Genomic DNA, 71912 nt, shown 5'->3' with positions numbered 1-71912 from the left:
GAAGAAATTGCTTTTTTAGGGAGAGAGACGTAACGTTTTAAAGTAGGAGTTTGCTGATCCAAGTATACGACTCCTGCTTTTTCCCACTAACTTGCTCGTGTGACCTCAAAAAAGCACCTTTTCCCTGTTCTAAACAAACACACCTCAAAAGCTTTTCTTCTTTTCTCAGCACGGCTCTTTACATCTCATTTTACTTAGTAATTTATTCTTGCTTTTTTCTGTCTGCCTTTAATCTAATCTCGCAGCAAGATTCTTGCTTAATTAGTCTAGTACTAGTATTATGTCTCAATTGTTTAGGTCAATATACTACTACTGATGTTAGGTACTAAAATTTAAGGACTAAATAAATCTAGCAGCAAAACTGAGGAGGCAGGCAACTAGGCAACTAGGTTCTGGCCGGTTAGTAATGGGGAGCAGAAAATGACGCTGTTGATTCCATCAGATGTCAGCATTTACTGAAAACAATGAAAGCACAATAAAGTGATAAACCATTATTCATCTTTAAGTGGTCTGGTACAAAAGATTATTCTTTTTTCCGCAGCCGGCCAAATATACCTCTCAACTTTCGAAAATGGTCTAAGAATACCCTTTGTTATATTATTGGGTTATCTATACCTCTTCAGTCATACTTTGGGTTCAAATATACCCTTCATTTAAACGGAGTGACACATGTCATCGTGATATTGGTCAATTTTAAATATCTCCTAATTAATTAAAAAGACTCATTACCCATACCCGAAAAATAATTTTTTAAAGCAATTTGTTTTTTTGTTTTTCCTTGAAAAAAATGAAATTATTTTTACTAAAAACTGAAAAAAAACGAAAATATTTTTTTTTCCAGTTTTTACAAAAAAACTGCTTTAGAAAAAACTGAAAAATATTTTCTAAAACAATATTTTTGTAAAAACTGAAAAAAAAGAGCTGAAAATTAATTTTCTAAAGCAACTTTTTTTGTAAAACCTGAAAAAACTGAATTGTTTTTACTAAAAACTGAAAAAAAACAAAAATATTTTTTTTCTCCAGTTTTTTACAAAAAACCTACTTTAAAAAAAGCTGGAAAATATTTTCTAAAACGATATTTTTGTAAAAAATAAAAAAAAAAACTAAAAAATAATTTTCTAAAGCAATATTTTTGTAAAAACTGAAAAAATAAATATTTACTTTTTTCCAGTTTTTAATTAAAAATATTTCAGTTTTTTCCAGTTTTTAATTGCTTTAGAAAATTGCTTCTTTTTTTTTTTCCAGTTTTTACAAAAAAATTGTTTGATAAAATATTTTTCAGTTTTTTTAAAGCAGTTTTTTTGTAAAAACTGAAAAAAAAATATTTTCGTTTTTTTTTCAGTTTTTAGTATATTTTTTTTAGTTTTTTCCAGTTTTTATAATAATAAAAAAAAATCAGGTATGAGTATTGTGTCTTTTTAATTAATTAGGAGATATTTAAAATTGATCAATAAAACTATGACATGTGTCCCTCCTTTTAAATGAGGGGTATATTTGAACCCAAAATATGACTATAGAGGTATAGATAACCGAGTAGTATAACGAAGATATATCGTTTTTTAAAGTAGATGTTCTTTTTTATCAAAGCGATTTTGTCAACTACCCACATCGTCTGTCTATTCGTTTCAGCATTCATTTAGCCGTTTCTTCAAACAGCTGGTCGGCAACCCTTTTCTTTTCAGTGTACGGCTAATTATTGAGGCAAGATTCCAACATCAACTCATTTTCAGTTACTAGCCGGTGGTTGGGTTAGGAATTGCCTAAAAGATATTCAAATTTTAAACAAGTTAATAATTTTTTTGTCAATGAATGATGTGTTAAAATTTTAAAATCAAACTATGCAATATTTAGTTAAACAATTAAAAAAAAAGTTAATACCTTCAAATCCGCCTAAACTATACAATATTTGTCAGTTTCCTACCTAAACTTAGGGGTGTACATAAGTCGGGTTAGTTCGAATTTTCTAATTACAAAATCAAACCAATTGTATCGGGTTATTAAATCTAAATATCAAACCAAACCAATAATAAAAGTCGAATTTTTTAATCTCAGTTTTTCTCGGGTTTTTAGGTTTTTTCGGGTTTTTTTCCCCATAAAGTCTTCATAGCACAAAACGTAAAATTTGTACTCCAAATATTTCTTTAATCCTAGTAAGACATAACTATATAAGGTGTTTTTCAATAAAATAACATAAATATGAGATGAGTCATGGTATTGTACTAAAATATTCAACAATAAAGATAATAAAATCGCATAAAATAAATATTATTAATAAGTCATAATGAAAATAAATATAATTTAAAATTATGACTACTAAGTACTATTATTTACATGACTAACCACTAAAAAAATAATAAGTTATACATTTTATCTAAACCATTGAAAAACTAAAAAATAGATATCTAACACTATTTTCATTCATAGTACAATTGAATTGAATGTCGTTTATTAGCATTAGTATTGATTTGATTTTGGTTTGAGATTTATTTGAGTTAGTAACATTTATGAACTATAAAACTTATTGGAGCATCCAAAAATTATAAGCCCAAGCTTGAAATAATACGTTAAAAGATAAAAATATGAAAAAGCTTAAAAAACATTTATAAACTACACAACCATAAATATTTTTATGTATTAAATATATTTAAAATTTTTATACATATAATGTCGGGTTGGTTTGGTTTCGGTTTGACTTTTAAAGTTAAAACCAAATCAAACCAAACCAAATATGGTCAGTTTTTTTTCCAACACCAAATCAAATCAAACCAAACCATAGTCGAAGTTTTTTTCTCGGTTTGACTCGGATTATCGGGTTGGGGCAATTTGCCTATTTCATTTGTACACCCCTACCTAAACTATCATCTGTCCCTGAAAATCACCTGAACTATATCCCCTTCATAATAAAACCTCCCCGTCTCATTCTTACTAATGCGTGGGATACACACTTTAAATAATTTTTAAAACCTGCTATGTGGCAATCAACGTGGATATTTAATTACGTTAATCTTAAAAATATATTTAATTAATATATGTTAATCTAATTACGTAAAAAAAAAGAGTATTTTGTTACACTAGTCTGTCATTTACTCCTCTCAAAGTATAGTCTCTTTGCTTTCATCGGAAATGAGAGACACCTTCTCTAAGTAGCGATTCTCTTCATTAATTAGGGTTTCTACCATCGATTTCTCTATCTATTGTTGATGCTATTCGAATTTGGGATTAAATTTAGGATTTTGTCATTGTTTGTTGAGATTTGTAATTTTTATCAATAAACAAAGATAGAGAAGAAGAAGAAGAAGAACATAAACAGAGAAGACGAGTAAGTATTCAAATATTGAATTCTCTGTCCTAACTCTCTTCTTGTCTTGTTATTAGTAATTTGTTTTCTCGATGCTACTTTGGATTTGTCTTTTGTGTTCCTTCTTTCAAATAAATTTGGGTAAGAATGAATGATGGATAAAACGAGAAAGATAAGAAATAAACTCAATAATACAGAGAGAGAGAGAGAGAGAGAGAGAGAGAGAGAGAGAGAGAGAGAGAGAGAGAGAGAGAATTTCAAATGGATTAAGATGAAGAAATGGAGAATAAAAGTGAAAAAATGGAGAAGAAAGATGAAAGAATGGAGAAGAAATGTATAATATGAAGAAAAAGAGGAGAACATATATTCTTTAAAAAAAGGGGCTAATTAGCCGTTAGTTGCTGTCAGGAGGGCCCATTTTAATGGGTATTATCACCCTTCACGTGCTCTTAGGCGTTTTATTTCACACAATATGCCACATAAGCCGGGGGGAGGGGAGGGGGTTATTATAAAAGGGGATATAGTTCAGGGGTTTTTTGGGATATGCGATAGTTTAGGTAGGAAACTGGCAAAGATTGTATAGTTTAAGTGGGTTTGAGGGTATTAACTCTAAAAAAAAATTAATATAACTATAATTTTATAAATCAAAACTAAAATAATAAGAAGATTATTAAAAATTTTACTAATAAAAGTAAGCATAAAACCAAAAGAAAGAGAGAGTCGACTATCGAGAGGATTTAAAATTTGTAGAGAGTTTTTGTTGAAGAATTTTTTGTAGAGTTTGACTTTTAAATTATAAAATCGATTTAAGAAATAACTTTTAGTTAAAAAAATTACTTTTAAGATTAGTTGTTTATTTCTATACAAATAAAATGGGCAGAACTTTGAACCCGTGAACAACACATCACTTTGAACACCCTGAACTGTTGAACTGCCGCGCTCAACTATATTAAGGGTGTTCAAAATATAATATATAACCATATAAAGTACCCTTCCGTTTCAATTTAGATGACACATTTTCCTTATTAATCCATTCCAAAAAGAATGACATATTTATATAATTGGAAATAATTCAACTTTAAACTTTTTCACTCTATCAATTTACCCTTAATGAGAAACTTTTACAATCACACAAATGTTATGACCCCGCAAAACTTTTACCTCAAAAGCTTTAAGACCATAAGTTTTAAAAGGGCTACGCCACTAGTTGGGTTGAATGGCACATTCAATTTTTCTTCTTTTTATTTTTTTCCTAATGTCGCGATTAGAGCGCCACCTTTCATAAGAATCTCTTGTATTCACGCTCTTTTCTTTTATTTTATTGACCAAAATATCCATGTGTTATGTTTGATTTGATGTAAAATGTTTGTATTGCTTAAATTAATTTTAGTGCTTGATTGTCTTGAATTTATTAATAATACCAAAAGTTAGGACCTTCCGTATACAACAACAATATATTCAGTTTAATTTCATATTGTGGGATCTGAGAAAATAGTATATACACAAACTTTATTCTTATTTTGTGCAGATAGAGAGACGGTTTCCAATATACTCTTGTCATAAGTTAGAGGTAGGACCTCTGTATAAAAAAAGTCTTTTCTTTTGATTAGTCTTTCAATTAATATTGAATGCTTCCTCCGAGTTTCCAACGCTTGTCAAAGTCCATATTAACCTTATGTCCGTGATGGGCGTTCGTTTTTTTTTCCGCCGTGATGGCATGTTATTACAATATGAAAAAAACAAAAAACGCAAAGGACTAACATGTCTACAACGTAGGCATTTTACACAAAACCCAAATGCCGCGGAGATGCTACTAAAGAAGAGAAAAGAAAGAAAGAAAAAATAGCAAATAGCCTGATTCAGATCCCTTAATATAATGTTAGTTTTTATTCCTTCCGTCTGAAAATTTCACCAAAGGATATAGTGCAGCGGATGATGTTGCTTTTTTCTTAATCAGAGGTTTCGGGTTCGAGCCACGAATAAACAAAAATTCTTGGTACACAGCGCAAATTCGGATATAGTCGGACTCCAATATGAGTACGGGACACCGGGCGAGTAAACAAACAAAAAAAAAAAAGTCGAAGAGGTGGAAAGCTAAAGCTAGTGGTAACCACTTCCATACATAAAGGCTAACCCTAGCCTTTTTCCCCTTTAGCTCACTTCCCAGCTACCCAGTTCATAACTTTATGTCCAATAAAATATTACGGTAATAAATTCATATCCTTTCTTATCCTCTTATACACCTCTTCTGATTGCTTCTGAGTTCTGCCTCTCATTTGGGAATTTTAGATTAATCCTTGCTTTTCTGGCTTTCTTAATTAAATATTTTATGCTCATGATCCTGAAGTTATTAATAGGGATCAAAGTAATGAGAGTTAGGAAAACAAGCAAACTTAAAATAAATAAAAAATTAGTTAACTAATCAATTGAAAAAAAGAGAGACGAGATCATATGAGCCATGAGGCATCATTGTAATATAGCTAAATTTCCCACCTAGGATTAACAAGTAATTTGCAATGGCCTGTGATGAAATAATTAAAAAAAAGAAGACATTTTAAAAAAATCTCTATCTCTGACATGGTGAGTTAGCCCAGTGGCGTGGCCGCCCTTCGCCAAATGTGGTCCAGGCGCACATTCTTTGCCCAAAAATTATATTGCGTATATAAGTTAAATATTACTTTTTATATATTATATTATATTTTTAACATTCTTAACACATTTGAGTAAAGTAGTCCATCGGTTCAGGGTGTTCAAAGTAACGTATTGTTTACGGGTTCAAAGTTTCGCCCATTTAATTTGCCAAAACTAAACAGAGACCACTGTGTGGTCTATTTGTTTCTTCTTCAATATAAAAAAATTTCTAATAAAATAACTCTTAAAATTTAAAATTTGTGTAGAAATAAGCAACTAATCTTAAAAGTAATTTTGTACCTAAAAGTTATTTTTTAAATAAATTTTATAATTTAAAAGTCAAACTCTACAAATTTTTTTTAACAAAGCTCTCTACAAACTACAAATCCTCTTGACTCTCTCTTTCCTTTGGTTTTATGCTTGCTTTTATTAGTAAAATTTCTATTGTTGTCTTTTTGTTAATTTAATTTTAATTTATAAAATTATAGTTTTATTAAAAGTTTTTTTTAATTATTTAGTTAAATGTTGCGTAATTTGATCTAAAAACTTTGGTACATCATTTACTGAAAAAATAAATTATTAACTTATTTAAAGTTTGAACGCACTTGAGGAAATTCCTGACTAATGCCCCGGTTAAATTAGCCTATTGCCCTAATATAGAAAACACTTTGCACGAATGTCTTCTCTTTTCCATATGGCTAAAAGTACTTATTTAAAGTACTTTCAAAAGGCATAGCCTATTTAGTAGGTTTGTTAAAGATGGCGTTTAGTAGATAGGTAGAGATGTGACATAAAGAATATATTATTAATTTATTATACAATGGAACTTAGGCAAGTGAAATATTTAAATTGCTGTGATTAATAGTCAGAATATAATAATTGGAGCACTTCCCAGAGCGCATATTACCATATTCCAGCGAGTATTCGCTCCATAGTATTGTACTACTTAGCAGTATATAAATCTGAAAACTAATTTAATAAATGATCATTCAACTTTTAATAATTTATTTCCAGGAAATTATCACTCAAAACAAAATGAAAAACCAATGATGTATTACATTGGTAAAAGACATCGGGTATTAGGCTTAGTAGAAAATAATTTTTATTTTTGATTAAGTGGTTCTATGTTATCAACAATGGAGGAAGTAAAGTAGTATTCTTTTTTCCAATTAGTCTAAATAGTTTAATAACTCAACTAGTGCTCTTCACTGTAAGAACTTAGTTGCTTAAGTGATTTTATTTACATGACAATGTTATATATATTGTCAGATAGTGGCGCAAGTAGAATTTTTCTCAAGCGGTGTCAATGTTTGAAAAAATGAACAAAAGAATAAATCATAATAATAAGCGGTGTCATTTTCTATATTTATACCCAATAATTTTATCTTTCCATGTGAATATTTAGTAAAATTCTGGACCAAGCGGTGTCACGTGACACCGCTTGGGAAAGGGTGTGTTCGCCCCTGTCGTCGGATGTCAATAGACTGTTCATGTTTGTCTAGATTGAATTTATCATTTCTGATGGGTATATTCATACAGTTAAATTATTTTTTCGTTACAAATATATTTTACAAATTATGTAAAATTATCCCCAAACACTAATTACATAAGTAATCATCTAACTGCAGTCTGCAAGGGTTCATGAATTAAGCAAAGATATCGTGCCCTTTCCTAAGGCTGCCTCCGATAAAATTATGAATGATTTAGCTGACATTTGAACTTAATTATGCAATTACTTCCATTCTATTTGAACTATTAATCATAGTACTTACTTTACTTTGAATCTATGAACTCTAAATCATAGATATAGTTATAATGTGAATTGGGTTCACGTGCGTCCCAATAAGTTGATAGATCCTTCTTTGTGGTCCATATATACCAAAGTCCACACTATTGGATCTATAAGGTATTATCATGATTTCTCACACCTCTGACTAAAGTACAATTCCCATACATTAGCATCAAAACTTCATTTGCCAACTCTTCAAAATAAATTAGGTCCAGCCATCTCATTATTTAAATTGTTTCTTGCTTTGCTTTTGTATTTATTTTCAATAAAGAAGAAAAAAAGATAAGCTTTTGTATGTAGCTAAACATACAGGTCGTTGCAGAAATGACACCATGTAGTCGTTCTAAAAGGATGATATTTAAGAATTAGTTGATACGTTCTGAATTTTACTTTTTTGGTTCAATTTTTCGGAATACAAATGTCCTGAAATTTAGATTTTTATTTTAAAATCTTAGAACAAATAAGTACCGGCTAATTCCTAAATAACACCCCTAGATGAGCCATTTGATGGATTCACACGAGCCCATAATCATGTGACCGTTCTCTAGAGACCTAACATTTATTGTGCAATACATCATTGTGTTATTATCATCTTTCTAATTTGAGGTTATTTTTCATTGTACGAATTAGAGCAAAACTTACCAATCACAAAATAATAAGAAAATTACATAAAAAGTATTAACCTATTCATCGTACAACAAATTTTATGGCAAGATCAACTCATCTAGAGTTACTAGCTGATGGCTCAATGGCCCATTGTACTCTTCTTCTTTTTTTAAGTCTCTATATTGCCATCTTAATGTAAATTCTCCTTTCTATTTTTTACCAAAATATTCATATGCTAAGAGAAAATAAGATGTTACAAATGCGTATCTCTTTTGGTCAGGGGCGGCCCAAGGGTCAAGCCACTAAAGCAAAGGCTTTAGGCCCCAAATTTTGAGGGCCCCAATTTTTTTTTGTATTCGTATTTGTATTGAGACCCCGACTAATCTAGATTCATACCGCATAAGTCGTAGTAAAAGAGAGAACACGTTTTAACATAATATTTTTAACTACAAGACTCGAACCCAATATATTTAATTAAGGTAAGTTGGATCAAATACATCTCACAACAATCTTTAGAGGCATGATCTAAATATATTGGGTATGTTAAAATAAAAAATAAAATATTTTATAAAAATTCAAGATAACTTTTAATTTAGTAGTGATGTAACTGTTTGAGCAAAAAATGCAGAAAGAGAATCACTTCCCCTAAACCCTTGTCGCGAATATAAAACTTTTCATTATTTAAATTTTACGAGTGACATCATTAGTGAGGTTTCTATATGAATTTGGTTCTATTATCTAAGATCAACAATATCTTAGGAGAGACTAAATTATTTATAAAAAAAACTATTAACAACTGATGTTAGACCAAAATTTTATACTTTTAACATATTATTCGCCCTATATTTTGTTGGTTTAAGTGAGTTATTGTGCGACAATTACGCTAAATTGTGTTGTTCTATGTGTATGAACATCGGAATGAATCATCGATGTTATGATAATTTTTTTTCCCTTCTGAAAGGCCCCAAATTAAAAATTGACTTTAGGCCACCACTCTTCTTGGGCCGCCCCTGCTTTTGGTATGAGCGTGCAAGGAAGATGTATAGAAGAAAAAGAGTGATGAAAAGAAATTAGAAAATGTTTTATGCAAAAAAAATGTGAAACTAGGATTGGAGGTGTATAAACAAAGGCGAAAGGAGATGAGTGTGGTGGTAGCTATGTTGTTCTTCGTTGCGAAAGGCAGAGAAACGAGAAGAGGTGAGAGATGGAGTCATCAAGCTTGTATCGTTATTTAAATAGTTGAGAATTAATTTTGGTTTATACATGAATCTTGTTTGAATATTGAAAATAGTTTTATTTTTAATTTCATCCAAAATTTGAATAAAAGTCATTCCTGATGTTCATCTTTAGTTTTTGGGATCCTACAATAAAATTTACAAAGCGATTTGCTGAGTTTTCTGTTTAGCAATCAAAGAGGAAAAACGAAGAAGTAATTTTCAGCCAATATAAGTAGTATTTTTAAAGATCAAGAAGTAATTTGCTGACTATTGTGGTAGGTATTTTTGTTTAAAGTGAAACAAAAAACTAACGGTAAGGACTTTTTTTGACACCAAAAATTAACGGAGGACAAAAGTATTTCTATTTCCTATAATTGAAAGGTATTTTTGGCCCTTTTCCGTTCTAACAACAAACCAGACAGCTTTTCTTCTATTCTCAGCACGGCTCTTTACATCTCGTTTTACTTAATTTATTCTTGCTTTTTTTCTGTTTCGTTCTTAATCTATTCTTGCTTAATTAGTCTAGTACTATGTCATCAAACGTTTAATTCAATAAAATTCTACTTATGTTTATTTAGAAAATGATTGTAGATCACTAAACAAAAAAAAGGCCACGTTATTTAAGGTACAGCTCAGTGAATTTAAATAAGAAAAGATGCATATATTGTCATTTCATTTTAGAAAAAGGGTTTGAAACAAGAGTAATTTTTCTTTCTGCTACCTCGTCTTACTATATGAATCCAACCTTATTGCATTTTCTTCCTGAACAAACTAAGGTATAAGTACTTGTTATGGTCTCTCTTCACTCTTCCTTCCCTGGGAAATTGATAAAACCTAAAAGCAAATAAAAAGGTTACAATATTTTTACAGGAGTAACTAGATTACGTTTCCCTGTCACATATTGATCGCTCTATTTGTCTGGTTAATTATATGCATTTTAACAATAAACTAACTCACTTGCCTCACCACCATAGAACGTTCAACTTAAGGACTAAACAAATCTTGCAGCAAAAGTATAAGATTGCATGAAATGATGGTTAATTGTATGCATTTTTCAATATCCTGCTGCACATTGAATCGAACCATACCCAGCGCCAGCAGTTGTCGCATCACTGCATGCACGAACCATGTAATTGGCTGCTTCACGTTCACTCATCTCGGGATTTCGTATGGGGTTACCCCTGCTAAAGCAAGGCAATCTGCTATCTAGCACCATCAAAATTGTATTGATTATCCCATCCATGTAGCAACGTGCAGCAAGGTAACCCTTGACACACAAGCTGGAAACAACCAGCCCAGGATTAGCATGAGAAAAAAGAAATTCATACATAAGAAGACAGTGCAAAGATATCTGACCTTACAAACTGGTGCCATGTCTCACTTTTCATTGCTCCGGATGGGTCAATTAATTGGGTCATCTCATGACTCAGCTTTCAGATCGCATATTTACACCAGGACAATTTTCCAGGATAAAACCAAAATCAATATGGACAAGCCTACCAGCACTGCAGAATAATATAATAAGGAAATTTGCCAGATGATGAGTCAATGTTATGCAACCAATATTGATAATCTTTAAAAGATGATATTTATTCCAGAATAAAGTATTCACTTTTTTGTGTCCTTGTATATGTCCATTTTCATGAACTCATCCCCAAGAAAATCTGCACTGCCCATGTGGTAAAGGAACGTACAGCTAGTAAGTGAAGTTAATTCTCATTTTTTTGGTTCTTGGTTCGCTAAACGACTCATTTAAGATAGGTTATTCAACACCTTGGTAAAATAACCAATTGAGTCCACCACGACCTTACCCGAACAGGTTAGTGGAGAAAAAACACAGAGTCCACCATGAGCTCAAATAATGAGGTCACTAGCAATTCAAGGTATATAGAACACAAGGCTGGTTGAGCTTGCCTCATGAGCACATATTGTTTCCTAGAGTCTCCAAGTTGACATTGCTAAACGCAAAAATCACACAGCAACGGCAAGTACAAGGCTAAATCTTTAGGTTGGTTCATGGGATAAGGGATTATATACTCCCGGGATAAAATGTAGGATAATTTTATCCCGCGTTTGGTAGGAGATTGATTGCGGATTAGCAATCACGAGATTGTTCATACTACAAATGTGATATTATTTTTTTCCCACACTGCATGTGGGATAAGACAAGAGTGGGTTGCTCTAGCGGTAAGCACCCTCTACTTCCAACCAAGAAGTTGTGAGTTCGAGTCACCCCAAGAATAAGGTGGGGCGTTCTTGGAGGGAGGGAGCCGAGGGTATATCGGAAACAACCTCTCTACTCCAGGGTAGGGGTAAGGTATGCGTACACATTATCCTCCCCAGACCCCACTAGTGGGATTATACTGGATTGTTGTTGTACTGCATGTGGGATAACATCCCAGGATTACTAGTCCCTGGATTAAACACTAAAATGAAATGTTTGCCCTTCCAAAACTCAAGGTTAAAATTGAAAATAAAAGTTTATCCAAGTTTACCTAGTTTAGCCAAAAAATATTTTATATTATATCCCGCATATCCCATCTTTAGTCTAGTGAACAAAACATCTACCAATAAAAGTGTATCCACTAAATAATCCTGTCCTTGTTAAATATCTATGTTGAAGTGTGTAACTATCTCATCTAAAAGTTTAAGCTGTTAGAGAAAGCATACTTTTATTTGTTTAATTTTTATGTCTTCAACATACCCCCTCACGTGCGGACTGGATTCTTTTTGATGAGCCAAGCACGTAAAAAAATTTTCCGATATTAGGTGGCGGTAAGACTCGAGCCCAGGACCTCTGTCTGCTCTGATACCATGTTGAAGTGTGTAACTATCTCATCTAAAAGTTTAAGCTGTTAGAGAGAACACACTTTTATTTATTTAATTATGCCTTCAACAGTCTATAATACTGGTATAACTTGTTCACAAACCAAATGACCCCTTAGTATATAACTTATATGTAGAATAGTTGCTTGTTAGTGTGCATATTGCACATTTTCATCGTCAATGATGTGCGTCGGCGGTCGTACTGTATCAAACTTTTTGACTTCTTATATTTTCTTAATCTAACCCTTCATGACATTACGATAGTTTATAAGGTTTCTGCACTCAAGTAATACCAAATGTGACTTGGATAAAGTGTAATCTCACAAGCATTGAAGCTAGGATACCAAACAATAGAAGACAAAGGCGCTTACATGTCAATCAGAATGTTCTCATTATGTCTATCCTTAGGTTGAAGCAACAAGCTGGCAACTGCATAACCTGCACTGCTTTTGATGAAGTTCTCACGAGCAGCTTCAAAATCAGGAGAGCCAACAGGCCCATATTTCTGTTGGAAAATTTCATAAAGACCACTTCTCCTCAGTGAGTTGGGTACAACCTGCAAAATAGACAGATGGGAAAAGAGTTTGGAGATAAAAAAGCTATAACCACCACAAAATTCTAAGTGATCACATTTAGGATACACTTAATATCATCTTTCTAATGTATTGTACTGTAGAATATACACGTGCTAGGTTCTCACCAAAAATACTCATATATGTACATCGAAAAACAACGCTTTAATTTATATCCAATATAAAACAAAAATCACCACATCCACAATTGCTTCATGCAAAACGAATTATTTGCTGAAAATATTCTATGTACTGTAAACAGAAATCAAAGATAGAGGAATTATAGGATAGAGGAACAGCAACACAGTTCCATAACCAACATTAGCGACCTATCCCCTATAGGTGAGCACTACATCCCTATAAAGAATCTTTTCTTTTCAAATGAATCGAGTCATGATTTTGTTGCCAATTGAAAGAGAACTACATTTGAAGAAGGAGGGCATGGACCTGGCGTTCTTGTTTGATATGATGACTTGGTACAACAAATTATAGGATGAATGAACAAATACATGTTCCAAAAACCAAAAAGTGGCAATAAAGTTGTTACTATCAAGGTGGCTTGTTAGATAGTTACTCTCATTGTATTATAATTGATAGAATATCGATAATAGATTTTTTCATCATGCATTCTCACATGGCTCATAAATAAACCTACCAGGTTTTCTTCTTTTGACTCGAAAGATGGTAATTGCCATCTAAGTGTTCAAAAAACCTCTAATTTGTCTAGGAAGAGCAATATATTGTGTGAATATACATATTTCATCAGCACCGTCGCTTAAAGAGGCAAACTTATCAGCAACCTGACTTTCCTCTCTGAAGCAGTGGTTGGTCAGACAACCATGAGTATCAACCAGGTTCTTAATTTCTTCATCTGTTTCAGATATGCTGCCTCATGGAGTGGACCAGTTGCCTGCAATACAGTTTTGGAGCAGCAGGGAATCAGTTTCAGCCATGACTAGGTTATAGCCTTTTTCAATGCACTATTTTAGCCCAAAAAGGAATGCACATGTTTCAGCCCAATTGCTAGTTCCCTGTCCTAGAGGCAGGATGCCATGAAAAGTTTTCCTAGATCATTCCTAACTACTACTCCACCTCCACAATTGCCTTCAATACAGGAGCCATCAGTGTTAAGCTTCACAAATGATATAGGGGATCAGATCCACTTGAGCATCCACCAGAGAGATCTCATAAAAGGTTGCAGATGCCTTCCCAAGTATCAATACCAGATGGCAAATATTCAATGTAATCACGGATATAGATCTAGCAGTTCATGGGTTTTCCAATTCATATTTAGCGGTGCAGCTTGATCTCCAAAATCCCACAGAGAATAGGTGGCGTAATCTTAAAAAAATAGGAAATCATGGAGTTCTTAGCCTTTTGATTCCAGCAGTTTAAATTTAGGTTCCTTAAAGATATCTGATGCCTAATGTGCCTGCAAAATGACTCCATATCTTCTGGGCATACTGGGCGTTACACAAACAGGTGTTCAATGGATTCTACTCCTGGGATCATATTGTGAGAAAGCACGGGAAAAAATATATTATTGATATTAGATGATAAATACAATACAAGAGGTCCTTATTTATAGCTATACACTACATGGAGATATTACTCCTCTTCCAATGTGGCATAAGACTACACTATACATATCTGTAAACTAACATTCCCCCTCAAGCCGGTGCATACACATCATATGTACCGAGCTTGTTACACATGTAACTAATACGAGAACCAGTAAGAGACTTAGTGAAAATATCTTCTATTTGATCGTTCGACTTTACAAACTTTGTAACAATATCTCCTGAAAGTATTTTTTCTCTTACAAAGTGACAGTCGATCTCAATGTGTTTAGTCCTCTCATGGAACACCGGATTTGACACAATATGAAGAGCAGCTTGGTTATCACACACCAGTTCCATCTTGCTGATTTCTCCGAACTTTAACTCCTTGAGTAACTGCTTGACCCAAATTAACTAACACGTCGCCATAGCCATGGCCTGATATTCGGCTTCGGCGCTAGATCGAGCAATTACATTATGTTTCTTGCCAATCAGTGTAGAACACAATATCCAGACGTAAAATGTCTATCAAAAGGTGATCCTGGCCAATCAGCATCTGTGTACCCAACAATCTGCTCGTGGCCTCGATCCTGGAATAGTAATCCTTTGTCTGGAGCTGACTTTATATACCGAAGAATGCGAACAACTGCATCCCAGTGACTATCACAGGGAGAATCCATAAACTGACTTACAACACTCACCGAAAAAGAAATGTCAGGTCTAGTCACTGTGAGATAATTCAATTTGCCAACCAACCTCTTATATCTCGTAGGGTCTCTAAGAGGCTCCCCCTGTCCAGGTAGAAGCTTAGCATTCAGATCCATAGGAGAGTCAATAGGTCTGCAACCCATCATTCCAGTCTCCTCAAGAATATCTAAGGCATACTTCCGCTGTGAAATAACAATACCTGAGCTAGACTGAGCGACCTCAATACCTAGAAAATACTTCAATCTGCCCAGATCCTTAGTCTGGAAGTGTTGAAAGAGATGTTGCTTCAGATTAGTAATACTATCCTGATCATTACCAGTAATAACAATATCATCAACATAAACCACTAGATAAATACACAGATTAGGAGCAGAATGCCGATAAAACACAGAGTGATCAGCCTCACTACGAGTCATGCCGAACTCCTGAATAATTGTGCTGAACTTACCAAACCAAGCTTGAGGGGACTGTTTCAAACCATATAGTGACCTGCGCAATCTGCACACACAACCATTAAACTCCCCTGAGCAACAAAACCAGGTGGTTGCTCCATATAAACTTCTTCCTCAAGATCACCGTGGAGAAAAGCATTCTTAATGTCTAACAGATAAAGAGGCCAATGACGTACAACAACCATGGACAAAAAAAAACGAACATATGCTACTTTAGCCACGGGAGAGAAAGTATCACTATAATCAAGCCCAAAAATTTGAGTATATCCTTTTGTAACAAGACGAGCCTTAAGCCGATTAACCTGGCCATCCGGGCCAACTTTGACTACATAAATCCAATGACAACTAACAGTAGACTTAGCTGCAGGAAGAGGAACAAGCTCCCAAGTGTCACTCGCATGTAAAGCAGACATCTCGTCAATCATAGCATGTTGTCATCCTGGATGAGATAGTGTCTCACCTGTAGACTTAGGGATATGAACAATGGACAAAGAAGATATAAAAACATAATGAGGTGATGACAGATGATGATAACTTAAACCGACATTCTGGGGATTAGGATTAAGTGTGGATCGTACACCTTTGCGGAGTGCAATTGGTTGACTAAGAGGAGACAAGTTCACAGTAGGTGAATCTAATGTGGGGCGTGAATCACCTGGTCCTAATGTTGGATGTGGACGATGATGATAAGTCAAGAGTGGCGGAGCTGCAGAAGATTGAACTGGATTATGCGAAGGAACTGGAGCTATATGTGGTGGAGCTACAACTGGAGCTGTAGGTGGTGGAGCTATAACTGAAGCTGTAGGTGGTATTACTGGAGCTATAGGTGGTAGAGCTACAACTGGAGTTGTAGGTGGTGGAGCTGGAGTGACTGAATCTCCAAAAGATGAAACTGGTAGTACCTCAAAAATATCTAAGTGATGACCTGAACCTGTGAAGTATGATTGGGTTTCAAAGAAGGTAACATCAGCGGACATAAGGTACCGCTGGAGGTCAGGAGAGTAGCATCGATACCCCTTTTGTGTTCTCGAGAAACCCAAAAATACGCACTTAAGAGCACGATGAGCTAACTTATTTGTTCCTGTAGTAAGGTTATGGACAAAACAAGTGCTTCCAAAGATACGAGGTGGAAGAGAGAACAAAGGTAAGTGGGAAAACATGACAGAGAATGGAACTTGGTTCTGAATAGCTGAAGATGGCATACGATTAATAAGATAACAAGATGTAAGAACTGCATCCCCCCAAAAACGCAACGGAGCATGGGATTGTATAAGTAGGGCACGAGAAGTTTCAATCAGATATCTATTCTTTCTTTCAGCTACCCCATTTTGTTGAGATGTGTACGGACAAGATGTTTGATGAATAATCCCATGAGATTTCATAAACTGCTGAAATGGGGAAGACAAATACTCTCGGTCATTATCACTACGAAATGTGCGAATAGAAATCCCAAATTGATTTTGAATTTTAGCGTGGAAGGTTTGGAAAATAGAAAACAGCTCAGAATGATTTTTTATCAAAAATATCCAAGTGCACCTGGAATAATCATCAATGAAACTGACAAAGTAGCGGAATCCCAAGGTGAAACTGACCCGACTAGGACCCCAAACATCTGAATGGACTAAAGTAAAAGGTGACTCTGCTCGATTATCAAGACGCCGAGGGAAATGGGAGCGAGTATGCTTACCAAGTTGACATGACTCACACTCTAGAGCTGACAAGTGAGATAAACTAGATACCATTTTCTGAAGTATTGAGAAACTGGGATGTCCCAACTGTTTATGTAATAAATCTAGTGAATCAGTAACATGACAAGTTGTAGAAGGAAGACAAGATGTGAGTCCATGTGATTTAGCAAGGATAAGGTAATAAAGTCCATTTGATTCACGCCCGGTACCAATGATCCGCCCTGTACTGCATTCCTGTATAAAAACATGACCATCAAGAAATAAAATAATGCATTTAAGTGATTTGGCTAAGCGACTAACAACTATGAGATTAAAAGGACTATTGGGAACATAAAGGACTGAATCTAAAGGCAAGGAAGGAAGTGGGCTTGCTTGACCTATTGCAGTTGCCATGGTTTGAGACCCATTGGCCATTGTGACTTTTGGAAGAGATTGAGAATACAAAATAGTAGTGAAAGGAGATTTGTTACCAGAAATATGATCTGATGCACCTGAATCAATGACCCAATACTCAGAGGATGAAGATTGGGAGAAACAAGTCACGCTATTACCTGTTTGAACAACAGAAGCTATCTCAGAAGATGTCTGCTTACATGCTTTGTACTGAAGGAACTCAGTATAATCTGCTAAAGAAACCATCGGACTATTCAAAGCATCGGTTCCCATATCGCTACAATTTATAGTAGTAGGATTAACTTGAAATAGTGGAAATAAGTAACTTCTGTGAGAAAACTGAAGAAATAGCTTGAAAAACACTGTTTACAGCAGGAAAATAGAATACTGTTCTGCGCCGGAAACACTGTAGCTTACCGAAAAATTCCAAAAGTTGTCGGAATTTGTCATAACTAGGATGGATAGACTCGGAATTCCCTTGCGAGCAAGCTGTCCTGAAGAAATATTTTCAAAAATGGCCGGAAAGGTCGCTGTTCACGCCGAAAAAATACCAAAGTGGTCGGAATTTGATTTGAATTAGATGGGTAGGCTCGAAATTTTGAGGAGACCACACTGTCTTGAAGAAGCTTCGCCAAAAAATGGTCGGAACCCTCGCCGGAAAAGTTGTTATTGCCAGCGCGTGGAGGAGCATGGCGGCTTTTCTGCCGGATAAAATTTCAGGGGTTGGTCGTCGGAGGTTGATCTACCTCATGGTAGTGTTGGTTTTAGCACAACACCGACAAAAAGTGACTTTCACTTAGACAAGCCTTAGGTCACCGGAAATATTACACGATGACAAAGTTCTTTCTTCCCGGTTAACGCCGGAATGACGCACAACGACCTTTTCTCACTAATGCTCTGATACCATGTGAGAAAGTATGGGAGAAAATATATTATTGATATTAGATGATAAATACAATACAAGAGGTCCCTATTTATAGCTATACACTACAAGGAGATATTACTCTTCTTCCAATGTGGGACAAGACTACACTATACATATCTGTAAACTAACACATATCAATACCATATCAGCAATAACATTTGGACACTAAGTTGATGCCCAATCTTATAACTCTCTCATCTGTTGGGATCCTTCCATGCATTGCCTCCCAAGTTAAGAAGGTCATCTTGAATGGAACATTCTTTTGCCAAATTTTTGAGTCAAACTAAGATATTTGTTTCCTTTGTCTCAAAGTTTTCGGGTAGAGGAAGTGGAGAAATCTCCTGAGGGAGTGCATGTCCAAATTGGTGTGTCCACAGCTTCCTGTACCAGACTAAGAGGTATCCTAAATATTATTTCTTCGATAGATTCAGGAGGTTATGGATTTAGCCTAGACCAGTCCCACTGTCATAAAAAGACTTCTTTGATCTTCATGAATGTTGAGGGGTAGGAGCACATGTCTTATGATGACAGCCCTTCCTCTAGAGAAAAAGAATTTAAGATGCCAACCTTTCACTCTATTGATGGCTTTACATACCATCTCAGAGAAAAAGGATAGCTTCTTTCTTCCTGAATAGATAGGACAACCAAGATATTTCATAGCAAGATTCTCAAATCTCATACCAAGAATTCTTCCTATCCATATGATAGATCTTTGTGTCGAATTTGGAGCCATAGTATAACAACTCTTGTTCCTATTTATCAGTTTCCCAGAAATATGAGGCCAGAGTGTTCAGAATAAGTTATAAGGAGTCCTTATTTTCCCTGCTAAATATGATGGTGTCATCAGCAAATGACAAGTGATTTATTGGGGGCCATGACCGCTCATGGTAAAACCTCCGAGATCCGTGTTGGAGTGAAGATCATTCAGCATTTGAGATAGTAATTCAGCACTAAGGATGAAAAGTGAAGGAGATAAGGAGGTTTCCTTGTCTTAGGCCCCTCCAACAACAACAATAACATACCCAGTATTATCCCACACCGTGGGGTCTGGGAAGGGTAGTGCGTAGGCAGACCTTACCTCCTAGCAGAGGCGTATCCAGGATTTAAATCTTATGGGTTCAAATTTAAAATTTTTAACATTGAACCCATTATATTTTTAAAGTTATAGGTTCATATCTACTATTTTGTAATTTTAATGAATTTTTACATATAAATTTTTACTCCGCGTTGAAAGTTATGGGTTCAGTGGAACCCGTAGCCACCAAGCTATATCCACCTATGCCCCCTAGGTAGGGTAGCTCCATGAAAGAATGCCACCACAGCTCTATGAATATCTTCTGCTATGACACTCCAGGCAGACAGATAAAATTTTTCACTAAGCCCATCTTAGCCAGGAGCACTGTCTGGATTAATAGAAAAAACACAATCTTTCACCTTCTGAAGAGTAGGATCACCAGTGATGATAACATTATCCTCATTAGTTACATCTCTCCCCACCATATTTAAAGTGGAACTATCTTTAATAGTGTTCTCAAAGCTGAATAAGTGTTCAAAGTAATTTACAGCAGCAATTGCTAGTTTCCATTCCCATCCCTGATTTTCTGGATGGATAATCATTTCTTCCAGTCGTTAAGGACAACATGAAAAAAAGTAGTGTTGGCACCCCTTCCTTAAGCTACTTTACCCTAGCGTTTTTGCTTGGGACACTATCTTAAGCTTTAGATATCTAGTGAACTCTGCTCTAACTCTAGAAAGATATATCTTGTTTTCTTGGTAGTTAGTGATAGATGTTTCTTCTAGGTTTTTGATTAGGATTTCAACTTTCTAAGTTCCTCATAGAAGTCCCCTAAAGCAATCCAAGACCAGGAACTTAGAGCTTTTCAATCCCTCTCAAGTTTCTGTTGAATAGTGTAGAGAGGATTGCCTGTGGTAGCTTCTGACCAAGCATCTTGGATAGTGTAGAGAGGATTGCCTGTGGTAGCTTCTGACCAAGCATCTTGGATATCTTCAAATAGTCTTCATGCTCAGTTCACAAGTTCAGGAATTTGATGATGTGATCAGGTTATAAGCAAGGAGCCATGGCCCAAGCATGCTCTAGAAAGATGTGTAACAGTAGTACCACCAAATTGGTCAAACTATTCTGCAATATAAACAAAATTGTCTAATCTTTTTCCAATGGTATTGAGGGGTTTCCTTTGTCACTCCAAGTGAATAAAAATCCTAAGAAACTCCCATCCTAATGATCATAGTCAGACATGCGAGATATGAATTCAAAAATTTCTTCAACTCTAAAGGGTCTTCCTCCCATTTTTTTCTCCCGCAATAGTGATCACATTGAAGTCCCCTATAACACCCCAAAGACCAACAATCCTATTAGAAGTAGCTCTAAGCTCATCCCAGATTTCCATTCTCAGATATTCTTCATATTTAGCATAAACTATAGATGAGTGGAAGGAAATAACTCCAGATTTTATCTAATGTGCACCAATACATGTTGCGCTCTATCTCTAATATGTATAAGTCACACTCAGAAGACCAAAAAATCTAAATTTTATTGGAACTATTGTGGAAATAATATTGGTAGTCCAACTTTTTTTTAAAATTTTCAATTTTCCTGGCTCTCACCATAGGTTCTTGGAGGAAACATATATGGAAGATTGTATTGTTGTTTCATTGATTTGAGTATATTAGCACCTTGGGACTTAATGCCCCTAAAGTTCCAAGATATTGTATTAATCATGGATAACATTAGAATTTGGGCCATTTTGTTCCGTTTTGTTGTTGTTTGTACCTCTCAATGTAGAAGACTCAACTCCCATATCAAGAGACATGTAGTGTCCCTTGGAGATAAGGTGTTGAAGGAAGTCATATTTTGTTGAAATTGAGTAGGGGTACAACTTCACAGGAAAGAGATAACCCAGATTCCCTGGTGAATTCATCGTCAAACTTGGATGATTCTGTTACACCTTGCAGTATTACGTCGATGTTATACCCCGTAGTAAAATGAGGATCGGTTATGATGTTAAAATAACATATGCTAGCATGTAAATATGAATAATACACATTATTAACATATTTTAAGTCCTATAATTAGTAGAGAAATGTTGAGGTGCTTATGGGTATATATGTATTTCTTGTAAATGATCTATTGCTAAGTAAAGACAAATGTTGCCTCTTCCACCGTCCAAGGCCCCTTAGTCCTTACAAAATGATATATATCAAATCTTCAAAGTGAAGGAGGTCATTTAGGAGCTGCTACACGTTATCCAATTCATATAAACACCATCTCAATCAATTAGAATCTCTTTACAATTGCACCATACAGACAACTCTCTCTAAGGCAATTATATTGCAACTTTCCTCTTGGTTTGGAGGTTTTATGTGTAAAGGTATTGGGAAGGCTTATCTCCAGTTCATCTTATCCCTTTTCTTTAAATAATTAAGGTAAGAATTCAACAATCCTTCTAGATAAGTTTATCTTCAACTTGGAGAAATCCACTTTAAATTCTTATTGATGTAGAAATAAAGTGCTCTAGTGGTGAGCACCCTCCACTTTCAACTAAGAGTTTGTGAGTTCGAGTCACCCCAAGATCAAGGTAGGGAGTTCTTGGAGGAGGGAGCCGAGGGTCTATCGGAAACGGCCTCTTTACCCCAGGGTAGGGGTAAGGTTTGCGTACACACTACTCTCCCAAACCCCACTAGTAGAATTATACCAGGTTGTTGTTGTTATAATTTATTTGAGGAGGATTTAGTTGTGTTGAAGGGCTGAAAATATAGTTATATATATGTATATGTGTTGTTATCCTTGCTGTTCAAGGTAATAGCATACTCTTCTCCATGTATTTGAGGTCATTTGGGTCATAGTTTGGTTATTGATGAAGTGTTGTAGTTGTTGAACGGGTTTGAGTGGTTTATTAAGGTATCCTATGGCTGAAAATTGTGAAGTATAGTTGTTTGTGATGGTGGTTGTGTTGTGAGCAGAGGAGAAGAGTTAGTAGTGTTGAATTGCCATATTAGGATGATATGAAGCTTATGCACCCCAAGTGTTCAATAAAATGTCGTAGTGAATCCAATTCTTGGTTTATTGATTCGATTGTGATCCAAACCATTTATACAATGTAGATTATCATTCGTAGAGCGTACGGGAACTCGTGAGCTATCGCTAGCCAAGCAACATAGGTATGTTAAGGCTATCCCTTCTTTCCCTTTAGCATGGCCCATACGATACAAACGAAACGAGCAAACACACAACTTTCATAAATGCCTCTATTCATAGAAGCACTAGGGGTGCCCATATGTCTTATTATTATATCGTCTGTTCATGGGTCTCAGAAAATTACGTAGTTGATAAAGTTTATCCGAAGACATATTGATCTTATGACATTCCGAGAGATCTTATTGACTTACTTCATTATGCATTGCATTCATTTGTGCATGTACATTGACCCATGACCAGATAGCATTATATACGCGTATATTATATGTATATGGGGTATGGGGAAAAGTTATGGCGTTATATACGCACCACCACCTGATCAGCTGGTATACGTTGATGATTTCTCCCACAGAGGCCGAGATGATATGATGGGATATCCTCAGAGGCTTGATGATATTATGTACGCATATACCTATGCAAGATATGACATTTATACGCATATGCATGACATTATAAATGTTCCATGATTCATAGAGATATTTAGACTTACAGGCGGAGTCCTTTACTCCATGTTTCTTTTATGTACTGATTTTTATACCTTACATACTCGTTACATTATTTGTACCGACGATCCTATTTATTGGGGCCTGCGTTTCATGCCCGCAGGTGCAGGTAGACAGGCTGACGGTCCCCCTTCTTAGGATCCTTGCTCAGCAAGAGTTGGTGTGCTCCATTTGATCCGGAGCTGCTTTTGGATTTTGGTACGATATTTTTGTATACATATATGGGTATGACGGGCCCCAGTCTCGTCATTTGTACAACTGTACATTCTATTAGAGGTCTGTAGACAGTCATGTATAGTTGGATAGTATGTGGCCTTGTCGGCTAACCCTACCGTATTCCGTATATATATGTACATATGTCTTTTGGGCATGTTTTCTCGCGTATGTTATTCACATGATTCAGTAGTTTATTGCCAGATGTTATGCATGACCTATACTTATTTCATATTTTTATCTTAGACATATGCTTAGGGGTGTTCGACAGGTAGGCTCGGGCACTCGTCATGACCCATCGGTTTGGGTCGTGACAGATTCCATGTCATCTGATGAGTTATCCATCAAGATATCTTCTTCACAATCTTTATAAGCTGCGCCTTCAAAATCAACATCATCCATGTGTTTGGAAACCTGTTCATTCCCTTCACATAGAATTGCCCTCCTTGAAATTTTCCATCTCTTTTTCACATCTTTCAGAAAGCTTAGGATTTAGACCAAAGAGGAGAGTACCATCCTTAGTGGCTTGTTCTCCAAGCTGCTCATCCAATTCAAGAGATATGTCTGGTGGGATCGCCAATTTTACAATGATCTATTCCATTTTCAGTTAACACCTTTGAGTTCTACCTAATTTATTTGAACAAGAGATTTGTCTAAAATTTGGCATTGATCTTCATCGTCTTGGTAAATAGTTTCTTTTTGCTGCCTGATTTTGTTCATATTCCCCTTGATCTTCTGGAGTTTAGGTTCCTTTTTCTTCTTTATTTTGTTGACCCTGTCCAACCTGGTAGGCTTCTGCGTCATTATTGCTGGGCTTTGGCACTATTCGTGAAGTAGTGGCAGTTACAGGTACAAAAATTTCCATTTCCTCCTTATTGTGATTGACAACAGCTACTCCTCTTCCATCTTTGGCCTTTTACTCTTGGGTAGTACCTTTTTCAAGATTGCTGTTGTTTAATTTGCCTCCCCTTTTAGCAGCGTCAAACCTTTCATTTGACGAGGTCTTCTTAGTACCTTTTCCCTTTCTCCTCACAGTATGTCATCCTTCATCTTCATTTTTCTGCTCCAAGCACACTTCAGGAACCTCAAGGTGATCCTTGATACTGGCTCTATCCCTGATAGAGTTGCTGGCAATAAGAGCTTGAGGATTTCCTTGAGCTTTCCTTTGGTCTTTGTGATTTCCAATGCTTGAAGTACCAGCTGAAGGCGATTTGATTTTCTTTCCTGCACCATGTCTTAATTCAGGATGTGGGACCCTACATTTGTTTTTTATCATAGTGACCCTGAATCTTACAATGGAAACACAAGACCGAAATGCCAAAATTGTTTCATATTCTATCTTCTAGGTGAGCCTTTCCATATTGCCCTCCAGATTCTTTATTTCTGCCAGAACTTCACTAAGCAAAGGTTTTGTCAGGTCAAATTCAACACGAAGTTTGGCAGTAGTGGGTCTAGTTTTGGATAGAGTGGACATGTCCACTAGAAGGGGAGTCCATTAGCAGGGGAGCACCTATAGGTCCTGCAATGCAACATGGTGCATTTCATTTATAATAAAGCCAAGGAAGACCTGGTAAATTGATCCATACCGGAGCTAAAATTATTTCATGGCTCTGGTTTGAATTTTGTAGTCTATTTCTTAATTTTCACAATTTTGTCATTCCAAGAGTAATGAAGTTCCTTGAGATAACATTCAGATGGTCTTCTAAATTATCAAAATCAATAAAGATATATCTCATATCATAAGCCCCAATTTTGATACAACATTTTCCAGGAAATATCTTTGCAAACTCACTTCAAATAATATCGATTGAATGTCGAATATGAGTATATCCACTAATAATCGTCCATTTACACGTTTGAGCAAGCAAGTCATTCTCCTCCTTGGTAAACACTACTACTAGTTTTCCATTAAATATCTCATAAGCTCTGGGGGGAAGACGAACTCTGTTTCTCTGGAAAGTTTGATTTCCCACTGCATTAGCATAAGAAGTTTGAGCAACTTCTCCTAGCAATTTCTATTCCAGTTCGAATCGGGCTGGATGCCCCGGGTTTGTCTGCTCCAATCGATTTGCGAGATTGGTCAGATTTGGATTTGCACCATCCTCTGTCTGAATGGGCTTAGATGCGTTTCGAGCATTTGTAGAGTGAGAGCCCAAGTAAGTGGATCTATTTGAAGGATTAGTTAGGCTAGTTGTTGACAATAAATGTTGTTGAGTTATGTTTTGTGGAACACATGTTAATGGTGGGAAGAAATCAATAGCTAGAGGATTTAATGTAGTTGGAGGCTGATCTGGAGGATGAGGTGGCTGTGGTGGGTCAGGGGGCTGAAAGGTCCACCGTGGGAAACATCATAAAACTTGTCAGAACAATGGTGGATTATGTCTTAATGGTAATGAATTGGGCCAGGTGTCTGATTTGTTTATAGAGAGAAGGTGGATCCTCTCTCTAGATTTTTACGTCAGACGTAGCTCATGAACCTTTAATCATATCCCTATAAACTAGGGGTGTTCAATACCGAACCGAAATCGAAAACAGAATCGCAAAAATGGCTTAATGGCTTATTGGTATCGGGTTAACAGTTTAACGGATGAGGAACAAATTGAATTTTTTTTATTAACGGCTTATTGATTTGGGGACGGATTATTCAATTTTCTTAACGGATAATCTGTTAACTCGTTAAGAATATATATGTAATATGTATATTAAATAAGTAATAAAAATCCCTTTCTTATCGTGGGTTGTGGCATTATACAAGTAAAAGTGTTAAAACTTAAAAGTGTTTCTTTATAGTTGTCCACTTGTCCAGTACCCTTCTTTACCAATACTCTATTAGGAATTCAGATTTGAGACACAAACCCTAACGTCTAAAAGTGTTAATTTCAGTATTACACCCAGCAGCCAGAGCAGCAGACTCACTGTCTCCCTCTTGCTAACTTGCCTCTCTATCTCGCCTCTCCCTCTCGCCAACTCGCCAACTCGTCGTCTCTCCTCTCCCTGTCGTCATAGCCAGAGCCCAGAGCATCAGATGATAAGTTTCTTTTCTTGTTGAAATTACAACTGTTGCCTTCTCTGCCTTGTGCTATTTTGAGATCGATTTTGACAGTTTTTGTTTAAATATCTGTTAAGGAAATGGTTATTTTCATTCCTTTTCTTTTCTTGATGTAGTGACTCATAGCATGGCTGAAAATATACAAAGTGATAAGATGATGGGTGAAAGTGGGGCTTCTAATTCAAATGCAATAAGCCAATTTGAAACAACAGAGTCAAATATAACCAAAAAAGGAAAAAAAGGTCTATTGTGTGGGATCATTTTACAGAAATTATTACTTCCGAAGGGAGTACAAAAGCAAAATGTGACTATTGCTTTATTGAGTATTGTTTTAAGACCAAAGACGGTACGTCGACACTTCTTTCTCATATGTTTAAATGTCCTAAATGCCCTGCTATTGTTGATAAAAAAACAATCAAATTTAGGTTTTCAATCTGTTTCGGGGGTAGTCAGGGTGACGTAGCTGTTGTTACTTGGAAATTTGATCAAGAAAAGTGTAGGAAGGCGTTATGTCGTATGGTAATAGTTGATGAGCTTCCTTTCAACTTTGTTGAGAAATAAGGTTTTAGAGACTTTATGACAGTGGCGCAACCTTATTTTCGAATCCCTTCCCGTAGTACTGTAACTAGGGATTGTTTTGATCTTTTTAATGAAGAAAAGCAAAAGTTGAAGAGGTCTTTTATAGAAACGAAACAAAGAGTATGTATTACCACTGATACCTGGACTTCTATACAAAGAATCAATTATATGTGTATCACTGCCCATTGGATTAATAGTGAATGGAATATGCATAAAAGAATAATTAATTTTTGTCCTATTGTTAGTCATAAAGGCGAAGATATGGCAAATGGTATTGGTAGGTGCTTACGTGAGTGGGGGATAAATAAGATCTTCACTGTCACAGTTGATAATGCAAGCTCCAATGATGTGACAGTAAAAGAATTGTCTAAGCAATTAACAAAAATGGGAACTAATTTGATGAACGGTAATCACCTTCACGTGAGATGTATGGCTCACATCATGAATCTTGTGGTCCAGGATGGTTTAAAAGAATCTTCAGTGTCTATTGAACGTGTTAGGCATGCAGTGAGATATGTTAGGCAGTCTCCTGCGAGGTTGAAGAGGTTTCAAGAATATTTTGATGATGAACAACTCAATTGTAAAAAAACTTTGTGCTTGGATGTTCCAACTAGGTGGAATTCCACCGACTTGATATTGCGTAGGGCTGTTGAATTTGAAAGTGCATTTTCACATTATGCATCTAGTGAAATTGGCCTAAGACATTATCTTGAGCATTCTTATATTGAAGTTGGAATTCCTACAAGTAAACTTTTGAGTAGTGATTGGGAGAATGTAAAAAGAATTACAAAGTTTCTTGAAATCTTTTATCTTCTTACTTTGAAAATATCTGGATCACGTTATGTTACATCGAATATTCATTTTCTTGAAATTTGTGCGGTTGCTGTTTATTTGAAGCAATTGATAGCAAATGAAGATACAGTTTTAAGTGAAATGGCAAAGAAGATGAAGGAAAACTTTAATAAGTATTGGGGTGATCCAGGGAAAATGAACAAGATAATTTTCATCTTATGTATTTTGGATCCACGTTACAAGCTCGAATCAGTTGGTTATGCACTTGTAAAGATGTTTGGTGAAGATCTGGGGGAAACTATACAAGCAGAAGTGAAGAAGTACATGACTTCATTATTTTGTGAGTATGTAAAGTCCAGCTCAAAAGGTGTCGTGCTTGCTTCATCTTCAGATTGTTCTTCATTGGACACTTCTACTTCCGGGCTTTCTAACAGTCAAGTAAGCACCCAAAATACAGGACTTTTGGAATCACTTGCAAGATATAAAAAAATATAAAAGTGGGAGTGGAGGTGTAGATACTAAAACAGAGTTAGATAAATATTTTGGTGAAGAAACTGAGGATGACACTAAAGAATTTGATGTTCTTCTCTGGTGAAAATTGAACTCAGCTAGATTTTCTGTTCTTGCGGAGATGGCTCGTGATGTATTAGCGACTCCGGTTTCAAGCGTGACATCCGAATGTGCGTTTAGTACGGGAGGGCATCTTCTTGATTCATTTAGGAGTTCATTAACTCCTAAATTGGTGCAAGCTCTAGTGTGTCTTCAAGATTGGCTTCGAAATGAAAAATTAAAACAACCTGTTAGTGTTGAGGAAGATATTGATAAAATCGAGCAGCTTGAACAAGGTAATAATATTGTTACTATATTTGTTGTATATAAGTGTTGTGGATATGCTTATATTTATTACACGACTCATTATTTTAATTTGTTTTCTTCAGATTTAACCAGCGATGGAAAAGACCCTTCCGTAATTGACGTGTAGTGTTAATATATCTGGTAAGAATTCGAATTGTAATACAATGTTAATTAATATGTTAATATAATAACAACAAACATGAATTTTTAGATCAACAGTTTATATAATTATACTAATTAGCTCAAATTTTAAGGTGTATCTGCAAACTCATTGATCTCATTTTGTAAAGTCTTGTGCCCTCAAGCTGTCATATTTCAAGCCTGCTACCATCTGAGTTATATAGTGCTAGGTTGTTGGATGTTAGCAGTTTGTTATTTTTTGAATGCTATTAATAATGCAAATGGTTCTACCATTGTAGAGTGATTCCAAAGACTCTTAGGTTATTGTTTGAACTTTGAAGCTGCAGAAATTGAAGCAATGTAAGGCGTTAGTTGCAGCAGTTGTATTTTGTGGATGTCTCCAATTGTTATAGATTTTATGTCTAAATTTCCATTTTATCTCTAGTTGTATTCTGGACTCATTTTGACAGGTGTAATTGGCTAATTACCATGTTAGGAAGTGTTAAGTGTTAATAAAATCTTCATTCATCATTATTATAAAACAGTTAAGATTTCAAGTGGTTACTATATATGGATAGTAAATTAGTGATTAATAAGCATGTATAAATATGTGTATAACGTTTTGTACTCTTTGTTATTTCTGTGTATGGATTAATCACGTACTAGCAAATAGTGATTTAAGCATGTGTAAATTAAATATCTTTACAGCTTTGCCTTTAGATATTTTTTATCTAGATCTTTACATATTAAATTAGTATTGATGTGATCTTTATGAAAATGGTATGTGCGTCATGTGCAATTGCATCCATTGCTCCAATATTTGTAGTGAACTGAAAGCAGCGTCAGTGGGCACTAGCAGATTTCTCTAGTGTTTAGAGGTGTCAATTTTGGTGTAATAACTAATAGGCTGTAACATGAAGGACCAAAATAGTCCTCTGTAATACAGATAGAACTAGGCCGATAAACCGCCCGATAATAGCTAAACCGATACCAATCCGCCCGATATCTTATCAGGTGGCTAGCGGATTAATACATTTAAAAGCCGATAACCGATAAGCCAAACTGTTAGTATATAACTGCCCGATCCGCTCGATAAGCAGCCCTACTATAAACAATTATTTGCATACAAACCTTCGATTACCTATAAGATTCCGGAGACAATTTAACTCAAAACTGCTCTAAAAGGTGTCATCTGAGTTGATAAATTTATCTGTCATACCTAACTAAGACCCTCTTTAACTTCTTATACAAGATTATGTAATTTGGCAGATTTACCATTCATTGCTTTCTGCTCAAAAAATTGAGGATTGCACTCATCCAAAAAAAGAGGATTACTTGGAGGAATCTGGAATTGGGCATAAAGGAATTTTAGATGGAACTCTAGGCTTAGTATTGTTCAAGTCCAGGCTCAGTATTTTCAGCTAATGACATGAGAAATGATGATGTAACACACAAAAGTAAAACAAGATGGTTGAACCAGAGGAGTCTTATGCAATATGAAGATACCTAACAAAGTGAAAGGCAATTTTTATAGAACGGATGCGAGATTAGTAATATTACATAGGAGTAAATGCTGGGCCTAAAGATAATGCTACAAAAGTGTAGATATTAAGATGGATGCGTGGTCATACAAGATTGGGATAGTTAGGAATGATCAAATCCTAAAGAGAGTGCAAATAGCATAAATAGAGGATAAACGGTAATATGCTATATTTACGAGTAATTTGATGTGTTTTACCCCTACTTTGGTGTGTTTAAAGTGGTTTAAAGGTTGAAAAATGTTCAATAGAGCTTGATGATTGAAGTTTGTTATGTTGGAAGCCAAAGTTTGCAATAGGAAACTTAGGCATCAAATGTATGACAATAGAAGAGATCGATTAATTGTATTATTCTCCTTTTTCAATCTATTCCTAAGGATCCTAGAGTCTCCGAGTTTGCCTGGTATTTTCTATAAATTCTTTAACCAAGACATTCCATGTTGAGATCCCTCAAGGGACTACTATTCACAATCTCAGGCCAGTAAAATGGTCAATTACACAGAAATATGAGCATATACCTAACCTAATTGACTTGGGTAAAACTTAGTTGATAGTTTATGGCTTGTTTTCATCTTCACATGTTTTTTCCTCTGTAATCAGTTTCAATTCATATCAATTTCCACTTTCTTTTCTTTTTCCCCTCGACAAGTAATCAGTTTCCAGATATTTCACAAATGAAAACTTTATTATGAAAGAACATGCATCCACAAGTAAATGTCATACAAGGATCCACTTTATCTTTTAAAAAAATACCATACAAGGATTCACCTCAATTATTCCTCTTTCTGGCCCAGTTGGTAGAACGCCATATGGATATAAATAAAGATTAAGCCCAACAGCTCAAAAGATATCTTTCAAAAGTGAAATGACTTGTACAGCAAGAACATCTTCCCGACAATCATTTCCTACCTATGCAAAAGAAAACAAAATTTAGACAACATATAAAAAAGCATAAACAAGAAAAATAAAATTTAACATGTAAAGAAGCATAAACAAGAAATGAGCTGTTATAACAACAACAAACTCAGTTAAATCCCACAAGTGAAGTATGGAAAGGGTAGTTTGTACGCAAACCTTACTCCTCCCCTGGAAGGTAGAGAGGCTCAATAGACCCTCAACTCAAAGAGTGATGAACAGAAGCAGTAACAACAACGAAATACTAAGAAAACCGAAGCGAAAGATAATAAGAAAACATCAGGTAGTAACAATAAGAAAAATACCAGACTAACACTAAAACTACCGGTATGAAAAAAAAATGCTCGGTTACCTACTAACCTTGTATCCTAATCCTCGACCTCCACACTCTTATATCAAGGGTCATGTCTTCAGTAAGCCGAAGCAGCGCTATGTCATGCCTAATCACGTCTCCCCAATACTTCTTTGGCCTACCTGTACCTCTCCTCATATACACCAAGGCCAACCTCTCACACCTCCTTACTAGGACATCTGTACTTCTCCTCTTCACATGCCGGAACCATCTAGACTCGCTTTTTGCATCTTGTCTTCCACGGAGGCGACTCCCACCTTTACCCGAATATCTTCATTCATAATTTTATTAAACCTGTTATGCCCACAGATCCATCTCAACATTCTCATTTCTACTACTTTCATCTTCTAGACATATGAATTCTTGACTGACCAACACTTCCCCCATATAGTATAGTCGGTCTAACCATCGCTCCGTAAAACTTACCTAAGTTTTTGTGGCACATTCTTATCACAAGACACCGGAAGCGAGCCTCCATTTCATCCACCCCGCTCCGATTCGATGTGTAATATCCTCGTCTATCTCCCTATTTCCTTGGATAACTGCACCAAGGTACCTGGAACTTCCTCTCTTGGGGATGATTTGTCTCAAGTCTCAGGTTTATGTTCGCTTTCTGGGTGATGTCGTTGATCTTGGCCTCCAAGTAATCTGTTTTGGTCCTGCTCAACTTGAAACTTTCCGACTCTAGGGTCTGTCACCAGACTTTCAGCCTCTCATTAACACCGCCTCGTGTCTCGTCAACCAGAATTATGTCATCTGCAAATAACAGACACCATGACACCTATCCTTGAATGTGGTGCGTCAGCACGTCCCTCACCAACGCAAATAAAAACGGGCTAAGGGCTTATCCCTAGTGCAACCTCATCACAACTAGGAAGTGTTTCGAGTCTCCTCTTCATGTCCTCTCCCAGGTCTTAGCTCCATCATATATGTCTTTAATCACCCTAATGTAAGATACATGACCTCTAACCTTCTAACATCTCCATAGAACCTCCCATAGTACTTTATCGTATGCTTTCTCTAAGTCAATAAATACCGTATGCAAGTCCTTCTTTCTCTCCCAATACTACTCTACCAATCTCCTTACGAGAAGAGTGGCATTCATAGTAGAACGTCTGGGCAATAAATTTGAGCTGGTTTTCCGAAATAGACACACTCTTTCTCACCCTAAATTCTACTACCTTCTCCCAAACTTTTATAGTATGACTTAGTAGCTTGATACCCTTATAGTTATTGCAGTTTTAAATGTCACCTTTGTTCTTGTACACAATGGAATCATCGTACTCCACCTCCATTCTTCGGGCATTTTTTTAAACCTAAAAATGATATTAAATAAGCTAGTGAGTCAATCCAAACTTGCCCTACTCGCGTTCTTCTAAAATTCTACCGGGTATTAAAGTCGCTCAGTCTAGCTCAGGTATTATGATCTAACAACGTTAGTATGTCTTTGACATTCTTGAGGAGAAAAGAATGACAGGTTGTACACATGTTGACACTCCTATAGATCAGAATTCTAAACTTCTGCAAGGACAGAGGGAGCCTCTTAGCGATCCTGCAAAATATAAGTGGCTCATTGGAAAATTAAATTACCTCACAGTGACTAGACCTGATATTTCCTTTCATGTGAGTGTCGTGAGTCAGTTTTTGGATTCTTCCTGCAATAGTCATTGGGATGCAGTTGTCCGCATTCTTCAATATATAAAATCAACTCCGGACAAAGAATTATGTTTGAGGATCGAGCCCATGAGCAGATCGTTGGATACTCAGCTACTGATTGGACATGATGAGCTTCTGATAGACGTTCTACATCTGGATATTGTATTTACTAGGAAGTACTTTGGTATTTTAAGATAGCAAGAAACATAATGTGGTTGCTCGGTCTAGTGCAGCAGCAGAATATCGAGCAATGACTATGGTAATATGTGAGCTAGTTTGGAGCAAATATTTGCTCAAGGAGTTGAAATTTGGTGAGATCAACAAGATGAAACTTGTGTATGATAATCAACTTGCTCTTCATATTGCATCAAATCCAGTGTTTCATGAGAGAACTAAATACATTGAGATTAACTGGCACTTCGTCAGAGAAAAGATAATCTCATGAGATATTGCTACAAAGTTTGTGAAGTCGAATGATCAGCTTGCAGATATTTTTACAAAGTCTCTCACTGGTCCTCGTATTAGTTACATATGTAACAAGCTCGGTACATAAGATTTGTATGCACCGGCTCGAGGGGCAGTGTTAGATACTTATGTAAATAATATGTAATTAGTTCTAGTCCCACATGAAATAGGAACGGGATATGTATTAGATGCCATATCAACAAAGATAATAAAATATTAAACTAAAATAAAAATAAGAAAAAAACTTGAGTAGAAAAAAAGTAAAAATATAATCTAGTAGACTAGTTAATTTTAAGTCCCCGTCAACGGTGCCAAAAACTTGTTGATCCCAAACGCACACGCAAGTATATGTGGTCAACAAGTAATATAGGATTGTAAAGAAAACAACAAAAAGCTTAAAATCACACCAAAATTTTGGCCGTGCAGGATGTTTCAATCGAATTTCAGTCAAAAGATGATATATTCACATAATCTCACACGTACGCTGTGCCATAGAGTTCTGTACTCATATTCTCCATTTGATCGTGATACAACATTTTGTTTCTTGTTACTCCCTAATACCTAAGTTTCTATCGTCAAAAACACAGTAGCTGGTAATAGATCAGCCAAATCCACACATGCAAAACGCTCAATGTGAGAATGCCCATATTGCAATATAATATGCTAAGTCCAGGGGCTCCCTTTTGAAACCAAAAACATCAAAACCAAGCGACATATTGTTGGATTGAAGAGACTTCTAACACAAAAGTAGCAAATATCCATAAGAGATACCCAAGGAAGCTGATCAGAGTGTAAATTCAGGAATACACTATCAGTTTTACTGGAAAAGTTCGCCGGAGAGTAGTTGGTAGTCTGAAAGTGGTTTGATATTCACTGGAAAAAAAAAACAGAATGCTCATTCTGGGGAAATGCAGGCTTCAGTCGAATCCCAGAGTAAAGAAAAGGGTAGATATGTCGCCATAAAAACTAGATCTGGCCGAATGGAGACTGAGATTGTCCGCAAAAGGTAGTTTTGTTCGTCTGAGAAAGCTGAAAGTGCCTAAAGCGTGCTCGAACTGGCTAAGCAACCTAGAAGATGAAGGATGGAAGTCTGGAAGTCGCCGGAAAAGGGGTCACGCTCCGGCGCGTGGGACTGATGCATCGCCGGAGCAGACTGTTTTAGCTGCACGTGACTGCACATGAGGCTGCTACTGGTCTTTATTCACCGAAGTCTGACAGAACTTGTGGCAGTGTTGGTTTCTGCACAACATTGATAAAATATTAACTCGAGGGACAGCCCTTACGGTCACTGGAAAAATTGTACAGTTACGATACGTGAGAAACGAATACGGATGAAAAAGTTTGTCGAATTCTTGGTAAATATTCCTAAGCTTCAATTTATTTTCATAGTTGGTCTGAATAACTTTCTGATTGTTTTATAGAATACTTGTTGGAGTAGGACTAGATTTTTGGAGTTTATAAATATCACATTTGCTGCAATTCAGCTGATTGTGCTAAATTGGATTCTATATAAAGTTCCTATCTTACGTTATGATGCATAGGGATATAGGAGCACTGCTAGAGGTTACAAAATTATCTCTGTTTCCTCTTCCTTCCAAATTCATCATTGCATCATCTGGTAATTTCTTTAATAGATTCCTCAGTCCTAAAGACAACCACACATTCTATCCTTTCTCAAAACCATTCTAATGGAATGATTTTTCCTAGGTCTAAATTCAAAACGCACAAGAATCAGAATCTGTCCAGAGTTAATTTTCATTGATTTAAAAAGAGAACCCCACTTTATTATCTTTTTGAGAGAAGTAGTAGTAGAAGTATTAAAACCCCACTCTATATTTGTTATCTTGTTACTTGTTTTCCATGCTTGAAAATAGCCCCTGTTTTCATCTTTTCAAGCCTCCAATGTGCCTTAGACCATCACATTCACCACCCATCTCAATACCCGTTGAACATAACAATTTCCTACCCTTTTTACTGGTGAGAATCCTATTTGTGCATCAGTGTGGCATGCAATGAAGAGATCATATATTTCACTCTATTATAAAAATCATGACCAGTCCCTACAGCAGTAAAAAGTCAAACAGAACATTCAACTCAAACTAGAGCAGGTATCTTTTGTCGTTTACAAATGGTGGTTTTTACAACCAACTTGCATACACCTCGACTATTCCACCGGGTACCTGCCACCTCCTACCAACATAGGTACCGGGTAACCCTACTCACCAAGGCCCTACTATCTAGTAATTACCACTATCATCACTTATGAAAAAGGCTACATTTTCAATGAGGTTCATTTTGTTCTTTGATACTTCTCAAGTCAATCAACCATCCAAAGGGAATGAACTGGTGGAGGAAAGTCGTGGCAGGAATGCAAGACCATAGGCAGGTTTCTTTCTCCTGAAATAAAAATATATAAAACTAGAGGACACTTGAAGGAAAATACAGTTATATCGCCCAATCTTACCTTGAATATACAGGCCTCGGGTTTTATGTCATTTTGATCTCCATCTCGATCTGCTACGTTAAATGTGATCATAATAGAAACCTTGGCAGCTGATTGCAGGGGAATTCCACTATCAATCTGAATCCCTTTCACGATTTTATTAGGAGCAGTAGGTAGATAGAGATCATCTCCTTGCATCTCAATTTTCTCCAACTCCCTAGTCAATCAAAATATGAAGTTTGTTTCAAGATAGACAAATATCCAAAGGCATATAACACATAGACAAAAATACAATATTTTGTTGACAAATAAGAAAACCATACAATATTAAATCTCCGCATACATTTTACTTTACCTTTGAATGCCAGCTCTTTGATCCTCCTTGTGAAGTGGATAGAGTGCACCTGATATAGATGTGACCTTGCCAAAGAAATCAAACTCTCTGTAACACATCACGGGCCTTTTCATTGAACCAGTCAATTATTCGTTATCTTACAAGAGGAAGTAGGGCCAAAAATGCAGCATGCTGAAGATAAAAACACATAGATATTGAGAGTTATAAGGGGAAACATAGCACCAAAATAAGAATAAAAACTATTCACCACTTCTCTAGAGGACGAAGTTATGGGGTAATTAAAGATTGTGTTGGCGACAAAGCTCCAGGCCCAAATGGTTTTACTATGGGATTCTATCAACATTGCTGGGAAGTCTTAAGTGCGTTGACTTTTTTCCAAGGGCATGCGTAGTTTCAGAAAGCCTCAATGCATCTTTTATTGCACTAGTTCTCAAGAAGAGGGGCAAAATAACTGAAGCTTTTAGGCCTATCAGTATGGTTGGCAGCTTTTACAAAATTTTGTCCAAATTACTTGCAAGAAGATTAAAGGGTATCATAAGTAAGTTAGTCTCACAACAACAATTGGCTTTCATCAGAGGTAAAGAAATCATTGATACCATGGTTCTCCACATGGTTGTTTTTTGTTCGCAAAAGGGTCTTAGACAAAGACATTCCCTTTCCCTTTCCTCTTCATTCTGGTTATGGAAGGTCTGAGCAGAATGATGGTCACCCCTATGCAAACAATTGTATTAAAGGTTTCTCGACCTCTGTCAGCAGGCCTTCTGTTTTGGATAATGTTATCTATTCAGTCCCAAATATTCATTTTTTGGCAAATATTTTGGGTTGTAGTATCGGATCGCTTCCTACTGCCTAGGTCTCCCTCTTGGGGTTAATCAAATATTATTTCCATATGAGGGGATGTTCTAGAGAAATGTGAAGTTGTCAAACTGGAATAGACAATACTTGTCTTTGGGTGGAAGAGTGGTGCTCAGCACTAGTGTATTAGATTTGCTTCCCATGTATCCCAATGCCAACGGATCATCTCTGTTTTGGATAATGTTATCTATTCAGTCCCAAGGGATCATCTCTTTATCAAACCTTAGAATTTTCAAGACTTAGAGTTCTTGAATGCCTTTGAGAAATTCTTGAAGAATCTATAAATTTCATGTAGTTGGAGAGTTAAGAGAGGCAATTAATGGACCAAATCTACCAGAGAGTACTAATTTCTCACTAACAACGACAATATACCCAATATTATCCCACACTGTGAGGTCTGGGGAGGGTAGTGTGTACGCAGACCTTACCCCTACCTTGTGAGGATAGAGAGGTTGTTTTCAATAGACCCCCGGCTCAGGAAAGAATAAGCAATACATTAATGAAAATATAGACAAGGGACAGTACCAAAAAATCATATAAAAGCAGAATAAAAACAATAAGACGGTAAGGTGATCAACAATGAAAGAAAACAACGGTTAGTCATAAAAACCTACTATTGACAGAAAGCGAGACTGCGTGCCAATCCTATCATTATGAACACTCTAGACTACCTACTCTATTACCCTAACCCTCGACCTCCATACCTTCGTATCAAGAGTCATGTCCTCGGTAAGTTGAAGTTGCGTCATGTCTTGCCTAATCACCTCTCCCCACCTCTTCTTTGGCCTACCTCTACCTCTCCGTAGGCCCTCCAATGTGTAGAGTTCCTCTTTCTCACCACAAAATTGCATTTATGGTGGAGAGTTCCTCTTTCCCTCTAAACCTTAAAGACTTGCAGCAAACAAATAATAAACTTTCTCTCCCATAATTGCCTTTAAAAGGCTTCAGTGAAGCTCGTGGTAGGGAACACGGTGCATGCCCCTCGCACGCGCCCCTGCTCCTTCAGCATTTTATGGATGCCAACTTTGGCGCTTTAGGCGTGATTCACTGCCAACATTGTGGCAGCTGGGGGCATCAGACGCCTTGGTAATGCGTTGCGCCATCCTTGGCGTACACCACTTGAAGGCATTTTTCTTGTTCCTTTGCTTTGCTTATCTTGGTTCCTTGGTTTCCTTCCACCTATTCCCATGCACATTAGTCAGAGCATTCATCCCTTTGTAGTTTTACATTTTCCAAGTGAGTTTGATGACTTTGTTTCACTCAATTAATCTTGTGCAGCTCGGGTTTAATCTAAATCGCATTCTTAAGCTCGAATTTAGCCCGAATTAATTATAGAAATTCACGGGGCTTTACATTATGTCTTTTAGACATTCTCAACAGCTGCTCCCTGCATCTTCTTTCCCAGACTTCCTTTGCTGGAATTTGTATTCAAAAGGCTTATTCTCAGTTAAGTCTTCCTATTCTATCCTCACCCATAACTCCATTGGAATCATCCCTTGGCCCTTGAAACCAATCTTGAAGGGGCTGGCTCCTCTTAAAGTGAAGTGTTTCACCTGGTTAGTATTGAAAGGAGCGTGTCTGAAACAAAGCAATCTACAGAGGAGGGATATTCAACTTTGCAACAGGTGTATTTTGTGAAGAGCAGCTTGAGGCCATCAACCATCTAACTCCACTGTATATTCACTTCTCAAATTTAGGATCTTATTTTGAACATCTTGGGCATGTTTGGTGTATGCCAGAAACAACACTTCACCTTTTGGAAGATTGCCACAGGATAGTTATACAAAGGGCTTCGGATATCATTTGGTATATACTATATCGGCTGCGGTATGATGGTGTATATGGAAAGAAAGCAACAATAGGGTGTTCAAAGATAGAAAGGACAGTTATCAACATCAAACACAAATGTATTTTCTTGCATAGTTTTTGGTGTAGCATGGCTAATGCACATGTCTCCGACCCTGACACCATGCTCGATTTGATTAGTAACTCAATCTATAATGTCTTCCTTTTGGTTGTAACTTTTGCAGCAGCTCCTTTTTGCTGGTTTTATTATTAATACAAAGTTACAAAAACTATTCACCACTTGTAAGAATGTGCACAAATTTATGAGGTGGAATAGTTACAAGAAACACAAAATTTATTGACTTCAAAAATATGGTCACCAATATAAACGGTGATTGAGTGAGACACAGAGAGAGAGAGAGAGAGAGAGAGAGAGTAGTAAAAGTCAATCATACAGATAACAGATAAACGGATCTCCTCAACCTGATAAGGAAAAATAGGATCTTGTTCCAGATAAGGATGGTTATCCATGCAACAAACATAAACATTGCAGAAAGAAAAAACTGAGATAGTATAACAGTGGTATTGGTCAATAGCTTTAATTATCTGAATTTTGAAATTTGCAGCTCCTAAATAAATCTTCTCGACTTGGAGTTCATGCACAGCATGCTTATAGGAAGAGGACCAGATAAGAGTGTTTAGAGAAAGGTGCAATAGATGCTTTAATAGCAAGAGGTATCGGTTGAATTTATCTACCTTTGCAGAAGAGCCTTTCCCTTGTTGCGGAAGCCAAATGTATATAGTGTGAATGAGTCACAACTACTATACCAAAAATTATGACAACCACTAAATAATAAACAAGACAATAAGACAACAATAAAAGAACACCAGAATTTACGAGGTTCGGCCAATTTTGCCTACTTTCTCGGACACAATCAATATTTTATTCCACTCCAAAATTACAAGTGAAATAATACTAAAGAGAGAAGATACAAATGCCTTAAGAAGAAAAAAGGCAAATAAGAGGTGTGTTTAAATCCTAAACATTAGGCCTCCTTTTATAGGGTGAAATTCCCATTCAAAATTGTCATCCACCGATGTGGTACTTTTGCCAATTTCAACAAATCTCCACCTTGGCAAAAATCCACATCTTCAATTTTCTCTCAATAACAAATTTTGGTTGTGTCTTCATCTTCAATCTTTAGTGTTCAACAATGTTGATCAAATCCAAACAATGTTGAAACTTGACCGCAGTCACCACTTTTGTCAGCATATCAGCAGGGTTCTCCGTAGTATGAATTTTCTTCATCGTGACTCCACCTTCTTCTATGATTTCTCGTACGAAATGATACCGAACATCAATGTGCTTCGTCCTTGCATGATAAACTTGGTTCTTCGCTAATTGAATAGCACTTTGACTATCACAAAAAATTGTAATATTTTTTTGTTCAATACCAAGCTCCTTTAGCAACCCCTGAAGCCAAATTGCCTCCTTTACAGCCTCTGTAATAGCCATGTACTCTGCCTCTGTTGTAGACAAAGCAACTGTTGACTGCAAAGTAGACTTCCAACTAACTGGTGCCTTTGCAAAAGTAAACACATAACCAGTAGTTGACCTTCATTTGTCCAGATCACCCGCAAAATCTGAGTCACAATATCCAACTACAGACCGATTGCCTTCCTGCTCAAAAACTAACCCAACATCTACAGTACTATGAATATACCGTAGAATCCATTTCACAGCTTGCCAATGCTCCTTTCCTGGATTATGCATATATCTGCTAATAACTCCAACGGCTTGTGAAATGTCAGGTCTTGTACAAACCATTGCATACATCAAGCTACCAACAGCATTTGCGTATGGTACCCTTGACATATACTCCTGTTCAGTTTCATCCTTTGGCGACATAGTAGTACTTAGCTTAAAATGGGGAGCAAGTGGCGTACTAATTGGCTTAGTCTTCTTATCTATGCCAAAACGCTGTAGTACTCTCTTCAAATATTCTTTCTGAGATAAACAGAGTTTCTTTGAACGTCTATCTCTTATTATCTCCATGCCAAGAATTTTCTTTGCCTCACCCAGATCCTTCATCTCGAACTCCTCCTTCAGTTGAATCTTCAACTTATCAATTTCTTCCGAATTCTTGGAAGTTATCAACATATCATCAACATATAGGAGAAGATATACAAAGGAACCATCATTAAGTTTGCGCAAATACACACAATGATCGTATTTGCTTCTCTTGTACCCTTGCCGCAACATAAACTTGTCAAATCGCTTGTACCATTGTCTAGAAGATTGTTTCAATCCGTACAACGATTTTTCAAGTTTGCATACCATATTTTCTTTTCCAGCAACTTTGAATCCTTCTGCCTGATTCATGTAGATTTCCTCCTCCAAGTTTTCATGTAAAAACGTAGTTTTTACATCCATCTGAACTAGTTCCAAATCCAACTGTGCTACCAAAGCCAACATAATTCTAATGGAGGAATGTTTTACAACTGGAGAAAATACTTCATTGTAATCAATTCCCTCCTTTTAAGCATCTCCTTTGGCCACCAATCTTGCTTTGTAGCGAACATCTTCTTGGTTAGGAAATTCTTCTTTCTTTGCAAATACCCATTTGCACCCAATTGCTTTCTTTCCCTTCGGGAGATTGGCCAATTTCCATGTATGATTCTGATGAAGGGACTGCATTTCTTCATTCATGGCAATCCTCCACTTATCCTCTTCTGAACTTTGGATTGCGTATTTATAAGTGGTAGGAACACCATCAGCTACAATTGAGGTTGCACAAGTAACCGTCTCTATGAGACGAACATGTTTCGTTATTGTCCTTTTTGGCCTGCTGGTTGCTATTGATTCAAGTTGTTGTCGAGGTTCCTGAGTTGGAATCTCCCTTTCTACTGGCTCTTCTTCCAGAGGGTAATCTTCATGAGTTTCCTCCTCTGCTTCTTGTGTAGGAAAAATAAATTTTCCCTCAAACTCCACCTGCTTTGATGCACCACCGGTTTGTTTGACATCTTCAACTGTCACCTTATCTGTTATGGCAGATTCATCAAAGGTAACATCTCTGCTGAATATAATATTCCTTGTCTCTGGACACCATAAGCGGTATCCTTTGACTCCAGAAGTAATCCCCATAAATATAGCCTTCTTTGCTCTCGGATCCAATTTTGACTCTTTCACATGATAGTATGCAATTGAGCCAAACACGTGCAAAGAGTCATAATCTACAGCAGGTTTTCCATACCATTTTTCAAATGGTGTCTTGCCATCAATAGCAGCAGATGGTAGACGATTAATAAGGTGGGATGCATATGTAATTGCCTCAGCCCAAAATTCTTTGCCCAAGCCAGCATTGGATAACATACACCGTACCTTCTCCAGTAAAGTCCGGTTCATACGTTCTGCCATTCCATTCTGTTGTGGTGTATGTCTGACAGTGAAGTGTCGGACGATGCCATCATTTTCACAGACCTTATTGAAATGATCATTTTTGTATTCATCTCCATTGTCTGTGCGAATACACTTGATCCTCCTGCCTGTTTGATTCTCCACCATCGTTTTCCATTTGAGAAAAATTCCCAACACTTCATCTTTCCTCTTCATTGTATACACCCACACTCTTCGGGAAAAATCATCAACAAAGGTTCCAAAATAGTGCTTCCCACCCAATGAATGTGTTTTGGAAGCACCCCAAACATCAGAGTGTACATAATCCAAAATGCCTTTAGTATTATGGATCGCTGTACCAAATTTAACCCTTGTCTGTTTCCCTTTGACACAATACTCGCAAAACTCCAAGTTGCAAGTCTTTACGCCTTTTAACAATCCTTGATTAGATAGAGCTTTCAAGGATTTTCCTCCAGCATGTCCCAAGCGCATGTGCCATAGCCTGGTTGCTTCTGCCTCTTTGTCATCACTGGATGTCACTGTTGCTGTCCCAATAACTATGCTACCACGATAGCAGTACATGTTATTGTTCTTCCGATTGGCCTTCATTACCACTAGTGCACCGGAGCATATTCTCATCACTCCATTTTCTGCAATAATTTTGAACCCTTTTGATTCTAGGGCTCCCACAGAGATGAGATTCTTCTTCAAACCCGGTACATATCGAATATCTGTTAATGTTCTGATCATTCCATCATGGCTCCTTAATCTTATTGAACCAATGCCATATGAGGTAAGAGGGCTGTTATCCGCTGTGTGGATGACTCCATATTCTCCTTCTTGAAAATTCACGAACCAGTCCTTGTTGGGACACATATGATAGCTACAAGCCGAGTCCATCAACCATATGTCTGATGATGTTGATAACTCTGTTGTAACTAATGAGAAGTCTGAATCATCACAATCAACTAATTTGAATCCATAATGGCCTTTCCATTGTTATGTCTGGCCTTATTCTTCAACTTCGGACAGTCTTTCTTCCAGTGCCCCTTTTCTCGACAAAAGGCACATTCATCTTTGCTGGGTCTAGATCTCGACTTGGATCTTCCCTTCTTAGTCCTCGTTTGATTTTGAGGACGACCCCTCACAATTAGTGCTTCTCCTTCTCCGCCCTTCTGTTTTTCTCCCTTTCTTTGTTCATAGCTGTACAAAGCCGAACAAACTTCTCTGAGAGAAATTTCGTCATTTCCATGGAGTAGAGTAGTTTCAAGGTGCTCGTACTCATTAGGAAGTGACCCCAACAACATCAAGGCCAAGTCACCATCATCAAAAGTTGCATCCATATTTTGCAAATCTGTGACCAACTTATTGAAACTGGTGATATGTTCATTCATTGTGGTACCAGGAACATAGGTGAAGCGAAACAGTCTCTTCTTCATGTACAATTTATTTTGACTGTTTTTCTTCAAAAATTTATCCTCCAGTGCTTTCCATAATTTACTTGCAGAAGTTTTCTTTGTGTATGGATATTTCTGCTCTCTAGCAAGGTAGGATCGAATGGTACCGCAAGCAACACGATTGATAATTTTCCAATCTTCTTCTCCAATAACATCTGAATTCTTTTCTTCAATGGCAAGATCTAGCCCTTGTTGAAAAAGAACATCTAGAACCTCGCCTTGCCACATCCCAAAATGTCCTGACCCGTCAAAAATTTCTACCGCAAATTTCGCATTTGACACAATTCTTGTCATAAGCGAAGATGCCAACGATGACGTATTATTGACACTTGATGTAGATTCTTCTTGTTTACTGTCTCTCATTTTGACACAAATATTATTTAGTAGCTGACGACACAAATCAAGATTATTTCCTTTCTGGTGTGGAAGATCAGACTAAGCTGCAACCACAGAGCATACTCAGACAGAACCTTGACTCAGTTACCAAGATAGATCTTTTCTGATGTGGAAGATCAGACTATGCTGCAACCACAGAGCATACTTAGACAGTACCTTGGCTCTGATACCAATTGTTGCGGAAGCCAAATGTATATAGTGTGAATGAGTCACAACTACTATACCAAAAATTATGACAACCACTAAATAATAAACAAGACAATAAGACAACAATAAAAGAACACCAGAATTTACAAGGTTCGGCCAATTTTGCCTACTTCCTCGGACACAATCAATATTTTATTCCACTCTAAAATTACAAGTGAAATAATACTAAAGAGAGAAGATACAAATGCCTTAAGAAGAAAAAAGGCAAATGAGAGGTGTGTTTAAATTCTAAACATTAGGCCTCCTTTTATAGGGTGAAATTCCCATTCAAAATTGTCATCCACTGATGTGGTACTTTTGCCAATTTCAACATCCCTAACTCTCGGCTCACAAGTCTCGCCCTGCAAATGCTTTTGAGGTTAGTGGCTATAATAGAAGATCAAACCAATGTTCACCATAAAGCAAGAGGGAGCCGATTTAATTTATCCGACAAGGATAGCCTTTTTAAAACCGAAACAAAGCAAAAGCTTCCCACCTGCAGATTCCATACTAGAATAAGGGCAAATATGTCACTCCTTTGACTAGCTCTGACCAAGTATCCTTCTACTAATTTCTGCATGGGTAAAAATCGCATGATCAAGGTCAACCAGATCTATTATATGCAAGATGAATAGGTATTTTTCACACTGATGCACAAGACAGATGGGCAGTCGAGACACACAAGGAAGGTATTATGAAAACTACTTCGAGATGAAAACCCATTGTGACATCTACTGTTTAATTCTATTCATTTTTGTTTACAGGTACAAACAAAATCATTCACTTTATCTTTATTATAACCATGAAAATGCTGTTCATGAAAGAACTATGAACTATGTAAAGCATTGAAGTAAACAATTAACTTCCAAGAGTACATCTCTTTGACTTGCTAGCCAGTAAAATACACCTCGTCATCATATCTCAGGGCCTGCACCAGTTGCGGTATGAGGAAGGTTATTCTTTGAGGAGGATACGACTCCAACACCCTTAGAACATAAGCCATAACCCGTGGATGACCCTTGTATGCTTGTGTGAGGAACTCCAACGCCTGTGTAATTGAACAAGCAGCCCAGTGTGGCAGTTGTTCTAAAAGTGTTGAATTTTCATATCCCGTTTTATTTTCAAGGACTCAATTTGAATCTTTGTTCTGTGATGCATTTCAATATGCCAAGCATACGAGAAACTCTTATCCTGTGAGTGATAATAGAAGCACAACTTCGTTTATGACTATTCATTTTGATGTATGAGGTCCTACACAAACTGTTTCTTTGTATGGTAGTCGATGGTTTGTTACTTTCATTGATTTGCTACACTAGGATGACTTGAGTATATTTGTTAAAAATTAAAAGTTAAGTTTTCCTTTGTTTTCAGTCATTTCATAAGATGATTTGTATTCAGTTTGATGCCAAAACAAAAATCTTGAGAATTAACAATGACAACGAATACATGGATAAAAGATTTGGTGCTTATTTGGTGTGCAATGGGATAGTCCATCAGACTTGTTGTCCTTACACTAGTGCACAAAATGGAGTCGCTGAAAGAAAAAAATAGGCATTTGTTAGAAATAGCACGATGTCTTATGTTCATCATGCATCTATCAAAACCTTATTTGGGGGATGCTATTCTAGTGGCTTCCTATCTTATCAACAGAATGCCACTTAAAACCCTCAATTTTCAAAGTCCTCTAGAAGTTTTAAAGGGTATTAATGAATATACTGTTTCTCCAAAGGTGTTTGGATGTGTTTGCTTTATCTACACTAAAAATTCTGGAAAATTTGATCCTAGAGCTATAAAATGTGTATTCATTGGGTATTCTCTGACACAGAAAGGTTACAAATGTTATCATCCTCCCTCTAGGTGATTTTTTGTTAGCATGGATATTACTTTTTCGAGAATTTAAGCTGTATTTCAGTTTTACCTCATCACCTCTTCAGGGGAGAGCAATAAAGAGGAAGAGGTGATTCTACCTAGTTCCATTACTGGACCTCTTGGTGACATTATGACAGGGGAAAGTGAAATTGGAGAAATTATTTTGGGGGAGAGACTATTGGGCATTTAGATAGGCTTGATTTGAAAACTTACTCAAGAAAAAATAGAGTACCAGAAGCCATCATGCAATCTACCGAAGTTGAACCTCCTTCTACCGGTGAGTTATCTACATTTTTTAATGATTTAGATGAACCTATTGCTCATAGAAAAGGAGTCAGATTTTGCACCACCAAACACCCGTTATCTAATTTTGTCTCCTATAATTCTCTGTCTCCCTTTTGTAGAGCATTTTCCTTATCTATTTCTTCTGTGTCTATTCCCCATAATTGGAGGGAAACTTTTGTAGATCCTAAATGGAAGCAAGCTATGATTGAAAAAATAAAGGCCTTATAAAAAAATGAGACTTGGGAACTTTTCACTTTACCACCAGACAAGACATTGGTTGGCTGCAAATGGGTCTTCAATGTGAAGCACAAAGCTGATGGCTTGATTGAAAGATTCAAAGCAAGATTGGTGGCTAAGGGATTTACTCAGACTTATGAAGTGAATTTTCAAAAGACATTTGTCCCTGTTGCTAAGATCACTTGGAGATAACAAAAATGAACAGAGGGTCTGGCAGGGGTTCTGGATAGGTGTTCCAGCAAGCTGTCTCCATGGAGAAAGCAGTATTTATCTTTTGGAGGAAGACTTACTTTGATAAGCAGTGTGTCTGATGGTGTTCCAACGTACTTTGATATGCAGTGTGTTGGATGGTGTTCCAACTTAATGTATTTGTTTCAATTACCTGTGAAAGTGGAGAAGAAGCTAAGAGCCCGTTTGGACATAAGAAATTTTTCAAAAAAAAACTTCAAAAAGCTGTTTTTTAAAATTTTCACTCAGATTACTCACAAAACTTTAAAAACAATCCAAAATTATATTTATTTCCAAACACAACTCTAATTTTTAAATATCATTTTCACTTGAAATTTATTTTTCACTTTTTTTTGGAATTTTACAATTCTTATGTCCAAACGCCCACTAAATACTTTGAGGAGTATTTTTTTATGGGAAGATAATGCAGATAAAAGGAAGCTAGATCTAATCAAATGGCAAAGGGTAATGACTGCTTAAAAGGGTGGTGGGATGCGGATTAGAAATTTGAGATTGCATAATGAGTGCTTATTATCTATCTTGCTGTTTTCAATGCTTCTTTTACATGGCTCCTCATTGTTGTTTCTGGCTGTTTTCTTTTCATTATTGTTGTGCTTGCCCTTCATTGAGCCGAGGGTCTATTTGAAACATCCTCTCTATCTCCACGAGATAAGGGTAAGGTTTACTTACACACTACCCTCCCCAAACCCCACTACGTGATATTATACTGGGTTGTTGTATAACGAGTAAGTGCTTATTATGCAAATGGTTGTGGAAATACAATGAGGGAAAATAAAGCATTTGGAAGAAGTCGATAAATGTTAAATATGTGAAGAAGGATGTTAGGAGTCCTCCCACTGTTCAAATTTTCTCGAAAGGTAGTATCTGGAGCTACACTAGCAGGTTCAGCAATACACTAAACTGAGGTTGGGCAATAGTGTCAAAATCAACGCATGGAGTATGGGCGGGGGTAGTGTTTCTGAATTCTTTTCCCTTAGTAGGTGGTTGTGGAGTCTAGAAGAGGATTTAATGATTGGGAGATGGAAGAAGTTGGCAACTGCTTCAGTTACTTGGCACAGTAGTGATAGAGAAGATAAGAAGATTACATGGTTTGGACTGTAAGTAATGATATGAAATATTCTGTCAGAAGTTGTTATAATTTTCTCCAGGATTAAGCTGATAATTATGAACCAAAGTGTCCATGGAAAATGCTATGGAGTTGGTCACGTAACACACCTAACAAATCAACCAGCTAAAAAAATCTAATATTGCCAACCTAGCAGTTCTAAATCTTATTTAATAATTATTATTTACCAGGGAAAACATAGAATCTGATTTTTCTTTCTTTGTTTTATCAGAATAGCAACTGGGTCTTTCTCTCAACTATGGTACATGTAGAGGAAATATGTTTTGTTGGAAAAACGTCACCATTCCTCAACATTGTGAAAAACATGGTCTTCTTTCAATAGGAGTATAAATATTTTGGGTGGAGACAGTATTTTAGCTTATGGTACTTAAGAGTTTAAAATCTTAGACACCCTTTCGAGTTTCGCTGAAAGATCTGAATTTGCGTGGTTCCAACTGATGTTTTACTTGCTTATTCCCTTCTTTGCTATCCTATTTCATATTTTCTATTGCACGTACTATTAGCTAATCCCTCTTTCCATGCTTCAGGAAAAGCTTTGTAAAGCAAACACTTGGCAAAATTTGCAGCCTGCAGCAGAAATTGTTTCGCTCTTATCTGAGATAAACATTGGTACTGATAAAAATGATTGTCGTACCAGAACAAAAACAGCAAATATTCCTGCTGTTATGGCTGCAGCAGCTGCACCATCTGGAGCAAAATGAAATTTAACAGAGGCATTTAATTTCGAGGTACTCAGTACTGGTATGATCAGTGCAACTGCGAAGTGTAATCATGCTGGAGGAATTGCTGGTATGAGAAGGTTATATGATAGTATTGGTAGCCTTGATCTCCCAACTTTGGGTCCTGATGATATGGTGGGAAATTTGCAGCCAAAAACTGAGTCCTTTTCTGATGTTTTACTTACAAATTTTGTCCAACAGCTCCAGAAATTTGTCATCTATGTTGAAGGAGGGGGAGAAGTGGACAAGTCATCTTTCCGTGAAACATGTTCTCTAGCAACTGCTTTTCTTCTCTCTGATCTGGTATAGACAAGTTCTGAATTTTTATTTTTTGGACTACTCATCAAAAAAATAAAAATAAAAAGTTTTAATTTGTAGCAGACTTTGCTTTTTTAGACTACTCATCAAAAAAAAAAAAATTCTCTTTCCACCCTGCAATTTTGTTATTTGCTTTACATGTTACTGAAATTGCTTTTCTCCACAGGGCTCTGATTCTAAATCAAATGTTGAAAGCTTTTCACAACTTGTACATCTTCTTTGCTGGTGCCCAGCTTATATATTGACACCCGATGCCATGGAAACTGGTGTATTTATTTGGACGTGGTTGGTTTCTGCTGCTCCTCAATTGTGTTCTCTGGTACTTGCTGAGCTTGTCGATGCCTGGTTGTGGACAGTGGACACAAAGCAAGGAGTTTTTGCATCTGAAGTTAGGTGTTGCGGACCTGTTGCTAAGTTAAGGCCTCACCTAGTACCCGGGGAGCCAGAAGCACCGCCTGAGAAGGATCTTGTTGAACAAATAATGGCCCACAGACTATGGCTTGTGTTCTTTATTGATCATTTTGAGGTGATTATCAGTGTTTCGATGCTTCCACTCCTTTCGATGTTCCTTATGAATCACCGAGATAATCAAGCACAAGCTTGTATATTGTCCACCCAAAGTGGTTAGGTTAAAGATGGTGTAATAGTACACCTGACCCATCACTTTTTTGAAAATTAATTTGATGCATGTTGGCATATGATGTTTTGCCTCTATTAAAATACTTCAGCAGTAGGGCTTTCGAGTTAAAATATATAGAGTTTTCCATGGTGATACCAATTTTGCGAAATTTGTGTCCTTAGCTGTTCTCTTCTTTCATTCTATTTCTGTCTGGTACAACTTTTACCAAGTATCCTCTTGCACTTGCTAGAGAAACCATCATTGGTTTCCTTCCTCACCAAATTCTTGCACTAATGTTGTTCCGTGTAAACTACGGTCTGGATATGTATTTGGTTTGTTAAATGCTTGTTGTGTTTGGATTAGTTGGAATGTGGTGGTACCACAGTAGAACTACTATAATCTTTGGTGCTACCTTGGTCACAGTTGAGATGATGATGTTTTCTATATCGCTCGAACTTTTCATTTTTTGCTCTTCACTTCTTGAGCCATTCCTTTTTCCAGGGGGGGTCAATAGTTGTCTAAGGAACATGGTTTAACCATTCATTGACCCCCCAAAAAAAAGTATTTCTGTGAAAGACACTGCCTTTCTTGATAATGTTGCTAAAAGTTTTCAACTGCTGTGATGCCTGAATAATTGTTTCAGCCTTTTGATTCTCTCAACATTATTTAAAATGTTAAAACTATAGTTTTTTGTCTTTGCAGGTCGTTCGACATGATATGTTCCACAGCTTTTACTTTTCTGGCGGTTATTGCAAGGAACTACCAAACTGCCCTGGAACTTTTCTTCCCACCCTGCTGCTACTGGCACATTTTTCACCCTCATGCTTCTTGGACTGAAGTTTTGCTCGTGCAGATCACATGGTGTTTTGCAAAATCTCAGGGCTGGGCTTAAGCTTCTGGAAGACAGAATATATCGGTAAACACTGACCTACATTTAATTGGACTAGTATGTGTTAAATGGACCTTGGGCCTAACTCAACCTCAAAAGCTAGCTCAAGAGGTAAGGATTGCCCAAGTCCATATAAGGAGACCACCCATCCCCTTCATTGTCGTTATGGGACTCAACAGTATGTTTGCATGTATTGTGAATACAGGCAAATGAATAGCGGAAGGTCCTCGCTCATCTTCTTTGACCAATAGCTTGCTAGAAGATACTGAGTTGCACACAAACACTTCTTTATTTGTTTATGGAAGTTTATCATTTAATGTGTTACACCAGATTTGGGAATTTTGGACTATTTGCAGGGCTTCATTGGGGTGGTTTGCTCACCAACCTGAGTGGTATGACATGAATAACAACTTTGCCCTGAGTGAGGCGCAGTCTGTTTCTATGTTTGTCCATCATCTTTTGAATGAGCAATTAGATACTCCCCAACTTTATTCTGAAAGACGGGGACTCGAAAACTCTTTGAATGATGTGGTGAGATAATCATAACGATGAGCTGCAAACTTTGATTCTTACATCATTTGAGAAACTTTTTGTGCCGAAAACATTCTGTTTGTCGTGGGAACAGTTTCTTTTCTCTAACTACTTATGGTCCTTGTGCTCTTTTTTTAACTTAATGATGCTTACAGAAAGATCAATTCCATCATGTTTGGGGTCAAATGGAGAGCTATGTTGTTTGGAGGGAGAAGGTGAAGCAGTTGCTTCTGTTGTTATGCCAGCATGAAGCTGTCAGACTTGATGTCTGGGCACAACCTATTGCCAAGTAATGCACATTGATTGCTGATTGTGTTTCTCCCTGTTCTAACTTCTCCCTTTAACATGGTTTGCCATTATTGTTATTAATTCTTTCCAATATCAGGGAAACCACTCCATGTCTTAAAATCAGCTCTGACAATTGGGTCAGTCTTGCTCGAACTGCCTTTTCTGTGGATCCTCGTTTATCGTTGTGTCTGGCTGCCAGGTTTCCTGCAAATATTCATCTAAAGGCTGAAGTAACGCAGTTAGTGCAAGTATGCATTTCCGTCCCAGTTTTCATACCCTTCAGTCTTTTTATCAAACCCTGAATGGATGTGCCTGAATGATAGCTATTTAAGATGGAACTTGGAAGACTTAAAGCAGAAATGACATAAATTGATTTTAGGATGATGCATGTCGCATTATTTGTCTATTTCCTGGAAATTTCTGTGCGTAACATCTAAAATAAGGGCCTCTCTAATTTCTCATAACTAGTTTGAATCAGATGGTGGCTGTTTTCTGTAACAAACTTCTTGCCAGAAAATAGAAAGATGTCCGTTGTTATTTATTCTAAATTATTTTCTTTTCCTTTAAAACGAGTATTGGAAATTTCTAGAGAAATTTCAACCTAAAGAAAGTTCAATATTTAATGGGAAAAAGTTGATTCTTATAGAATATGCTTGCAACTCGTTTGTTCCATCCTTTTTTTTTTTTTTGATAAGGTAAATAATTTTATTAACAATTGGGGACTAACCCCGTATACAAGCCGTATACCAACAAAAAAAAAAAAGAAGAGAACATACACCAAAATATAGTTCTCAACAAAAGAGATCCAATCCTCTATACAAATAGGGACCTCATGAGTACAACAAAAAGAAACTAGGAACAAGAAACTACTTTGTAATTTCACAAAATCTTGTTCCACCCCTTCAAAAGCCCTCCTATTTCTTTCTTTCCATATTACCCACATGATTGCTAAGGGAGCGACACTCCATGCCCTTGGACTTCTCTTTCCACTCATGTGAACCCAACTATGCAACACCTCCTTCACTGTACCCGGCATCGCCCATTGCACCTCAAACAAATTAAGGATCTCTCTCCACAATTGATTAGCCACTTTACAATCATCATCACCTAAGCTTTTGCACATGAAGCACCAACTAACGTAGGTGATCCTTCTCTTTCTCAAATTTTTCGCTATCAAAATCACTCTCCTCGCCGCCAACCACACAAAGAAACACACCTTTTTTGGTGCTCTGGGAATCCAAATAGAGTAATGAGAGAAAATGTGTTCCTCTCTCACTAATAACCTCTTATAATAAGATTTAACCGTGAATAATCTATTTTTACTCTCCCGCCATCTCCATACATCCGATACATTATTCGGTTTATCCAACCCATACAATAACTCAACTAGATTGTGAAATTCTTCCATCTCCCAATCATGTAGGTTCCTCCTAAATCTCAAATCCCAATGAAGCACCCCTCCATGGGACCTACAAATTTGTTGGACCGTCATCTCTCTCTGGCAAGATACTCTATATAAGTTAGGAAAAGTTTCCCTCAACTCGTTCTCCTCGCACCACTTATGCACCCAAAAGTTCTCGTTTGTTCCATCCTTAGTGTGCCTTGATATCTCTAGAACTACATATGCATTGGTATCATCTTTTTTGGATAACTAAAGCTTTAATCATATAAGCACCGAGAAGGTGCCACATTGTACAAAATTTATGTAGGACGTTGCTCTTTTCCAACAAATAAAGGAGTTGATAAGATCCACTTTGATAAGAATACAGTTAATAAAGTTGAGTTGGAGTATCGGATGAAGTTCTGCTGCCTTGCATTTCAGACAAACAAAAAAGGTTTTGACTTACATTTTTCTCTGCTCCAAGCTCTATTTGTATAAGTATTCTGGTTGTCATGAGGAAAAGATGAGGAAGGAACACTCCTACGAAACAGCTGAAAATGCGTCATTATCGGGAACCTATGATCTGGCTGACAAGAAGCTCAATTCTTTTTGGAAAAGGATTCTCTAGGAGAAGGGGATTATACTCTTAGATGAGGACTCTAATCTAAAAGGAGAGTGGGGAAATGAATATTGTGATGGGGGTGAAGCAGTGTTGCGTCTGGAAAATGATTTTCCAGGTATGCTACGGAAGTTAGTTTCCAAATTTTAAGGAAAATATAATCTTAGGAAAAAATGTTTTCTCAAAAATTTGGCAGTGCAAACATGAGAAAATTGGAAAATATTTTCGTCATACCAAACACATGGTAAAGATCGGGAAAGAAAATGCATTGTTGTTGTTGATTAGCATGATTTCAGAGAGAATTAATTTTATTTAGGAGATTCGATTTTATTTTATTTTATTTCATAGCTGAAATGGTTGTATAGTGTTGATTATCATGATTCAAGGAGACTTGATTTAGGAGTATTGATTAGTATGATTTCAGGAGATTTTATTTTATTCTGATTTGATTTGATTTGATTTGATAGCTGAATTGATTGTATAGATTTATTTTATTTTCTTAATTAGAATTAGGAGCTTTGTATAAATTTTCTTGCTCATGGGATGTAAACACATAAAATACAAGAAACCTTTTCTTTTTCTCAAAATCTATATGGTATCAGAGCCATTGCTGCCTTTTTTAGGTGAGTTATCTTCCTTGCAGCACTACGGTTCCGTTTTTATCAAAGAGGTCGAGTTTTCTCTCTCTTGTTGGTTGTCCGCAACACAAGCTCCTTCTGATTTCCTTCTGATTGGGCTAAAATATGGAAATATTCAAGGAGACAGTTTCCGGAGAAATCTTGTCTTCAGATCAAATTCAGCTTCTCCATCGCCTCCTAGCCAAACTTGCCTCCGCTAATGTTGCGACATCCAATTATGTGCAATCAGGTACTGCCTTTACTGCTCACCTTAATTCTTGGATTGTCGATTCTGCAAATACACACATGACACGCTCTTCTAAAGGTATTCAAAACTATTCTCTGTGTCCCAAATGAGATAATGTTAAAATAGCCAATGGTTCTTTAACACCTATCTCTGGAACATGTTCTGTCATTTGTACTCCTAATATTAAACTATCATCCATGCTCCATGTCCCTGAGTTCCCTGTCAATCTTTTATCTGTTAATATCATCACCAAAGCTATAAACTGCAAAATCGAGTTCTTTCCCGATCATTGTATTTTTCAAGATCTTCAAACAGGAAAAAAGATTGGCAGTGGTAGATTGCGTGATGACTTGTATATATTAGATGGGATTGGGGTTTGGGGAAAGATAGAGGGGATGGATCAAGTTCTGCATATTCTCAGTCAGATTCTCTATCCTGGTTAATGGTAGCCCGTGTGGTTTCTTTGGCAGCTCCATGGGTCTCACGCAAGGTGACCCCCTATCCCCAATGTTATTCATTCTAGTAATGGATGCTCTGAGCAAAATGAAGGATCGTGCGGCGGGCGGAGGCTTCTTGAGAGGATTCTCAGCTCTGATTGGGGTGCTCAGTGCCCGAAGAGTCTCACATTTGCTTTTTGCGGATGACACACTGGTTTTCTGTGATGCCGATATGGATCAGTTGACCTACCTGAAGTAGGTCTTGTAGTGGTTCCATTAGTATCAGGACTCAAAATCAACATCGGCAAGTGTGAGATTTTCCCAGTAGGTGAGGTTGCTAACATTGATGCCTTGTCTTATGTTCTCAGATGCAAGGTGGGCTCCCTTCCCACTACTTACCTGGGCCTCTCATTTGGCGCTTCATATAAGGATACTACGGTTTGGAATCCAGTGATCGAGCGGGTTGAAAAACGATTAGCAGGCTGGCAAAAACAGTATTCGTCAAAAGGAGGTAAGGAAGTACTCATCAAAAGTACTTTATCGAGTATGCCTACCTATTACTTATCCCTATTGCAAGCACCGGTGAGCATCACAGAAAAACTGGAGCGACTTCAAAGGAACTTTCTTTTGGATGCGGCAGATGGAACTAGAAAGTTTCATCTAGTGAATTGGCAGACAGTCACTTCCCCAAAGAAGTGGGGTGGACATGGAGTGAAAGATCTTAGGGTATTTAACAGAGCTTTAATGGGGAAGTGGCTATGGAGATTCGGGGTATAAGAGCATGCTCTATGGAGGGAGGTCATAGTAGAAAAGTACGATTTCACGGGATGGGGTTGGAGGATCAAGGCAATCACAACACCTTTCGGGTGTGGCATGTGGAGGAGCATCATGAAGAATTAGGAAGCATTCAGTGGCAACATCACTTATATGGTGGGAGATGGAAGGAGAATCATCTTTTGGAATCATAGGTGGTGTGGAGAGGATACTCTGAGGGTCTCCTTCCCCCACGTCTTCAGAGTTTCAAACCAGAAGGAATTGATGGTCCAACAGATTCGTAAGAAGCATGAAGGGGGTAATATGGGACTTTTCATTTAGAAGGAACATGCAAGATTGGGAGATTGCGGATCTCCAAGATTTGTTGGCACTGCTATATGGGCAAGACAGGCCCCAGCCATCCTGCGACTCTTGGAGATGGGGCTTGCGTGGCGATGGTTTATTCACCGTAAAGTCCTTTTAGCAGAGTATGTTTGTGAGAGATGAGACCATTTTTCCATACTCCTCGATCTGGATTCCTAGGGCGCCCATGAAGGTGTGATTTTTTGCATGGCTAGCGGTGAGGGGAATGATCTTGACTGCTGAAAATCTCCGAAAGAGAGGAATTACACTTGTTTGGTGCTACATGTGTAAAAGCTCATGGAAAGAAGTTGATCACCTTTTGTTGCATTGCCCTGTGTCCTCTGCTTTGTGAAGGGCAATCCTGAATCCTTTTGGTGTTCAATGGGTGATGTCAAGCACTGTAAAGGAAATGTTATATAGTTGGGTCGGTTTCCATAGAAGAAGAAGGCAAAAGGCGTGGAAGTTCGCCCCGTTAGCTCTCATGTGGATAGTATGGAGGAGAGAAATAGGAGAGCTTTTGAGGAGATTGAGTCTCCTTTTTCACATCTTAAGAATAGTCTTTTATCTTTGATCGCTTTTTGGTGCACTCATTTAGCCCCTACTTGTATAGAAGATTGTGCGTGTTTTGTAGAGAATCATATTCTGATGTAAATACTCTACATTTTGGTATACTTTGTGTATACGGGAGTTCTCTCCCTTTTGATTAATACAATTTACCTTATCAAAAAAAAATATTATATGGGATTCAAAACTTTGGTCAAGCCTTTTTTGGGGAAAGTAAGGATGTCAACCTCGTAAATAATACAACGGCATAGACGGTTAGGACACCCATCATTCTTTGTTTTGAAGAAGTTATATTCCGATTTATTTTTAAGGACTCGATTTGAATCTTTGTTCTGTGATGCGTGTGAATATGCCAAGCATACTAGAAACTCTTATCCAGTGAGTGATAATAGAAGCACAACTCCGTTTATGACTATTCATTTTGATGTATGGAGTCCTACCCAAACTGTTTTTTGTCTGGTCGTCGGTGGTTTGTTACTTTCATTGATTGTTGCACTAGGATGACTTGGGTATATTTGTTAAAATCCAAAAGTGAAGTTTTTTCTTATTTTCAGCCATTTCATAAGATGATTTGTACTTAGTTTGATGCCAAATAAAAATCTTTAGAACTGATAATAGCAATGAATACATGGATAAAAGATTTGGTGCATATTTGGAGTTCAATGGGATAGTCCATCAGACTAGTTGTCCTTACACTAGTGTACAAAATGGGGTCGCTGAAAGAAACAATAGGCATCTGTTAGAAGTAGCAAGATCTCTTATGTTCACCATGCATCTTCCAAAACCTTACTGGATGCTATTCTTGCGGCTGCCTATCTTATCAACATAATGCCACTTAAATCCCTCAATTTTCAAAGTCCTCTAGAAACGTTTAAGGGTAAGAATGAATATATTGTTCATCCAAAGGTGTTTAGGTGTGTTTCTTTGTCCATACTAGAAATTCTGAGAAACTTGATCCTATAGCTATAAAGTGTGTTTTCATTGGGTATTTTCCAATACAGAAAGGTTACAAATGTTATCATCCTCCCTCTAGGAGATCTTTTGTTAGCATGGATGTTACCTTTCGAGAATCTGAGCCCTATTTTAGTATTATCTCATCACCTCTTCGGGGGGAGAGCACTAAGGAGTAAGAGGTGATTCTACCTAGTTCTATTACTGGATCTCTTGATGAAAATATCACAGGGAAAAGTGAAATTGGATAAAGAATTCTGGGGGAGACTATTGGGTGTTTGGATAGGCCTGATTTGAAAACATACTTAAGGAGAAATAGAGCAGAAGAAGCTATCATGCAATCCACTGAAGCTTAACCTTCTCCTGTTGGTCAGTTATCTACATTTTCTAATGAGTTAGATTTGCCTATTGCTCACAAAAAAAGGAGTCAGATGTGCACCACCAAACACCCTTTATCTAATTGTCTCTTATAATTTTGTCTCCCTCCTATAGAGCCTTTGTCTTGTTTATTTCTTCGGTATCTATTCCCCAGAATTGGAAGGAAGCTTTTGCATATCCTAAATGGAAGCAAGCTATGATTGAAGAAATGAATGTCTTGTCAAAAAATGAGACTTCGGAACTTGTCACTTTACCACCAGACAAGAAGTTGGTTGGCTGCAAATGGGTCTTCGTTGTGAATCACAAAGCTGATGGTTCAATTGAAAGATTCAAAGCAAGATTGCTGACTAAGGGATTCACTCAGACTTGTGGAGTTGATTATCAAGAGACATTTGCTCCTGTTGTTAAGGTGAACACTGTTAGAATTCTTTAATCTTGTGCACCTAATCTTGATTGGGACTTGCAATAGTTTGATGTGAAGAATGCATTTCTTCATGGAGACTTAGAAGAAGTGTATATGAAGATTCCTCCTGGATTTGATACTGCACAGAGTCAAGGAAAGGTATGCAGATTGAAGAAAGCCTTATACGGACTGAAGCAATCCCCAGAGCTTGGTTTGAAAGATTCAGCAAAGCAATGATCTCCTTCGGTTACCAACAAAGCATTGCTGATCACACCCTCTTCGTAAGAAATCAAACGGGTAAACTCACTCTTCTCATAGTTTATGTTGATGACATAGTAATGACAGTGGATGACAAAGAGGAGATGTCCCGATTGAAGAAGTTGGCACATGAATTTGAGATCAAAGATCTAGGAAAATTGCAGTACTTCTTCGGAATTGAGGTTGCTAGATCCAAAAGTGGAATATTTATTTCTCAAAGGAAGTATATTCTGAATCTTTTGAAAAAAACCGGTATGACGGGTTGTAGACCCTTAGAATCGTCCATTGAAAGCAATCACAAGTTACAAAGCGGAGTTGGAGAATCAGTTGATAAGGAGAGATATTAGAGGCTGGTTGGAAAACTCATTTATCTCTCCCACACTAGACCAGACATAGCCTATTCAGTTAACCTGGTGAGTCATTTCATGCATGATCCCCGAGATCCTCATATTCAAGCTGTCTTTCACATTTTGCGGTATCTAAAGTCTGCTCCTGGAAAAGGTCTACTTTTATCCAAACATGATCACCTCCAAATAGAAGCCTTTATAGACGCGGATTGGGCTTGATCTCTATATGACAGAAGATCAACATCCGGTTACTATACGCTCGTAGGAGGAAACTTTGTTACTTGGAGAAGAAAGAAGCAAAGTGTAGTTATTAGATCAAGTGCGGAGGCAGAATATAGTGGCCCAGGGTATTTGCGAACTGGTTTGGCTACAAATGCTACTACAGGAATTGAGACTGTCTGAAAAAGGAAAACTTTCCTTGTACTGTGACAATAAGGTTGCCATCAGTATAGCTCATAATCCAGTCCAGCATTATCGAACAAAGTATGTAGAAATTGATCGACACGTCATCAAAGAAAAAGTTACAACTAGTGTCTTGAGTTTATTTCATGTGCCATAGGAAAAACAACTAGCTGATGTGTTTACCAAAGGTCTCAACAAGCGAACTTTCCATACTTTGAGTTACAAGTTGGGCACGTGCGGCATCTTTGCACCAACTTGAGGGGGAGTCTTGCTTAGCATGATTCAAGAAAACTTGATTTAGGAGTGTTGATTAGCATAATTTCATGAGATTTAATTATATTTAGGAGATTGTTAATTGGCATGATGTCAGGAGACTGATTTTATTTGATAGTTGGGTTGATTGTATAGATTTATTTTATTTTCTTAATTAGCATTAGGAGCTTTGTATTAATTCTCCCACTCATGGGATGCAAACACACAGAAATACAAGAAGCCTTTTCTTCGTCTCAAAATCTACATATAGATTTATTTTATTACCTTAATTAGCATTAGGTTCGGTACTTCGGTACGGTATTTGAAAACTACGGTTCGGTACTTCGGTATATCAATTGTGCATACCAAATACCGTACCAAAGTAGTTCGATACGGTTTTACATTTTGTTGTTTGGTTCAATACGGTTTCGATATCGTACAAGGTCTTTGTGAACTAAACAGTGGTGAACTACTAAAATCTAATTCATTAGAAAATTTCTAATAACGTGATAAACGAGCATAGCAACAGAATGTGAGCAATTCCTTTACTTCTAATTACTTCTAATAGAAATCATATCATTATCTATTTTCTCGAGCACTTAGTCATTGATGATTTTGCATCTCAATAAGGCGTAAGGGACCTCTGGATTTTGCATCTAAAACCTAGGACTATCATTAGGCCGGGGCATTGGACTTGGTCTTAATGGGTTACTGTCTAGGGGGTAAGAACTAACAAGTTAAAATTTTGGGCTGGAAATTGATAACTTGGGTTGGGGCAGTTCAGGATGGTGTACTTAATTAATTTGGTATTTTGGTAATACAGAAATATCGAAACCTCAATGCCGAGGACCGTACTGAAGTAGTACGAAATACAGCATAAACCGATACCAAAATACCGAATTAATTCGGTTCGGTTCAGAATTTTATTTTTCAGGAGATTTGATTATATTTAAGAGATTTAATTTTATTTTATTTGATTTGATTTGATAGCTAGACTGATTGTATAGATTTATTTTATTTCCTTAATTACTATTAAGAGCTTTGTATAAATTTCCTTGCTCATGGGATGTGAACAAAAATAGAAATATGAGAAGCCTTTTCTTCTTCTCAAAATCTACATGGTATCGGAACCATTGCTGCCTTTTTTAGGTGAGTTATCTCCCTCGCAGCACTAGGGTTCCATTTTTATAAAAACAGATCGAGTTTTCTCTCTTGGTGGTTGTCCGTAACACAACTCATTCTAGTCAGCTTTTTTGGAATTTCCTTTTCTGATAGGATTGCTGGAACATTCTGAACCTATCCCTTCTAGTTTTGATTTTTCCGTTCACCGGAGTTAAGGTTCCGTCGAGACAGACTTGGTTTCTGGCGAGGCATATTATTTTCATCATTTTTCTTCTGATTGAGCAAAAAATATGGAGACATTCAAGGAGACGATTTTTAGAAAAATCCTGTCTTCGGATGAAATTCAGCTTCTTGGTCGCCTCCTAGACAAGCTTGACTTCGCTAATATTGCCACATCCAATTATGTGCAATCAGGTACAACCGTTGTAGCTCACCTTAATTCTTGGATTGTTGATTCTTGTGCAAATAGACACATGACATGCTCTTCTAAAGGCATGCAAAATTGTTCTCCGTGTTTCAAAAAAGATAATGTCAAAATTGCCAATGGTTCTTTAACACCTCTGGAACAGGTTCTGTCATTTGTACTCCTAATATTAAACTATCATTTGTGCTCTATGTCCCAGAGTTCTCTGTTAATATTTTATCTATAAGTGCCATCCCTAAAGCTTTAAGCTGTGAAATCGAGTTTTTTCCCAATCATTGTATTTTTTAGGATTTTCTAACAGAGAAAATGATTGGCAGTGGTAGATTGAGTTATGACTTGTATATATTAGATGGAATTCAAAACTCTGGTCAAGCCTTTTTTAGGGAAAGTAAGGATGTCAACTAAGAAATAATACAGTGGCATAGACGGTTAGGACACCCATCATTCTTTGTTTTGAAGAAATTATATCTCAGCTTGTTTTCAAGGACTAAATTTGAATTTTTGTTCTATGATGCATGTTAATATCCCAAGAATACTAGAAACTCTTATCCTAAGAGTGATAATAGAAGCACACCTCTGTTTTTGACTATTTATTCTGATTTATGAGGTCTTGCCCAAATTGTTTCTTTATGTGGTAGTCGATGATTTTTGTTACTTTTATTGATTGCTGCACTATGATGACTTGGGTATATTTGTTAAAAGTCAAAAGTGAAGTTTTCTCAGTCTGATACCAAAATAAAAATCTTGAGAACTAGTTGTGTCACACCCCAACCTAGGTTAGGTGGACAGGCACATAATGCCTTAGGTACATAGGCGACCCATTCCATAAAACTAGTAAACTTACCACATTTGCAACACTTGCAATCAGAAAATCCTAAAATACACACACATATATATATATAGATAGATAGATAGATAACGGCAAAGGGCCAAATATACCCTTGTACTTTCGAAAATAGTCTAAAAATACTCTTCGTTATACTATTGGGTTATCTATACCCTGTCATACTTTGGAACAAATATACCCTTATTTTGGATGGAGTGCCACGTGGCAGCACCAGATGAAAATGACCCGTTTCTTTTTTTTTTTACCCGATCCGTTTTAAAATTCAGTTTTTTCAGCTTTATTAAAGCATATATTTTATAAATAGTGGAATTTATTTTTGCAAAAACTGAAAGAAAAAAAAAAGGAATTTGCAAAATATAGAAAAAAGAATATTTTTTTGTAAAAACTGGAAAAAAAAAAAAAAGACTCTCCTAAAGCAATGGACTACATATGCATTAGTTTAAAAAAATAAAAATATTTTGCAAAATCTTTTTTTTTTCAGTTTTTACAAAAAAAATACTTTAAAAAACTGAAAATTATATATTTTGCAATTTTTTTTTTTTTTTGACGTTCAATTCACTTAATCCACTCCAAATTTTCTGACGTTCCTGAAAACGATGTCCTGTTCTGGTTGCTGCACCAATCTTTTCAGAACTCACTTGTCATTTTATTATTGATATTGTTCGGGTATTTACTTGTGAAACTTCTCAATTCGGCCTTTGTCTGAATACATTCTCTCAGCTGATTATTACTTCCAACAGCCTAATTGGGTTGAGCAAAAGTTTCCTCAAATTTGGCCAAATGGTTTTAATTGTCATCTTTGCCTTAGCCTCTAATTTGCCTCACTGATTCAGGCATGAAGTATATATGGCATCTTATGTTTTTGGTGTTTTTCATTAAATATTTGCTCATTACCATATTATTTCTTTCTTAGAAGTGCTTTAATTACTTCAAATTGTCAAAGTCAGAGTCAAACCTCTTCACTGATACAATAAAACAAAATCGTACATACTGTTGCAGGGTTGCTTTACATGTGTGACAAGCTAACAACTGTCAGACAAATGCATGTCCTAAATAAATGTGTTTCTATTTGACGTTGCTATGCTTTTCTTCGTGCTGCTTGTTTGCTCTATCTCTGTATTGCATGTTCATATATTAACTTTAACCTGATATGTTAATTTGTTTGGAGCAGTTTCCTCCTCATTTTGCTGACTGTGTTAGGCCATGCAGCTTCGCTGGTACTAATGAACAAATCTAGTCCAAGAAACGGCATATAGTAAGAAACACGGATTTCTGACCTGAAGATATATCTGCTCAAATCACTTCTTTTTTTTAAAGATGTTGGTGGTCTTCTAAAGCATCCTAAGGTCAAATCATTTTATTTTGGCGAGGAAATAGGACTTAATATACAGCTCCTAACTTGTCACAATTTCTCTGAGTTGGCATGTTTTTCAATCTTTATTTTCATCTTTCCTTGAGCCGAGGGTCTATCATAAACAACTTCTCTACCTTCAAGGTAGGGTTAAGGTCTGCGTACACACTACCCTCCCCAGATTCCATTTGTGAGATGATACTGGGTTTATTGTTGTTATTGTGGCATGTTTTTCAATCTTATTAGTTGTCCTGTCCAAAAACTTGACTTGATCTTGTGAAATTCCATTTGTAGCTATTTATTTTGGTACACAATCTTTTATTTTCATTTTATCCTTTCTTGAATTATTTGTGTTTGATGAAAATGACAACCTGTTCTCAAAACAAAAAAAATGATGGGTGTCCTTACCGTCTATGCCGTTGTATTATTTCTTGGTTGACATACTTACTTTCCCCAAAAAAGGCTTGACCAGAGTTTTGAATTCTAAATCTGATATATACAAGTCATCATGCAATCTACCACTGCCAATCATTTTCTCTGTTTGAAGATCCTGAAAAATACAATGATCGGAAAAGAACTCGATATTACAGCTTAGAACTTTGGTCATGGCACTAACAAATAAAAGATTGACAGAGAACTCAGGGACATGGAGAACGGATGATAGTTTAATATTAGGAGTACAAATGACAAAACATGTTCTAGAGATATGTATTAAAGAACTATTGGCTATTTTAACACCATCTCCTTTGAGACACGGAGAATAACTTTGAATGCCTTTAGAAGAGCCTGTCATGTGTCTATTTGTACCAGAATCAACAACCCAAGAATTAAGATTTCTCCAGAAACCGTCTCCTTGAATGTCTCCATGTTTTCTGCCCAATCAGAAGAAAATCTGAACAAAATTTCTCAAAAATAATCTGCCTCGCCGGAAACCAAATATGGCTCGACGGAACCAGAAGGGGTTTGTGTTGCGAATAGCCACCAGAGAGAGAAAACTCGACCTCTTTGATAATAACGGAATTCTAGTGCTGCGAGGGAGATAACTCACCTAAAAAAGGCAGCGATGGCTTTAATACCATGTAGATTTTTGAGAAGAAAAAAAGGCTTCTTGTATTTCTGTGTATTTCTTACATCCCTAAGCAAAGGTATTTATACACTAAGTCCTATGACTATTTTAGGAAGGAAAATAAACTACAATCAAATTATAATTAATCAGAATAAAATCAAATCTCAATCTGAATCAAATCTTTCTCAATCTGAATCAAATCTTTATTAATCCAAATAATTAAGTCAATCAACATTGATAGAACTCATAGAGTCAATACAAGGGTAGGAAGGCGAATGATTTTATTTTTATGTTTTTTTTTATTTTTGTTATGTAATACTTGTACAGTTACGCATGACTTTTGTATTGTGTAATAAAATAATTATTGTTCCTCAAAATAAAAGAAATGGAAAGGGAATGCAAAAGAAGAGGATCAGCAACTTATATTTAAAAAATATATTATCTCCGTTAGCTTTTTCATGATAAAAAACAACTAAAAAAGGCATGCTATACAGTTTAAACATTATTGATTTCAAACTGTGACGAAGTATGTCCACAACAGCAAGACAAGCCAAGAGAGTTAAAAATACCAGCCATGCTACTGCTGTTTCAAAAGCCCTTTGAACAATTGCTGTTAAGCACTGGGAGACGGCCGGCTTGAGACCAGGACTTTTCAAGTATTCAAAAACACAGATGAAGGCAGTTCGAGAAGCTGTTGAACTAGGAACACTGAGGATCCCACCATTGCTACAAAACCGTGTTATCTCCAAAATTGCTACTGCAAGTAGATAAGTTGACTTGACACCTGTAGGGGACAAAATAAAAGTATCTATGAGGCCTAGAAAAATCTCTACCATTAGTTGTATCTAAGTGAAGAATATCTCCATTAACAACTGAAGTCATTAAGAACTTCATTTCCTTCTCAAACTGAACCCAAAAAAACAACAAACCGGAAATCATGCTCATTGCTGAAACTTTTATACACCCTCCTAAAGCAGTAGAAAGAGCAATTCTTTGGCTAACGGCAGCTTTCTCATTGCCACTACCGCGCGGACTACCTGGGTTATGAAGAGCATTTAGTTCCAACTCCTCTTCAAGCAACTCCATGGAGCTCACAACCTGATAAAAACTACGTTTCAGACACTTATATATAAATAATATTCAGTTAAACGAATTACATTATATCATGCAACAAGAAATATTACATGATTCAAGATGAAAATAGATCACATCGATGGGCCTGTTAATTTTGTAGTTATGATTTATTAGTAGGATAAGCCATACTCTCTTGAATCAGTAGAAATTTAGCAACTACCAAGAACAACTCATACAGTCATTATAGTATTACTTTTCTCTCCACTTTTCACCTCCCTCTATTCTCTGAACACTGAATAAGGAGATTATAGACCATGTGGGATAAAAATATCTTCAGACATGCAATATCCTTATTTCAATTTGGAATGTGAAATGCATCCACTTGGTCAACAAGACAAAAAACAAGCAAGTATAAACTTCTTATGTATCAAATTTTTGCGACATGATCTACGCATTAAGGAAACGCAAGCCCAATGAATAGTTCAAGCAAAACACACAGTTACACTATCGGTGAGAACAATAACTATGAATGTATCTTGTGGCTTTCCTTTTTTTAAGAATTATACAATCTTCACTAAATTGCTCTATACTTCACCATCTCAAAACTCTACTTCAGAAAGATACCTATGTTAGTTCAAGCAAAACACACAGTTACACTATCGGTGAGAACAATAACTATGAATGTATCTTGTGGCTTTTACTTTCTTTAAGAATTATACAATCTTTACTAAATTGCTCTATACTTCACCATCTCAGAACTCTACTTCAGAAAGATACCTATGTTAGTTGGTATTGGACTATTGGAGCTGGTGCATGAGACGGCCATATTGGAAACTTCCGTTATGAGACCTAGAAGAGCATAATTGTTTTGAAAATGGTAAGAAGAACATAGTGTATAAGACATGCTTATAAAATTTGTTTCATAATATAGGTTTTTCCAGAAACCTTTGCAGATGATGTTAATTAGAAAAGTCTGTCATAAACCCAGTGGTCTGGAAGTGCCCCGGAGAAGTTGGAATACAATGACTAACCAAGCAATTCAATGTTATATTCAGGAGTGAAAAGATCCCAAACAAGTGACAAGAGTTATAAAACAAATGAGATTTAAAAGTTGTGCGATAAATAATAAAAAGGCTGTGCAAACTAACTTGGTATAAACTATGAGCCATGTGATGAAATTCTAGGAAATAATTATAGAGCATAGACTTAGACACATTTACAAGAGTGACAGACAGTAAGTTTGTTTTTATGCCTGGCAGACTTAAAATAAAGATACATTATTGAAAATCGATAACAATTTATAGGGAGAGGAAGAAGGATCTCCGTATGATATGCATTGACATATAAAAATCATAAGATATGAATCAAGAAAGGTCCTTTAGTGGGTGCCTGAGAAAAAAGGAATTTGTGTCAAATATATAATAAGTAAAAAGATATTTAAGAGGAAACAGTTATGAAAAGGACAGGAAGAGTTGAACGGCATTAGGAACTCACATTCAGAAGAAAAGTGCAGTGGAGGTGAAGGATTTTAGACCCATTAGTCCGTTGGAGAGTGTCTATAAAATAATTTCAAAGATCTTGACAGAAATTAAAGTAATATCTAAACTCATTTCTGGCAATCAGTTTGCATTCATTAAAGAGAGACAGATAGTAGATGATGCAATGGTGGCAAAATGAATGTTTTGAACATCATTGGAGAAAGATGAAGGTTGGGGTAATGTATAAACTTGATCTAGAAAAGGCCTATCACCATGTGAGTTGGCATGTTTTGTTGGAGCTGCTGAGAATGATGAATTTTGGTGACAAATGGTTGCAATGGATAAAAAGTTGTATATGTGCAGTCAGGTTTTCTATCCTTTTAAATGGGAATCCTGAAGGCCTTTTCAAGTCATTCATATGTTTGAGAGAAGAGGATCCCCTATCCCCCTATCAATTTGTTATTGTCATGGAAGCTCTTAGCCTGATGCTTAGAAGAGCTGAGATGAATGGATGGATTAAGTGCTTTGAGATTGTAGGTAAGGAGAATAAAAAAGGTGGTGATCTCTTTTTTAAAGGGCATCAATGTTGCGGTTGGCAGTCTTGGCACCATGTTGATTTCTCATCGTTTGTTTGCGGATGATAATTTGGTGTTCTGTGATGCAAACGGGACCCAGTTGGATTACTTAGGTCAAGTGCTAACATATTTTAGGTCGTATCAGATCTTAAGATTAATCTTAGGAAATGTGAGATTATTCCTATAGGAGAGGTAGATAATATTTTCTGTTTTTGATATCAATACTTTTCTTTTCTTTATTTTCATCATAGCTTTTTTTAATCTTGAAATTTTTTCAAACCTGTTTTGAAAACGCTTTTCTTGAGCCGAAGGTCTATCCAAAACAGCATCTCTACCTTACACAAGATAGGGGTAATGTCTGCGTACATCCCACCCTTCCCAGACCCCACTTTGTGGGATCACACTGGGTATGTTGTTGTCGTTATTGTAGAGGTGGATGTATAGGCATGTGTGCTCAAGTTTTGAATTGCAGGGTAGGAGCCCTCCCTACTACCTATCTTTGATTACCGTTAGGGAAGGAAGTGCTTATCAAGAGTACTTTATAAAGCATCCCTATATACTTCATATCTTTGTTTCAGGCTCTAGCTAGTATTTGAGACCAGTTGGAAAGGCTTCAAAGAAACTTTCTATAGGATTCGTTGGATGGGGCAAGGAAGTACCACTTGGTTCGATGACTTCTCCTAAATGTTGGGGAGGACTTGGAGTTAAGGACCTAAGGGGTCGTTTGGTTCATGGGATAAGGTGGGATATCCTAGTATAGAAATTGGAATAAAATTTATCCCATATTTGGTTGTAGGGATTAACTAAAACCAGTATAGTTTTACACCACTATCTTGGGGTTAGTTAATCCCATCTAAGGGGGATGAATAAGAAGGGGAATGAATAATCCCAGGATAAAGTTATGAAATGACCAGATTATTCTTCTTCCATTTTCACTGCAACCTTTCTGTTTGTTGAACCAAATCGTAAGCCTCTCTTCCCAACTTGCTATATTACTTTTTTTTATAAGGTAAATTGAATTGATCAAAAGGGAGAAAAAACTCCTGTATACAAGAAGTATACCAAAAAGTAGAGAATTTACATCAAAACATGATTCTCTACAAAAGACGCCAAATCTTCTACACAAGTAGGGACTATATGAGTGCACCAAAAATCGATCAAAGATAAAAGACTATTCTTAAGATGTGAAAAAGGAGACTCAATCCCCTCAAAAGCTCTCATATTTCTCTCCCCCAAACTATCCACATGAGAGCTAACGGGGCAAACTTCCACGCCTTTTGCTTTCTTCTTCTACGGAAACCGGCCCAGCTATATAGCATTTCCTTTACAGTGCTTGGCATCACCTATTGAACACCAAAAAGATTCAGGATTTCCCTCCGCAAAATCGAGGACACAGGGCAATGCAACAAAAGATGATTAACTCCTTCCCCTGAGCTTTTACACATGTAGCACCAACTAACAAGTGTAATTTCTCTCTTTCGCAGATTTTCGGCAGTCAAGATCACTCCTCTCGCCGCTAGCCATGCAAAAAAGCATACCTTCGTGGGTGCCTTAGGAATTCAGATCGAGGAGTATGGAAAAGTATCATCCTCTCTCACCAACATACTCTGGTTAAAGGACTTTACGGTGAACAAACCATCGCCACGCAACCCCATATCCAAGAATCACAATATGGTTGGGGCCTGTCTTGCCTATATAGCAGTGCCAACAAATTTTGGAGCTCCGCAATCTCCCAATCTTGCATGTTCCTTCTAAATGAGAGGTCCCATACTACCTCCTTCATGCTCCTTGTGAATCTATTGGACCATCAATTCCTTATGGTTTGAAACTCTGAAGACGTGAGGGAAAGAGACCCTTAGAGTATCCTCTCCACACCACCTGTGATTCCAAAAGCTGATTCTCCTTCGATCTCCCACCCTGTAAGTGATGTTGCCATTGAAATCTTCCCAATTCTTCATGATGCTCCTCCATATGCCACACCCGAAAGGTGTTGTGATTGCCTTGGTCCTCCAACCCCTTCCCGTGGAATCGTACTTTTCTACTATGACCTCCCTCCATAGAGCATGCTCTTCTACCCCGAATCTCCACAACCACTTCCCCAACAAAGCTCTGTTGAATACCCTAAGATATTTTAATCCAAGTCTACCTCACTTCTTTGGAGAAGTGACTGTCTGTCAATTCACTAGATGAAACTTTCTAGTTCCATTCGTCGCATCCCAAAGAAAATTCTTTTTAAGCCGCTCCAGTTTATCTATGATGCTCACAGGAGCTTGCAACATGGACAAGTAATAGAGAGCCCAATGGGAGACCTAGGTAAGTAGTGGGAAGAGAGCCCACCTTACATCTGAGAACATGAGACAAAGCATCAATGTTAGCAACCTCACCCACCGAGAAATCTCACACTCGCCGAGGTTGATTTTGAGTCCTGATACTATCTGAAACCACTGCAGGACCTGCTTCAGGTAGGTTAACTGATCCATATCGGCATCACAGAAAACCAAGGTGTCATCCGCAAAAAGAAAATGAGAGACTCTTCGGGCACTGAGCACCCAGATCGGAGCTGAGAATCCTCTCAAGAAGCCTTCGCCCGCCGTACGATCCATCATTTTACTCAGAGCATCCATCACTAGAATGAATTGCATGGGGGATAGAGGGTCACCTTGCCTGAGACCCCTGGAGCTGCCAAAGAAACCACACGGGCTACCATTAACCAGGACAGAGAATCTGACTGAGAAAATGCAGAACTTGATCCATCCCTTCCATCTTACCCCAAACCCCATCCGCATTATAATGAAATCCAGGAACTCTCTTTCCTTACTCCTACCGGAGGAATACAACTTACCGCATCATAATGAAATTATTTTGCTTAACATCTTAACACAACTCCCTCCCTGCACCATCATAAAAAGACTGTTGCTCAATCTCCCTCAACAGTTCTAGCACCCTATCTTCCTTCCCTTCAAAAGAAACACCTAAGAACTTTCCAAAGTTTAATAGTTTATCCTCCATCCAGAAGGACATATCCCCTCCTCCAATCCGTGATGAAATTGGATAGGCGTCTTCTGTATGTACCCTTTCCTTGCTCCTACCGAAGGAATACAAGACCATAGCATTGCTAGCAATAGGGATTGTTATACTTTTTTTTAATTAATATAGTAAGTGGCCCGAGGGATTGTTATACTACTTGTGTACATGGATTTCCTAATAAAATGATTTACCTTATCCAAAAAATAAACAAAAAAAAGGAAGTTGTCACATGTGTAAGAGCAATGAGGAGGCATAGAGGAGTATTCCATACCCGTGGATTAACACCAAGAATATTCCTTGAACCAATACTTGCTTTAGCCTAGTTATGCATGAATTAACCAATAGTATCATGATAGTATATAAGATAATGTTCCAAAAAGCACGCAAATAATGCTTGTAGATGATATTGTGTTAATTCATAAAACTAGCAAGGAAATCAACTATGAAGGATCTTACAATGGATTCTAGAGAGAAAAGATCCAACTTCTCTCTAGAATCAAGAAAGTTGGACAGCAAGTCTTTCAAAGGTGCTCTTCAATGGAATGCCCTAGAGGTCGATGGTAGATGTCAGAGGCTGGAATCTAGTGGTGAGCCGTGTTTCTCGTTGTCAAGTGAACACGTCCAAAGAAGAAAGTGCTTCTTGAAGACCTATTTAGTGGGAACTGTTTTGTTAGTTTATAAATATGTATAGTGTAGTCTTGTCTCATATTGGAAGATGAGTCATATCTCCTTGTAGTGTATAGCTATAAATAGGGACTTCTTGTATTGTATTTATCATCTAATATCAATAATATATTTTCTCCCGCCGTGCTTTCTCACAATATGATCCTAGGAGTGGAATCCATTGAACACCTGTTTGTGTAACAGTATGCCCAGAAGATATGGAGTCATTTTGCAGGCACATTAGGCATCAGATATCTTTAAGGAACCTAAATTTAAACTGCTGGAATCAAAAGGCTAAGAACTCCATGATTTCCTATTTTTTTAAGATTACGCCACCTATTCTCTGTGGGATTTTGGAGATCAAGCTGCACCGCTAAATATGAATTGGAAAA

General features: G+C 36.9%; 4 protein-coding genes and 1 long non-coding RNA gene across 23 annotated transcripts; 3 read left to right on the top strand and 2 right to left on the bottom strand.

The window, feature by feature from the left end:
* Positions 1–10269: 10269 nt before the first annotated feature.
* On the bottom strand, positions 10270–14439 carry LOC142171593 (uncharacterized). Of its 2 annotated transcripts, XR_012701368.1 has the most exons (4): positions 13595–14439; positions 12739–12923; positions 10898–11046; positions 10270–10821 (listed from the first exon to the last, which is right to left on the bottom strand). It is a non-coding gene; the product is annotated as an uncharacterized LOC142171593 (long non-coding RNA). The 2 variants fall into 2 exon arrangements; XR_012701367.1 differs by having other exon boundaries at positions 10272–10821; positions 12739–14437.
* A 13046-nt stretch (positions 14440–27485) lies between these two features.
* LOC142172001 (zinc finger BED domain-containing protein RICESLEEPER 2-like) lies at positions 27486–30416 on the top strand. The gene is made up of 2 exons (XM_075235750.1): positions 27486–28454; positions 30261–30416. The coding sequence occupies exons 1-2, from the start codon at positions 27486–27488 to the stop codon at positions 30414–30416; spliced, it is 1125 nt and encodes a 374-aa protein (XP_075091851.1).
* A 953-nt stretch (positions 30417–31369) lies between these two features.
* LOC142172000 (phosphatidylinositol 4-kinase alpha 2-like) lies at positions 31370–36813 on the bottom strand. The gene is made up of 3 exons (XM_075235749.1): positions 36716–36813; positions 36382–36577; positions 31370–31438 (listed from the first exon to the last, which is right to left on the bottom strand). Exons 1-3 carry the CDS (start codon positions 36811–36813, stop codon positions 31370–31372), a joined length of 363 nt encoding a protein of 120 aa, XP_075091850.1.
* On the top strand, positions 34306–63951 carry LOC107762352 (phosphatidylinositol 4-kinase alpha 1). 18 transcript variants are annotated; one of them, XR_012701364.1, is made up of 12 exons: positions 34310–35272; positions 46726–46937; positions 47113–48528; positions 49085–49579; positions 49761–50120; positions 50916–51129; positions 51459–51633; positions 51789–51922; positions 52019–52169; positions 54565–54788; positions 61138–61429; positions 63458–63951. XR_012701364.1 is itself a non-coding variant. In XM_075234733.1 (10 exons), the coding sequence occupies exons 6-10, from the start codon at positions 51035–51037 to the stop codon at positions 54757–54759; spliced, it is 750 nt and encodes a 249-aa protein (XP_075090834.1). In that variant the 5' UTR covers positions 45228–45480; positions 45556–46937; positions 47113–49346; positions 49478–49579; positions 49761–50120; positions 50916–51034; the 3' UTR covers positions 54760–55126. The 18 variants fall into 18 exon arrangements, 4 of the variants coding, with proteins under 4 accessions (XP_075090833.1, XP_075090834.1, XP_075090832.1 ...); XM_075234733.1 differs by lacking the exons at positions 34310–35272; positions 61138–61429; positions 63458–63951 and adding an exon at positions 45228–45480 and having other exon boundaries at positions 45556–46937; positions 47113–49346; positions 49478–49579; positions 54565–55126; XM_075234731.1 differs by lacking the exons at positions 34310–35272; positions 61138–61429; positions 63458–63951 and adding an exon at positions 45228–45480 and having other exon boundaries at positions 45556–46937; positions 47113–49579; positions 54565–55126.
* Positions 63952–67431: 3480 nt separating this feature from the next.
* On the top strand, positions 67432–67896 carry LOC142171999 (putative mitochondrial protein AtMg01250). The gene has a single exon (XM_075235748.1). It carries the CDS (start codon positions 67432–67434, stop codon positions 67894–67896), a length of 465 nt encoding a protein of 154 aa, XP_075091849.1.
* Positions 67897–71912: the final 4016 nt, after the last annotated feature.

The sequence above is a fragment of the Nicotiana tabacum genome, chromosome 17 (assembly GCF_000715075.1).
Source record: "Nicotiana tabacum cultivar K326 chromosome 17, ASM71507v2, whole genome shotgun sequence".
Lineage (NCBI taxonomy): Eukaryota > Viridiplantae > Streptophyta > Magnoliopsida > Solanales > Solanaceae > Nicotiana > Nicotiana tabacum.
The sequence above is the reverse complement of the archived record's forward strand: the minus strand, read 5'-3'. Positions and strand labels throughout refer to the sequence as shown.

Excerpts from the sequence above, each read along its gene's own strand:
- LOC142172001 (XM_075235750.1), top strand. The coding sequence starts at position 27,486 with ATGGCAAATGGTATTGGTAGGTGCTTACGTGAGTGGGGGATAAATAAG. Across the intron at positions 28,455-30,260 it reads CCGGGCTTTCTAACAGTCAA|ATTTACCATTCATTGCTTTC; the intron begins GTAAGCACCCAA and ends GTAATTTGGCAG.
- LOC142172000 (XM_075235749.1), bottom strand. The coding sequence starts at position 36,813 with ATGTGTTACAGAGAGTTTGATTTCTTTGGCAAGGTCACATCTATATCA. Across the intron at positions 36,578-36,715 it reads CAAAGAGCTGGCATTCAAAG|GGAGTTGGAGAAAATTGAGA; the intron begins GTAAAGTAAAAT and ends TTGATTGACTAG. Across the intron at positions 31,439-36,381 it reads CCGAGGCCTGTATATTCAAG|GTAGGAAATGATTGTCGGGA; the intron begins GTAAGATTGGGC and ends TCTTTTGCATAG.
- LOC107762352 (XM_075234732.1), top strand. The coding sequence starts at position 51,035 with ATGCTTCTTGGACTGAAGTTTTGCTCGTGCAGATCACATGGTGTTTTG. Across the intron at positions 51,130-51,458 it reads CTGGAAGACAGAATATATCG|GGCTTCATTGGGGTGGTTTG; the intron begins GTAAACACTGAC and ends GACTATTTGCAG. Across the intron at positions 51,634-51,788 it reads AAAACTCTTTGAATGATGTG|AAAGATCAATTCCATCATGT; the intron begins GTGAGATAATCA and ends TGATGCTTACAG.
- LOC142171999 (XM_075235748.1), top strand. The coding sequence starts at position 67,432 with ATGATGCAATGGTGGCAAAATGAATGTTTTGAACATCATTGGAGAAAG.